General features: G+C 43.7%; 6 protein-coding genes across 8 annotated transcripts in view; 1 reads left to right on the top strand and 5 right to left on the bottom strand.

The window, feature by feature from the left end:
• The window catches only part of neff1 (neuronal intermediate filament family member 1), a 5660-nt gene extending 5213 nt beyond the window's left edge, over positions 1–447 (bottom strand). The window contains exon 1 of the mRNA XM_068760903.1: positions 1–447. Coding sequence (XP_068617004.1) covers positions 1–447 — 447 coding nt within the window.
• Positions 448–6406: 5959 nt separating this feature from the next.
• Positions 6407–21386, bottom strand: mxd1 (MAX dimerization protein 1). Of its 2 annotated transcripts, none has more exons than XM_068738699.1 (6): positions 20632–21386; positions 19937–20036; positions 15255–15284; positions 10369–10483; positions 10074–10233; positions 6407–9405 (listed from the first exon to the last, which is right to left on the bottom strand). In XM_068738699.1, exons 1-6 carry the CDS (start codon positions 20696–20698, stop codon positions 9209–9211), a joined length of 669 nt encoding a protein of 222 aa, XP_068594800.1. In that variant the 5' UTR covers positions 20699–21386; the 3' UTR covers positions 6407–9208. The 2 variants fall into 2 exon arrangements, with proteins under 2 accessions (XP_068594800.1, XP_068594801.1); XM_068738700.1 differs by having other exon boundaries at positions 6407–9402.
• A 689-nt stretch (positions 21387–22075) lies between these two features.
• snrnp27 (small nuclear ribonucleoprotein 27 (U4/U6.U5)) lies at positions 22076–26220 on the bottom strand. Its single transcript, XM_068738701.1, has 6 exons — positions 26058–26220; positions 24784–24910; positions 24302–24390; positions 24086–24165; positions 22994–23058; positions 22076–22621 (listed from the first exon to the last, which is right to left on the bottom strand). The coding sequence occupies exons 1-6, from the start codon at positions 26089–26091 to the stop codon at positions 22567–22569; spliced, it is 450 nt and encodes a 149-aa protein (XP_068594802.1). The 5' UTR covers positions 26092–26220; the 3' UTR covers positions 22076–22566.
• Positions 26221–26801: 581 nt separating this feature from the next.
• On the bottom strand, positions 26802–35134 carry add2 (adducin 2 (beta)). 2 transcript variants are annotated; one of them, XM_068738696.1, is made up of 14 exons: positions 34988–35134; positions 34611–34752; positions 34247–34398; positions 34030–34110; positions 33172–33321; positions 32876–33019; positions 32611–32709; positions 32094–32270; positions 31134–31379; positions 30254–30370; positions 30092–30178; positions 29863–29989; positions 28777–28842; positions 26802–27989 (listed from the first exon to the last, which is right to left on the bottom strand). In XM_068738696.1, exons 1-14 carry the CDS (start codon positions 35132–35134, stop codon positions 27727–27729), a joined length of 1998 nt encoding a protein of 665 aa, XP_068594797.1. In that variant the 3' UTR covers positions 26802–27726. The 2 variants fall into 2 exon arrangements, with proteins under 2 accessions (XP_068594797.1, XP_068594798.1); XM_068738697.1 differs by lacking the exon at positions 28777–28842 and having other exon boundaries at positions 26802–27986.
• A 2941-nt stretch (positions 35135–38075) lies between these two features.
• figla (folliculogenesis specific bHLH transcription factor) lies at positions 38076–43280 on the bottom strand. Its single transcript, XM_068760902.1, has 7 exons — positions 43095–43280; positions 42061–42207; positions 41891–41980; positions 40954–41120; positions 40257–40321; positions 38300–38486; positions 38076–38097 (listed from the first exon to the last, which is right to left on the bottom strand). The coding sequence occupies exons 1-7, from the start codon at positions 43278–43280 to the stop codon at positions 38076–38078; spliced, it is 864 nt and encodes a 287-aa protein (XP_068617003.1).
• Positions 43281–44576: 1296 nt separating this feature from the next.
• Positions 44577–57044, top strand: hk2 (hexokinase 2). The gene is made up of 18 exons (XM_068761029.1): positions 44577–44681; positions 44898–45060; positions 45457–45605; positions 46034–46153; positions 47103–47198; positions 47458–47557; positions 48581–48764; positions 48968–49129; positions 49426–49659; positions 50020–50324; positions 50418–50566; positions 50763–50882; positions 51351–51446; positions 51783–51882; positions 52015–52198; positions 54124–54279; positions 55312–55548; positions 56068–57044. The coding sequence occupies exons 1-18, from the start codon at positions 44619–44621 to the stop codon at positions 56210–56212; spliced, it is 2763 nt and encodes a 920-aa protein (XP_068617130.1). The 5' UTR covers positions 44577–44618; the 3' UTR covers positions 56213–57044.
• Positions 57045–62042: the final 4998 nt, after the last annotated feature.

Raw genomic sequence — 62042 nt, 5'->3', positions numbered from 1 at the left:
CTCCTGCTCGTACAGCCCGTGCAGGCGGGAGGGCTCGTTGTTGCGCTGGCGCAGCATCATGACCTCTGCCTCCAGGACTTTGTTCTGTTGCTCCAGGCCGTGCACCTTCTCGATGAACGACACGAAGCGGTCGTTGAGCCCCTGCAGCTGCTCCTTCTCGTTGGTGCGGATGATCTTGAGCTCGTTGGTGACCGCGGTGGACTGGGTCAGATCCATCACGGAGTCCGGCACGGAGGAGAAGACGCGCCCAGGAGCCGCCGTCCTGCGGTAGGCAGCGGGGGACATCGCGGACGGGGAGCCGTAGGTGCGGTGGATGTTGCGGTACCCCGCAGGTTGCAGGCGGGGCGGGCTGCTGCTCCTCCCGAGGGCCACGCGGCCGGACCGGGGGGCGTCGCCGAAGATCTTCCGATAGGAGCTGCTGCCGTACATCTCGCTGGAGTAACTCATGACTTTGTTGGTGCCCGATGCCACTGCGCGGAAAGAGAGCGCGCACGCGTGTGTGCGTGTGTGTGGAGCTCAGGAGAGGATGAGGGTGAATATGTGTGTGCGTGTGTGTGAGAGAGAGTGAGATGCGAGTGATGCCTGGCCAGAACAGGTGCTTTTATAGTGAATGCGCCGGCGCGTCATTTGATGCAGGGGAAGCAGACTATTGGGGGGGGGCTGCAAGGTTTAGCAGAAAGTCTCCTCTCTCTCCCTGGAGGGGCGTGAAGCCACTCGTCATGCCCCCCCATGCAGATTACATTTTGTAACTGACCACATTAAGTGAGCAGTTTGACTCATGACATCTAGAATAAACGGACGTTTTCTTCTGTGGTTTGACGTCACTGTTACTGAATCACCTGTAACCTCATTGCCCCCCCCCCCCCCCCCCAGTACTGTCTCCATGCAGTGTCGCGGCAGATTCTCTTTGCTGTCCCAGCAGAATGTCAGAATGGATCGATGTGGGGGGGAGCTGTGCACCACAGTGTTTTGGTGCTGCAGTCTGTAAACACCCCCCACCCCCCCCCCCAACCTCTGCAACATCGGAATGCAGGATGAGACTCATGATTCTCATGTATATGTTATGTACTAAGGACTTTCAGTGGAAACAAGACCGCAAGGGCTTTTTTGAAATGCCCCTCTTAGACAGGATGTTTGACTGTATTTGTACTGTAATACATGCTACTGTGTGACTGTACTTGTACTGTAATACATGCTACTGTGTGACTGTACTTGTACCCTAACATTCTATCTAATAAATATATTCATCATCATCATTCCATCACTCCTGCATTATCGCAATCGGACCTCAAAACCTGAAGCAAAGAGTGATCGGCTGTTCGTTTACTGGCAACAAAAACACATTAAATGAGTTTCTTTTTTTCACTCATGAACAATGACGTCCTCGTTTTTAGTCAGCTAAAACTCAGAGTCTTTATTTCTGGTGATCCGTTCTTTATCATCTACAGTGGCTAATAGTTTAAGAGGCCTAATTCCACAGAAGTGAATCAGTCAATAGTCTGAAGGTGCAGTAAACGATGTGATATGGAGCAGAGGGCAGATGTCTTGCTCTCCTTGGTTGGGCTTGATCCAGGCCAGAGGAGAAGGGAACATGCCCCTGCAGAGGAGGGAGCATCCATGCATCCATCAGACTGCAGCCTCACCTCCGAACAACGATCAATCACCCAACGGTTGTTATTCAGACTGACATCGGGCATGCAGCCCAAACAGCCTCAATGTGCAGCCGCTGCCGAGTCAGGAAATGGATGAATAAAAGACATTATAAAACCAAAACGGCATCATACAAGTCCATATGTTGATGATGATGCATCTTCTTTAATTGATGGAAGCAAGTATTTTCATGAAATATAAAAAATATTAAACAAGGTCAGTGTAAAGAGACACATTTTACACACCAGCTTTCTATTATTTGTAATGAATGTGATTAAATATCTGCAGTGTAATTAATTGCAGGAGATAATCTAATTATAATAGAAATACATTACTATTACATAATATATTTGAATTATAAGACTAAAGATAAGTACGTTATGTTTATTTATTTATTTTTTAAATCTCCTTGACCTCATATGAAACAATTAATAAATAGGTTAATTGGTTATGTTTACTTTAATATTATTTAATCAGAAGTTATTTAAGACGCAACGCAGTAGAAAAACGCTGGATTAAATTCTTAAACTTTCTGTCGTAACATTTGATGGGAATGTTTGCAGTGATTAAAATGCAGCACTTTCAGGTCGATGCTTGCAGCTGGTTCTGTTTTGAGAGTAGATACTTACACATGTTGACCACTAGGGAGCGCTAAAGCATCAGTGACGCCTCACGTGTTGATGCTGATGCTGGTTACAGATTCTCTTTCTACCAGATGAACGTGTTTCCTCCTTGTATTTACTTTTTCTTTTATGACGTCATGATGCTGTTGAGCTCTACTGTGTTATTCCGACACAATTTTCTAAGACAGAAATACATCCTGAGTACTACCACCAGACAAGACTTCAAAATAGCCATGCGCAAACCGGCGGGTGACGGTCACAGGGACAGTGTCTACTGAACTCCCTTTGGCCAAGGCTACCTTAACCTGAATATCTGCAACGGAAAATAAATGTGATGGTCCTACCTCCAAGGTCATTCATGGTCAGAGGAGCCCCGAGGACATGCAGCAATGCTCAATAATATGAATTTCACAAGCCTCCTGTGTTAACTCTCACTGAGCTGAGAGAGAGAGAGAGAGAGAGAGAGAGAGAGAAATCACCAGTGTACACATACATGCGGTTAACATGTCATGAGAGAGGGAGACTGTATTTCTTCACCTCCGTCACCCGGCCATTTAATTCTGGTAACTTTGGGAGAGTGAGGATGCAAGTGACTCAGCGTGAAATAACAGGCATGACAGATTTCTATAATTATGAGTCGTGCTCAGCCTTCTCTGCCCCCCCCCCCCCCCCCCCCTCCAGCACAGCAGCTGTTAAACATCTGTATTCGATTTATTCTACCGAACGCATCATATCAGCCAGTAAATTGATATTGTTGGTATTGTTGCATGTCGATTAATTATGTACGAAGGACTTTCAATGGAAATGCTCCTCTTAGACAGGGTGTTTGACTGTACTTGTACTGTATTACGTACTATTGTTTGACTGTACTTGTACTGCACTAACATTCTATCGAATAAATGTATTCATCAAGCAGGACTGCTTGGTTTGTTGCACTAACATGAAATGACTCTCAGCTCAGTGTGGCTGTTACTGAAACATAATGTACCTGAAACGAGGTAAATAAATAAACAGGTGGGACAGACAGTCTTTTGCGTTGATGGTGCTACAGATGGAATTTCAGGGGAAATGGTGTTTAATAAGGAACGACCGATAGAGGGCGCTGCCCGCCAGCAGACAACAACTCGCTGTCTTAGACAGGAGACATTTTGACAGGTCCTTATTTGAACAGCACAGACCAGTAAAGATGTCAGCGTTACATTTACACCAGTCAGATCCGCTCCCAGCAGCATGCATCACTGGTTGCGTATGAAACTAAAAGTAATGTCATTTAATGTAAAATAAATGTAACTACTCCTTAACATGCTGTTAAATAACTACATTTTTATTTAACTATTTAGCTGCCACAGTAATTACAATAAAATATTCAGTTGTGATATCACTTTTTTAAAAGGTTGTAACTTAAAAATTGTTAGAGATAAAGCCTTACTGTAAATGAGAAAGATCATCAGTATGAACCAAAGTTTGTGATGGGAATAAATTAACACATCTAATAATGTGGAAAAGTTCAATTCAAATGCAATCATCACGCAGGAACAAAGATAATCGATACAAAATCAAAGCAAAGCCAAAAAGCCACCATCTTGTCTTGTCATGGACATGCAGAAACCAAAAAAAAACAACCGAAGTGGGCAAGATAAAGAACATTCCCCGAGTCAATGCTGCGGAAAAGACGGCACTTTCAGGATCAGCACTGGACAGCTCCATATATTGCTACCTATGGAGCTGTCCAGTGCTGATCCTGAGCACCATATGTCGCCGGGGTCAACATTTCAGCACATTCTGGAAAAAACAAAAAAGTTCAAATAACTTTCAATAGTTACCGCCAGCAGATTATTCATTTCCTGACTGCAGCGTGTTGCTATTGTTATTGCCATGTTGCTGAATTTTTACCCTCACCGAAGAGGAGGCGAGGGTATTGCAATTGGGTGCGTTTGTTTGTTTGTTTGTCTGTCTGTTTGTTTGTCTGTCTGTTTGTTTGTTTGCTTGTTTGTCTGTCCGAGCGCATAACTCAAAAACTAGTAACCCAATCGACTTGAAATTTTTACACAAGCAAGGTTCTGTCCGTGGCTCGGTCCTCCCCGAGAATGGCGTTGATCCGGATCTGGATCCAGATTTTAGAATTATTTTTTACATCTGGAATTGTGCCTGTGATTGTCATTTTCTAGTTCCATTTGATCAGTTCACTACTTAAGTTACAAACATTGCATATTCAATTGTATAGTTGTACTATACATCAGCCCTCTACACTAACATCACCCGACCAACACCGGCCAGCTACAGCCACATACCCTCGCTGTGGTTTCGTCTAATGGACTTGTAAGTACTGCAAAACTGCTCCATGCTTCAGCTGTCCCACGACAGCCCCAGAATTAAAGACCATGAAACCAGCATGTGGAAGCTTTACAAGTAGGGCAGTGTGCACTTCTGCTTGTGGGCATTGGTTGATTGCATGTTTATGACATTCAGAAACATTGTAAACAAGTGACAGATGAAGCGGTGGTGACGGGACTCCACCATATGTTCTGCATATTTTAGGGATGTTCTCTAACTTGTAATGCCCCCCCCCCCCCCTGCAGCCCTGCTCCTTTGAAACGCTGCTGCTCTCTTTGGTGCTTTCATTTGCCAGGTGTTACACGCACAAAGCAAGGCTTTCTGTGGAGCGCTTTCACTCTGCGTCACACGCAGCCCACTCGGCTCCCTTTATCTGTCTTGGACACGATGCTCTTGTCTGATGTGCACTCTTCACTCCAGTCCCCTGAGATCCCCTCTTGTCCATGTGCAGACGAGCTCCTCCATCTGTTTGCACATACACAAATCCATGCAAAGCACACGCATGCACACAGTCAAATCGCTCTCTCTCGATCTGAGCTGATCACACTTAGAATCACGCTGCAGCTTCCTGCTGCAGGATTTCTATTTATTTATTTATGATCCAGGAGATGAAATCAGCCAAAAATGAATAATAATAATAATAGAAAAATCTATGATTGGCATCAAATCTCTGTTGAATGGAAAACCATTCCACATCAAGTAGAGTTACTTGTCTAGACTTTCAATAACATGAAATGTAATACAAACATTTTGATAAAATGACACTGGTCTTACTGTAATAATATAATAACTGTTATTTATACTATTCGGGGGATTTAGGATCTAAAATGATCATTTATAACCTTGAAAAGAGCCATGTGCTGATCTGGAGAACCTACAGTCAGAGAGGCAGTCATTAAGTGCTCTCTGTTGGTGGCACGATGCAGTCAGAGGTGATTAAATCTTTGCATGCGTGTGATTGGACAGGCCGTCCCGAGAGGAGCCACTGGGAGCAGATTAGGCGTGTGAACCCTGAGTAAACCGCTGGATTTTATTAATCTGACCAGGGAGGATGTGGAGAGGTGGGTTAGTAGGCCTGGAAGTCTGACACACACACACACACACACACACACACACACACTTCAACAACTGTCAATATCATCTGTGCACACCAACCAGCAGGGAGGTTATGTCTATAGACTCAGCTGGAGGGGGGGGGGGGGGTTACTTGGCTCGGGCTGCACTGCATTGCGGCGTCTGTCTCAGATTTCACGTGCAGATTAAGATCGAGGTATGTCTTTTACCAGATGCCTTTAAAGTGCTTTGCTGATTATCTATCTATCTATCTAACCACTTCAAGAGGATGAGTTTAAACTCATTTTACTCCTTAAATTAAACTATCGATGTCTCTGCCACTTAGATGACTGTTTATTGGTCAGTGCTAGAGATGTCTCCTAGCAACCAATGTACTCCCAACTTTAGCCAAGACCTTTAATTGTTTTTAAAAAGCTGGAGTCATATTAGAGGAAGATATTTTTGTCTTACAATGCCTCAGGTTTATTCAGTGGCCCGTGACCAATAGGATGGGACGTCCTCCCATGAACTTGGAGCGCCGTCCGTCACCTCTACGCTGACTTTAACAGATCCCGGTGGGGGGGGGGGCCTGCCTGCATGGAATGTGACTTGTTGAAGACAGACGGTATTTAACAGTGAAACAGATTGTAAATGTCACCTGTTGGGTCTTGCGTCGACAGTGTAACGGAGTAATGTTGAAGCGAACAAGGTGTTAAAGGCCAAATAAAGACACCGACAGCGTTGGGTAGGTAAACAAGGGCTTCAAATGTTTTATTCCTTTAATATCAATTGCAAGTATAAATTGCTGCTTCACAATTCATCTCATTCAAAGGTTGTCTCTATAATCACATTTGAAGTGATAACTTTAGACAACAATGTCCAAATTCTCCAATTCTTAAAAAGTGCACAAAATGTTACTGTCCTTAGTTACTCTTCAATAAATGTGACCTTTCTGAGAAGGCAACAACAACAACAACAACAAAGATGATGCTGTGTGTGTGTGTAATGCATGAAAGCACCATGTCTGAGACTGCCACAATGTCAAGGAATGGCCTTTGTGATTCATAAATATCATGTACGCTCATACATTTCTCTTTTAAGGCAGTTTGCCACTTCTTTGTACGCAGGGAGGGGCGCGTGCACAAAACAAACGCACACGTGAACAGGAGCTCCCCTGATGCTGAAACATGTAGCTTAAACAGCTGGTCTGAATGAAGTCTCATTCTTGGAGGGGAAGATGCGGAGAGCACCGGAGTCTTTTTAGAAGGGGGGGGGGGGGGGGGGGGGTCGCATATGCTCCACCACACACCTCCTCCTCACCTGCACCATGGATGCCGATGCAAAGGCGGTAAATAACCACACGGAGATGAGGGGAGGACATGGAGGACACACACACTGAGTGTTTGTCTGGTGGATTTGTTTTTTTTTTTGCCTTTTACTAGTAAACAAGTGAACACAAAACCAGAAGAGAAACATATTCTTACATTGTCTTAAAAGCTAGCCACCCTCTACCACCCCGGAGCTTTCTCTCTGAAGACGGTGACAGAAACACACACACACACACACAGTATGCACCTGCCTGCACTGAACACACCTGCCCACTCACACCTACTTTCAATACATTTGCCCTGCATGCCGCTCCCAATAAACTGCACCTCCACAGTTCCCGTTCGATTGAAAATGCTCAAATTTGACCCAAAACCAAAAAAGCAGCGATCCACACTAGAACTCTGTTCTAGTCGTCGCCCCCCCCCCCCCCAATTAATCTTCATGCTTTTGAATGAGATTTGCGAATGATGGACGCAGGAGGAGGGAGGGTTTTCAGCACCGTGCTTCTGCAATACACAGCGGAGGACATCTACATTTAGAAATCAAGCCCCCCCTCCCCCCCCCCCGGGCGTGATGGTTTTGGACCAGGAACAGAAACAGAAAAAGATGACTCAAACCTCACTGGGAGAATCAGCCCTTCTGTTCGAGGCTGCGAGGCAAGGAGGCCGGCGCACGACAAACGCAGCTGAACCTTCGCCCTGCGCTCGACCTGGACACCCCCCCCCACTCACTTTTAAAGTTTTTAATTGACTATTTTTTTTAAAGAAATTATTTAGATTTTTTAAAAACCCTTTCATTCCCCCCAGTAAAGGGCCAAAATTATGATCCAACACAAAGAAAGCGCATCGCTTTCAAAGAGCAGCGTGCCAAATTCTGAACAGACACAAAATACATTTCTAAATACTCTAAGGATCAACTACGCTGTGCAAACCAACCACAAACGCTCAATAAACCTCACATGAACATCGGCTATGACTTATATCTATATCTATATATATATTATATGCTCATCTATATATTTAGTATATCTAATAAATACATTTGTTGCTAGACATAGAGATCTTTCTGTAAACTATTTACATTAAAAAGTGTACATTTCTGCAGGAACACTAATAGCAAAGGAGAGCGCATGTGCGGTTGAACATTTGAGTGCTTCTCCTGTACGAACACGGAAACAGCGTGTTCCCAGTGAAAAGTTAAAGCCCATGACGCCACCAGTCCCGCCCGCCTGTCCTCTCTACCCAATGGAATGTGGCCCTTCCTATTAACACCTGCTGGACTGGGCAGTGATGGAGTAGTGTAGAAAAAATGCACCAGCACCTGCCAAAATATACCAGCATCCGGCCTGGTGGCTAGTGTTTCAAGTTTCCAAACATTCTCGGGACCCGTTGTTTGTCGCCAGACTCAAACGTGACACACACACACACACACACGAAGAAAACAAACACAAACGTCACCATCATCAGAGAGAGACACACAAAACACCAAACCCAACCCTAAACCCCATCATAATCTCATGCTGCACTTTTTTTGTGTGTGTATTTTTTTTTTTTTTTATCTGTATGGCAGGCGTGGACATGAAACTACGGATTAATTAAGAAGGACGTATCGCTATCTGCCCCGGCGGTGCAGCACACCAGCTGACGTAGCTTTCATCTGGTGACGCTGCTGGAACGGCTGCAGCGGGGACGTTTTAAAGAGACAGCATTTCTGTTTGCAAAAGCAATTATAAGTGCAAAACACCATGCACAGACGGTAAAGAGGGCAGAAAACAGCCCCAACAGTGTCACACCTGTAGGAGGACTGACAGGGACACGCAGGCGGGCTTGTGTGTGTGCGTGTGTGTGCGTGTGTGTGCGTGTGTGTGTGAGAGTCAGACAGAAAAATAATGAACTGAATCTCGTTAGTGCTTCCCCTGCTCTTGAGGCACGGAAAAGAGGCAGTGGGATATTGTGTGGTAACATTCTCTGGCTGAAATTTGTGTTTCTGACGGAGGCTTCTTTAACTTCCTCTGTGATTGGTGCAGAGCAGGCGACAGCCTATAGACTGCCTGCTGATTTAGGGGACTGTCAGGGAGCTTTTGGACTCAGAATGGATGGATCATCTAACTCTGTGGAGGCCCGGCTGGAGGAGAGACCTCAGACTTGCTCTGTTTTGGGATTGGGAGGTGTTGAGAAAATACGGGGTGGGAATGGGAGCGAGGTCGTCACCAGTGCCGTCTATAGGCTGCAGCCCAGCTGCTTAGCCCCCTCCTGAGTATCCTGCAGGCGCTGCAGGCTGGCGCTGGAGTAGCCCTCATCGCTGCAGCTGCTGCGCAGGCTGCCTCGCTCGTCTCCCGAGTCGCTCACGCTGCTGGTGCTCCATTCCAGGTCACCCAGCAGGTAGTCCATCCCCTCCACATCCACATCTAGGTCTTCTGTTGGCACACAAAGCTCTATTAATAAGGCTTTATTTCAGCCATAGTATTTTACATTTCAGTGTTTACACCGGGGGGTGATCAAGTAGAGGCCCGTGGGCCAGATCTGGATAGCAAAAGGCTTCCATTAGGCCAGCACAGCCTTCAGACACAACAGAAGAAAACATAGGCTATTATCTTTTAGCAGGAATGCGTTGGCAGGAGTCTATTCTACTGGGCACAGTAGAAATATTCTTTCAGCCAATGCATGGTATCCAACGCGCTGGTGCCCAGTGACTCCCCCAGATGAAGTTAGAATCCAGTTTCTTTTCTTTTTAATTATTATTCTTATAATTAGCAGGGAAACATTTTACTATTAGGGGTCAAGGTTAAGGGCTTGACACGAAATCTGGAAAGGAGGGTTTAATTTAAGGGATATCTCACGATTGTAGGTGAATATCTCCGATTTCAACATGAATCTCACCAATTTATCAAGAAGTGATTTAAAAGCTAACTAGTCTCTGCCACAGATTACTTTGGTGGACTGCCATCCTGAGGTATCAGAGTAACTCGAATGAATGGATTCATCAATAATTACACTGCAATCAGCAATTAATTATGAGCTATTTGTGCATTTTCTTTTTTTTTTTACAATTTATAGTGGAGCCCCTCCTGCTGTGAAAACGCACCTTGATCGGAGTCGGACTTCTCAGAGGAGAGGATGGAGCCGGTACTATCCATCCGAGTCCTCTCCACCCCCAGCTGTTCCAGACGCCTCCTCAGGTGTCTCTGCTCCCGCTGTAGCTGCTCCATGGTGTGCTGAGCTCTCCTGTCACCCTCTTCGAGCTTCTGCAGGGTGATGGTGGCGGGGAAACAACGTTTTAGAAGTTGTGAAAATTGATTTAAAATAACCAACAGCACTTAATTATCTGTCACACACACACACACACACACCTACTATATATATATAGTGTAATTTTGCACCTTAATATGATCTTTGGCCTTCATCAGCAGACTGAGGGTGGTGTGCCTGCTTGCATCTGGTCCTAAGGGAATGAGGGATTTCAAACGCTCTAAACACAGTCGTAGATGTGCCCGTCTGCGGATGGAAGAAAAGGAAGAAGAAATGAAACACAACAGGCTATATCTCACTTTGCATACACAGAACAAGCAGGTGACACGCGTGTGATCAAGTGTCACATTTCACATTTGGCTTTGTAGAATAGAAAGCCTCTATGCAAGGACAATAAAGGCTTTCTATTCTATTCTATTCTATTCTATTCTAGTTCACACCCAAAAAAAATAAACCATAAAAAAGTTCAGTTCTTGGTATTTTTTTTATGAGTTTTCAATGTCATGTTGCAGTTTTGTAGAAATGACTCAGCAATCAGCTGATGAATGATTGAGTTGTAACAGTCTGAGATGTGATTCAGAAGCTCATGAAAAAAAGTTAATGGATCTCGGATCAAGTAAGACAAGGCAAGTTTATTTGTATAGCATAATTCATACAAAGTGCTTTACAATGGCAAAGAAACACATTTAGCGCAGAACTTTAACTCATTAAATTCCATTGCCGTCTAAAGACGCCAATGACATTTTGGTTCTATTTTTCAAGGATAACGATATTTCGCTGAGGACCAACCAGAAGGGCTTCATATATTCCAGCGAAAGCTTGTTTCCACTCAGTATTCATGCAAAGAACGGAGGTAGTTAGCCTCAGTGCAAGCAGCAACGAGAGTTAAAAAAAAATACAGATGAATGTTCATTATTTCCTCGACTACATTTTTGGCGGCGTTGTGCGTAAATGACTCCGTTTGTTCCGTAATTTCATCAGTGACTACATTTCTAATCAACTGTGATAGGCTGAAACCATTTCTGATTACATGACAATAGTCTACTGAGGAAATGTTAATAAAACGTACTAAATATATCTTTATAGTTTACACTACGGTCTAACGGTCAATAGCCATGCAGAGTAATACAAACATCCCACTGGTGAGATCAAAGTCCGGTGCTAATCCGTTACTTAGTCGATTAAGTAGAAACTTACGGCGTAACTTATGGCTTTAAGGGCTGATTTGAAAGCGCTGACAGTTTGAGTATCCCTCAGGTGGCTCAGGAGGTCTCCTTCCACAGGTGAGGAGCATAATGGCTGAATGCTGATTCACTATGTTTGGTTCTGCTTCTGGGAACACACAAACCTGTTCCTGATGACCCGAGGGCTCTGGTTGCTTCATATGGAGCTAATAAGTCCAAGATGTACTTTGGTCTGAGACCATTCAGTGCTTTGCAGACCAAGAGTAAGATTGTAAACTCTGTCCTGTAGACAAACAGGAATTTAGTGGAGTGATTTGAGGACTGATGCAATCTGGTCCAGTTTCCTGGTATTAGGACTCTGGCAGCAGAGTTCTAGATCTACTTTAAACTGTACAATCATCTGAACTACTGAAAATAAATGATTGAACAAGTTTCTTTTTGCCTCATCTGGACAGGAAACAATTGTTTCTAGCAATGTTCTTCTGGTGGTATCAGGCAAACAACTTAGTCACCCCTTTCAAGTAATTGTTAAAACTCAGGTCAGAGCAAATGACGACACCTGAGATTTCTGGCTTGGTTTGTAACTTTTACTTACACGGAGTCAAGGTGAGCACCGATCTTTGACCTTTCATTTTTGGGTCCAAATACACAGACACATCCACTCATTTATTTGATGGACACACTGAGAGCAAGTAAAGGACCGTAGTCATGTGATGACATTGAAATATTAAGTGTGTGCATAAATGCAGTAAGAGCTGTTTATAATCTATTATCGGAGCAAGGGGCAACAATTAGATATTGAATAGAAGAGGCCAAAGAACGGACCCCTGAGGAACCCCGCATGTGATCTTGACTTGCTCGGACTTACAGTAGAGTACAGCCCACTGTTCCAGGCTGTCAAGAGGCATGATGTGTTCAACTGTGTCAAATGCAGCACTGAGGTCCAGCAATACCAAGACGGGGGTTTTCAATGCACTATGATTCAGCTGGATGTCATTTAACACTTTTATAACTGCAGTCTCAGTGCTGTGGTGTGGTCGAAAACCACACTGAAATTCATGAAGGAGATTGCTCTGAACCAAAAAAGTATGAATCAACTTTGAGTGATCTTTGAAAGAATGAATCTTTCCCAGAAATGGAAGATTTGATTCGGGCCTGTAATTACTTATTACTGAAGCATCTGGATTTAATTATTTTAAAAGAGGCTTAATCACTGCTTCTTTCCAGGTGTGACGGACTGAAGAGAATTATTTAATATCTGCAATACATCTGAAGCTCTGCAACTAAAAACATCTTTAAAAAGAAAAGGCTTGCGTGCAGAGTGTCAAGACGGCGTGTTGTTGCTTTTAGCTTAAAGACAGTTTCTGCCAGAGCAGTATGATCCAAGAGTTTAAAATGTTCTAGACTAATCAGAGAACAAGAAGGAACAGATAGCACCGTAGTTAGGCCTGAGTTGGAGCTACAAACTGTTCGTCTTATCACTAATATATTATCTGTAAAAAAAAACCTGCAAAGTCATCATGTGGGCATTGTAAGCATTTTTATTGTAACGCTGCACAATGCTTCACCTCCTCCAGAATTTCTTATTAGGAATGAAAACCTTTCTGCATTACTCTCATCAAGCATGAACCAGTGGGAAATGTCAAGGAATAAACATACCGGTGGTTATAAAGTTGTTTATTTAAAGTGTCCTTGTTGACTGCATTTCTGCTTCTGTTTTCAAAAATAACCAAGAGAAATATCCCCAAACCGTCCATCACTCTGGTCCCTACTGATATATCTAAATTGTTATATACATGGGTACACAAACAAATATTTTAATAAAGAAAAGCAAGAAGTTTTCTATTGTCAATCAACTTTTATTTCCTGCCACCGCCTGCAGCACGGACAACACCAATGTGATATCAGCACATCACCCTGTGCTGTTGAGCGGACCGTGTGAGAACCACACAGCCTGCTCGGTTTTACCACCCAACATCCCCCAAATGTTGCCTGTTGGGATTTCTAAAATGAGAAATTATCTTACGTATAAAATATTTCAGATTTGAAAGTTGCTGCAGAAATTAATGGGCTATATCAAGTAGCCAAGACCCAAACCCGCTAAAATACAACGCAATTCTTGGATCGATGGATGAACAATTATTCAAGTCCACCAAAGAAAAGAATCTTACTCTCCAAACCACTTGAACGAGGGGTTGTGTCGTCTCCAGCAGCCGCTGTTGTGGTCTGGATTTAGGATGAAAATGTTCCTCCTCCTTATTGAGAAATGTAAAGTCAGAGGTTTGATCATTGCTTATTGTGTATTTTGGATCCTCAATAGTGGTTGCTAATCTTCCTGAGGTCCCGCTTACAAACAGAATAAAGTGAATCCATTGATACATACATTAATGCATGTGATCATGTTCTCTAACCGTAGCTTCCTTCTCTGGAAGACATCGGAATATTTATTACCGTTGCTACGCCGGACGGTTCATTGAGCGAGAGAGCACACGTCTTCCTCCGCCGTGACAAAAACAGAAGCATGTTGAAACCCAGAGCTCGCGTGTGACACGCGTACAGACCTGAACTCATCATCAGTCTCCTGTGACACCCCCCCCCCCCCCCCCCCGCCGCTCTCCCACTCAGAGCTACGCGTTGTTGGTGGTTTTTTAAAGGCCTGGTGGGCGTCTGCGACCACTTGACCCCGTTGTTACGCAACACACACCTCCAGTTCCATCCTCGGTGGAGTGTGTACGTGTCTGGCAGCCAGTGTGTGCCTGAGCGAGTGGGCGTGTGCACGTCAGACTCTTCCTGAGGACGAGTGTGAAAGCGTTTTTCCTCGGTTGCAGAGTGCTGGATGGATGAGCTCCTCGTCTCATGTCTGCTGCTGGTGGAATTGAAGCTCGGAGAGTTTCCCCAAACTGAACGTAAGGAATCTCAGAAGATGCAGCCGGATACATTCTCACTCTTTACGTGAACGCAGCAAACAAAACTAATGCAAATTCAGCGTTCAAGAGTCTTCTCAGCCGACTCGGTCCGAAGGGCATTCAAGCTGACGTGACATAACTTCCAAATACGCCTGCCTGAGAGTTGCTCTGACGTAACAGGGGATCAGCAGGGCAGACTAATAATTGTTCAACTCCGATGAGCTGCAAACTCACGTAGCAGCAGGTGCTGCTGGGACACCTTCGGCAGCAACAGGTTGATCTGGTTCACTGTCGCTGCAGTGCAGCGTGGAAACCGGTGAATATGCATCTTAACTTCAGACTCTTAGGGGCACACAACTGATCTGAACGCAGCTAGTCGATTCTGAAAGGTCCAGTTTCTCGCTTCAGGAAGGCCTTTGCAAAAGAGCGTTCCGTTGCAAACCAAAATGTTTTCTCTCATCGAAGCATCTCTATACATAGACTTGCGTTAAGCTAAAAACTACAAGGAGGTCGGCAAGATGCACTGCCTGATCAGCAGTAAATCACTGCGCTGCCTGCCCTCCCACTAAACAGCCAACAACAAATGTGTGATCAGACCTTTCACTCAACCAATATTGCAGGGGGGGGGGGGGGACGCTAGCGAAAACACATCAGTGTACTTAAGTTTAAAGCCATTATATGGCTGTAATTTTGTAAAAGATCACTTTTGCCTAGATTTACATAACTGTATTTATTAATCCAGACAGATAGTAAAAAGAATATTCAGATTGAGTGACTCAACTGGTTAAGAGATCAAACGTTTCACATCATCCCAAATATATACCTTTAAAACACAGATGCATACTTGTATGCACACAAGTATATTTATTTATTTTCACAGCAGTGATTGACAAATAAACACACACACACAGATCTTTTGCCACATACCTGTTCTTTTCCATTTCATTGTGTGTAGACCTGTGGAGATATACCAGACATTAGAGACTACACACACATCACAGGCTCTGATCAAACAGGTGAAGGCTTCCTCTCCACGTTCCATCAATGCAGTCCAGGGGAGAGAGAGAGTGAGGAAACGTTGTGTGGGAGTTCATGAGCCATTAAAGTCTAGTCTAGGAAAGACGAAGGCCACGCTGGATGTCCCAATGCCCGAGGGGTATTCTATGGCGGGCACGCTTGCTTGTTTTTAGAAGGAGTGTGTGTTCAGATACGTGATCAGGCCGTGAGTAAACACGGCAACAGTAACCACAAACAGAAGCCCAAGGCAGGACTGATTCCCCCGCGTAGCACATGGGTGGAGGGAGACACCATGTTCAGCTGTGGTTACCTAAGAGACGCAGGCGTCCTCGTTGCCAGCATGACTCCTGCACTGCAGTGTTGATGTGCAGCACGTACACAAAGACAACGCAGGAATATGGTTAGATGTAGCGTCTGGAAGGAAGGCGCCCCCCCGACCGATACAGAATATGGGCTGATAGTTGAGCATTCCTCAACTACCCCCACCTGGCCTCCCACGTCCTAAAGGGAGCCTCCGCTCCGCTTGGTGCTAAACCATCGCCCTGCCATGGCACATTACAAGATATTACACCGACTCGATATACAGCAACAGCTCGACATACGAGCGTTCCGAGACACCAGCAAACCTGCAAACAATATTTTTGCTTTGAGACACCAGCAACTTCCAGATGCCGGTGCTAAATGGCCGAGTTCTGCGCTTCACTCGTTCAGTTCCGGTGTTCTCCACCTGCCGTACTCATCTCCCGCGTGTCGTTTTTAAATTCATTTTGAACATAAAAAACAAAACACTTTGATTTCTGGACACGTTTTACTTCTCGCCCATCAGTACACAAAAACAATGGCGACAGATCTGCATTAGTTTCGCCTCCTTCCTTCTGCACGGATGCTGGATCAGTCAGGATGTTTAATGAGGGTCTAATTTCCTGTGAAACTGTTTGCCTCCCAACACAGCCATGGATTTTGATCACCATCGTTTTTGCAGAAGAAATATACACCAGAAACATTTCTCACTGCATCGATTGAGAGTCAGACTCTGAGCAAGCATCATTTAACTGTAGGAACAAAACCAGAGGGGGGGTTGAGAAGACCACGTGTTTGATGAGTTTCAGTGTCGGTCAGATGTTTAATCCTCCTATGAAAATGGTCGTTCTTCCTACATGGTGGGCCATAATATCATCTCTTTAGGAGACCTTGAAAGAGACGATTGATCAGAACATCCTTCCTCCCGCTTGGTGCAAAACAAGGTTCTCCTGCATTTTCATTTCGCTGTAAAGCCCAACTCATGAGCCTGAATCCGACACAGGGGGGGGGGGGGGGGGGGGTAGAAAGGCTCCATTTGTCTGCTCAACAAGGACAGCCAAGATCCCTGTGTGCTGTGGATGTATGCGTGTGTGGGTGTGTGAGATCTGCGTAATGGAGGAGATGGTGTTCTCCACTGCCTGCCAAGAGTACAGCAGGAGGAAGAGGTGAGGGGAGGGGTGAGTCATTACTACTGACACACATACACCCCCCCCCCCCCCATGGGAGAGTGGGCTCTGGGCTTATACGTGCACGTTTAGACGCCTCACATGCCTCTTTTTATTCAACGTGCAGCCGACCAACAAACTGACACGTTAGAACTGATCCAGTCACAACTTGGCCTCTTGATGACCAGGAGCCAAACTCGTACTACCAACCCACCATGTCAAACAACCCGAGTTCACAATGCGAGTGGAGCTCGTCGGAGAACCTGCAGCTGAGCGGCGTAGATAAACAACAGTAAATGGTGAAGGCAAATACTACGAGCTAAAAGCCTTGATGGCTGGAAACAGTCGTGCAAAGCTAGTTCCCTTCGCTGCACGTCTAAAAATACAGCGCCTGCTAATCGTGTCGAGGCCTGCTCTCAGCCTTACGGCCACGCCACACCCCCGTGTTCCGGGACTCGACACCAGAATTGTATACTTTCATACCAAAAACAAGGAACAGGCCAAATCCAATACATGATAAATACTCATTTCATTTCAAGAGAAGTATTTCTGCATAAATACCGGAAGCAATGAAAGCATGTCGTCAGCTAAAAGCAGCTCCTCATCCTCAGTTCTTTGGTGACATTTTGATATTTGACTCGAGCTAAAACACGAGCAGATCAGTTGGTTGGGGATGATTTCCATAAATACAAGAATATTATATTATTCCTTTGGCTCATTTATCAAGATAACATCGCAGACATCGTTTCCTTGCAGCTTCCCCACCGTGAAGATTCGCTGCCTTTTCCCCATCATTAGATTATCATCTATCAAACAATGAGTGTAAAACATTGCAGTTAATCAATTATGCGACGGTCCCCGTGGTGCAGACAGGCCACGCCCATGTCACAGCGGTGCGTGTTCGGAGTGCAGAAACGTCACGCCTGTGTATGGCCGTCCTCTGCCCCTCTGACAGCTGGGTGTACGTGAGGGTTGCACAAGGTAACCCGCTCGCACGCTTCACCCCAAGTGATCTGCACGCTTGTGTTCACACATCAAGACTAGGACGGGAAGGCGTTTCGGGAATGTGGACCAGTATACTTGATGGCGGAGTGGCATTTAACGTGAATGGGCTGATGCGTATTATATTACCTGCAAACCAATCAGCTCCCCTATAGCGCCGCTACGCTGTAGATCATGCCTGACGGATTAGCGTGAGCAAATCAATCGATCTATCTATAGGTTGCCTCGTTTGTCATCTTCTCGGTGAGAGGGAGGCAGTGCGTGTGCGCGTGGTGAAGGAGAAGAAACCCCCCCCCCACACACACACGCTGTCAATCTAAAAAATACATACATTGTGTCAAATGTTCTGCTTCAGCTCACTGCGCGCTCGCTGCGCCTGCGTCTCATGCAGGCTTTGACACTCCCACAAACCAAAGTTCTGCCTAATTGAAGTCAGCAAAGTGCAAAGTGATGTGTAGGCGAGGACAGAACATGCACAGGTCCTGACATGGATGCAATTCTGCTTATGGACTTCTGAAAATAGCTTCCATCGAGGTGACTGGAGCCATCGGGACACCGACCCCCCCCCCCCCCCCCTCCAAAAACATCTTCACAGTCACCTTGACTCACCCACTTAGCCTTAACCTAGTGGCCAGTCAGGAGCAGACGCTGATGTTTGCTACTGTCAGCCACGTCTTACAGGAGAAGAAGAACAGGTCTCAAACAAAGGTTGCCTTTGGTAATATTCACCTCCTTAACAAATGCTTTTCGTCTGAAACAGGTGTTCAATTGTCTTTGGAATACAGGCGGTCCTCACTTACCAACGTACTCACTGAACTCCGTTACGACGGGCTTTAGGAAATTTAAATGCATGTTTTCAGCGACAAGAAATGTGAACAACCGGACGTGTTTATGTCACCCCTTGACAAACAGTGGGTGAGCGTTCCCTGAAGTAGCGGCCATCATTGTTAACTATATTAACGCATGTTTCGATACTTTCGTGTCTTTTGCTAGTTCTATATTCATCCAAAAGGGAAGCATTTGATTCCCTTTTGGATGAGAGGGGTTTTTTTTTTTTTGACAACACAAAATGTTGGCCAAGTTGTCCGTCAACGGAAGTTTGATTCAACGGCAAAATCGTTTAGCAGCGCCGTCTTCGGAACGCAACTCCATCGTGGAGTGAGGGCCGCCTGCACTCAGCAGATACATACACTGATAATGTTGCGACGGGTGTAATTTTATTAGCATGCCGTTAATATGACTTAGAAAATCTCATCTTCAAAATAGAGTGAACTCCTGTGGCTGCTACGTTTTTTAGGCAATAATGCTTCCAGTAAAGCAGGTAGAGAAGTCAGTGTTTTTATTTATTTATAATTATACATGTCCAGTGAATAATACGTCTGTTCCTATAAAAACGGTGGAATCACTTCAGAAATATTTACATTGTGATCGTTGGACGGCCTTAAACACCGTTGCTTTCACGCTCCACCAGGTTGCTTTTCTATTCAGCGTGTGCAGCCATCTCTTTTAATGATTTAACGAATCAGCTGATTCACAGAGAACTCGCACGACAGCAGAATTGCACCACGATTCTCCCCTCCCAACATCGGGTGAGAAAACTGATCAGAAACTTTGATTAGTCTTTGATTAGGTAGTGAAAGGCGTACGCAGGCCCAGTCTGAAACCTTCTGATCTACACGTGGTCACACTGGGGCTGCCTGATAATATTCAGCCAGTACCATTTACCACGTTTGATTATCAGACGTCCAAATGTGGGAGATTAGATCAGTACTGATGCAAACTTCTCAGAGCAGCTGCCAGTCCGGCCAAGCAACCTTTACCATTTAGCGTGCTAGGCTAACGTTAGCAAGCCTCCCACTTTTGACAGATATTAAATCAACAATTAAAATCTCAGCATGTGTTGACCACCTTCTGCCCAACCATTTCCTCGCTTCTTTTTGTCTTCCCCTTTTTTAATCTAATATTTAATTTACAGTACTCCCTGAAGTCAGAACAGGAGTTATGTGATCCATTCTATTAATTAAAGTGTTCATACATATGCAGGCACCGCGTGTGTGTGTGTGTGTGTGTGTGTGTATTCTTGAAAAACATTTTTACCATACGGGTTTTCTGAAGGACTTTTACCTGCTACTTGTGTTTTTCTTGCTTTTGCTTTTCCTTTTCAAGCTTTCCGTCTCTCTGCTGCTGATAAAAGGCGGCATGGAGGCATAGCCATGCTCGGCTCCTGCAACGAAATAAACATACAGGTCACATGTCCAGAAAAATATCTGGGAACGCAAATGCCACAGCGCCACTGCAAAATGTGCCACATTTGATATCAAAGCCCTGTGGAATTCAGCAGCCATTATCTAGATGTGCAGAATTGCAATAAATGGCTCCCATGCAGTCTGTATACAGTAAGCTCTACCCTCCGCCTGGACAATGATGTCATCTTGAACTGGAATAAACCCCACCAGCAAACCACAACAGAGGGAAAGGAGGGGCCTGCATGAAAACAGCGTCACCCTGCATACCTGCCTGCATCTGGCGCAGATTCTTTCATTAGAAAATGGTAGATGTACGTGGTCAGGCACATATATTAGTAAATTGATAAGTAACTTCACTAAATAATAGCCGATGCATTATGCTACTGCGCAAAATCGGACCCCCCCCCCCCCCCCCTTGAATTTAATGCATACGTTCCTGTAAAAATGAAACGAAAGGCAGCAACAGGATTCAGAGCAGCTTTAAAACAAACGACAGGTGCATAAATTAGAGTTTCACAGTAAAATGTCATAAATGCAACAGACGATAGAAAAATAATGTAATTAGATGTTTACCTCGTTCTCTGCGCTCAAGGTACTCTGCTGCTTCGATCAACATCTGCACCAGTCCGATCGCCGCCATTTTCAACAATAACACGGATAATAAAATATCAATCCGAGGGATTCTCCAGCCGGACGCGACGAGCTTCGGGTCCTGCCGCTGGCCGTCCTCACTCAGGTGTCTTGCTGTCACTTGTTCTAAAAGGCGAGCAGTGACGTTGACGAGTTGCTCCAGCAGTCTATTTAAAAGTTAAAGATCGGGGATAATCGATCGAACCAAGTTCTTCTTCCTTAATGCTCGTTAAATGACCCGGTGTTAGCTAGCTCGTCGAAACTGATGCTAGCACTACTTGAAAGGCTAACGTTTAGGTTGCTTTTCCTTCTCTTTTCAGCGAAATATCGACTATTTTATTTCCTGTTTGTCGAGTCAGAGCGACGTATTGCCAAAACAAAACCGAAGGGTTGTTTGTTATTAAGAAAATTAAGCCGAGTACTGCTTTAAAAAAAAGAGAACAAGTTGGATGCGTGCTAATGCTAGTGTCAAGTTTCCAATTCGACGAGTAAAACCCTTGCTAGCTCGCTTGTACGTACATATAAAGATTCGGCCAATCAAAACAAAAACGTAGACTTTCACGAACTTGCCTGGTGTAAAATTGTTTAAAGAAAAAAAAACCCGACGATGTAATCAAACCTGATCAATTCAGGGATATGTGGCTGGCTCGTTTTGTGCTGGAGACACAGATATCTGCTAACATGAACCGAGGGAGAGAAGGTTCATCAAAATACTGGCTTGTTGATGTGGACGACGCTTAACTACTGTACTGTAGCACGAGCCTCTGCAGCTTGCGATCTGATTGGACACTGAGCTACACAATGCGAGATCTCATTGGGTGCTTCAGCTGTCAATAATCTAGAGGGGCTGGCGCCGATCGCGAACGAGAACCTGATTCAGCCATTTTGGCTCTAATTCGCATTGGGCGAAGCACAGACTTGAGCCACAATGGACTGTTCCTGCGGGTTTTCAGCGGTGTACTGTGATTGGTTGCTTTTTCACATACTTCTCGTTATTGGCCCGACCGCCCACGAGCGACGTGGGCCCGTTTGTGACATAATACAGTACACGCCTCTTTGCCATGCTGTTTTCGCGGTGTACAGCAATGATTGGCTCTCTTGATGTTATGTAGCTTTTAAGCGACTGGCTAGCTTCACATGCTCCGTTCCTATTGGCTCGTAGCTTCTCCTAACATTAATATCTCCGCGCAGGCGCATTGCTGAAGCTTTCCCAAACATGATTGCAAAAACCTAATAGGGAATGAGACGGATGTCCATTCTGATACAGGTAGATCTCGGAACCTGCACAACCACCAATAGGTGAATATACGAGAAAACATCCTTATGTATAAGGCGCTACAATTAATCATAAATGTACAATTGCAGAATTAAGTTTGAATTAGTTACTTTAATGAAAACCACAACTGAATAACCAAGTATTGAGAGCAGGATTAGATAGAGAAATACTTAGACTGTAATGTTATGATCATATTCACTTAGATGTTAAATGTCAGAGTTAACACAAGAACACTCACATGTCAGAAAATCATCCACATTACATGAACTGAAAAAGGGAAATTTAGCATAGAAACAATTTTTGAAAACCAGGGCTGCAAATTACACGCTTCTTTTATAAAGATTTTATTTTAAAAATAAAATTAAAAAAAATACCATAAAAGGACGGCACTCCATGCACAAGAGTATCCTATCAATCTAGCATTATGCTGCATCTTACTGCAAGCATTATAATGTATATTTATGTTTAATTCTAAAGGTGTATACACACAATTGTTGAATCACCCAAAATATGTTTCAATAACGGTAAATAACACAATATAATCCACTGCATGGAGAAGAAAATTGAAGTATTCTGAGGTATCCGATGCGTTCTTGATACTTTCAAGCAATGAAGTCCAGCGGTCTGTTGAAGCCACCTTTTCTGTTCATGTACTGCCTAGAAAAAATATAAAAACACATTACATCACAGTTACCCCCGCAACACTTTCAGATTACATCATCGAGCACCAATGGGAGAGCAGGGATTCCTGCATAGAAGCACCTGCAGAGGCGATTGGCTATAATAACAGTGGTTGATGCAGAAAGGGTAAACTGTGAGGGGGCCTGAAAGGTTGACGTCTAAAAAGTGACCTGACAAATGACGGGACTTAAACAATAACAATTATGTAAAATAAATTAAAAATAAATAAAAAAACACAGGCTGAAATAATGTAAAAAGAAAGGGCTTATCTCTGTGCAGCACCATCGTGATGCTGCATCACCAACCAATAGCTCTATGCAGTATTTCATTTCTTTTTTGTTGCCATACCTGTACTTCCTCTTCATGCTCACATTGACAGCATGTGCTTTGGCCGATCCATCGGCTTTCCTCCCCTGTTCGGAAACAATGTTACTATGAGACCTACTGAACATGGAACTCGACAGACTTCTCTGCTCATTTTAAGAATTCATTCTGGACGATGAGCTTGGTCAAAATCTTGAAAATTAACTGTAAACATTATTACACTCTACATACAATGGAGGATAAGGGTTCAATTGGGGTGAGGAAATACTATAAAATGGGTGTCACTGTCGTGGTACAAATCCAACTATACTTTTAATAAGGTTGGTTAAGTCAACATCACATTCCCTCAGTAATTCACAGTGAAATAGACGCCGCGACTAACATCAGATCAAAATCAAGGATGTTTTATGCAGTTGCAGGATATGGCAATTTATTCTAAAGACAGTCGTGCACAGGTAATTTCTGGTTCAGTAAGTTATGCTGAATACAGAAAATGTTCACTTTATTGTGAAAAAATAATTAAAAGGGGCGTGGGGGTGATGTGATCGATTCCCACCCACAATCCTTAGCAGCATGCAACCCCTCATCAACTGCCCCAAACACGGAAAAAAAGAACTAAGATAATAGTGAAATACATACAACTATACCTTCAAAAACAAATGAACTGCATGTGAATATTACATGTGAATATCTAAATGAACAGCAGCCATTGAATCTAAACTTGGGCAGCTCTGTTTCTCTGTGCATTCACCAAATATTAACAGGAAAAATTGAATACTATGCAAGACCACCAAAATAAATGCATATATACAGTGTAGCTTTCCTAATTTAGCTGTAGACTAATGATCAAGGGAAGACGGTGGCATAGTGGTTAGCGCTGTTGCCTCATAGCAAGAAGGCACCGGGCTCGAATCATATCTGTGCAGAGTTCGTACGTTGTCCACATGGGTTTTCTCGGGGGTTCCTTCCAGCTCCAAAAACATGCAATATTGGTGAATTGGTTACTGTAAATTGTCCGTAGTGTATAAGTATGTGTGTGAATGGTTGCAACTGTATTTGGGCAAACTGCACCTCCTTGTGGCTGCACAACATCAAAGGACAATCGAGTAGGCTCACCTTAGTCGTGTCAAAGGCAGAAAATCCCATCAGTTTCATCATTTCAATTTCTTCTTCCGTTTTGCCATTCATGTCCTCCTCTTTCAAAAAAATAATAATATATATATATATAGCATTGAATTCTGACATGAATATTGCATTTAGAAATGTCATGAGCACAGTAAAGGCTGACTTTATGAGCATATGGTAAATAAATAAATATTATTCATATAATACCTGATATCTCAATGGGCTTTGTTTTTTCTTTTTCTTTGTCTTTTTGTCTCGTGGGAGAGAGGGAAGAGGATCGAGGGCGTCTGGGAGACCTGGACAGAACACAGTTAGATGCAGACGGGGTTACCACGACTGTTGAGGGGAGACACATCAGCCAATGGAGTGAATATTAATGCCTATGTTTAAGTCTACTTAGGTGCAGAGTAGAAGAGTACATATTTTTTCCGTTTAAAAAAATAACAATGGGACTGAAAGCAGAATTGGAATCATCAAAAGATTCATACCAGAAGATAGCCATTTATTTACCATAAATTTAAAGTAATCAGTGCTGCGGACACACCCACATTTTGTAGTAAAGTCACCAAGATAATATATGCATGTTTTTTTCCCCATATTGTAGTATAAATATGTATATAATCCCCCCCCCCCCCAGGAAAACGTGTCATGTATGTCATCAGAAAGAAACAGAGCTCAGCGTTCCTCACCGTGAACGCCTCCTGTGAGGTGACCGTGATCGACTTCGCCGACGATCTCTGTCACGAGAACGAGAGCGCTCTCTCTCTCTTCGCCTTCGCTCACGCTCCCGTGACGTTGAGCGGGAACGCCGCCTCTCTGCACGGAAGCAGGAAATGGAATTAGTAAGCTAAATGTAGACTGGATGCATCGGCACCCATTAAACAGACCTCATTAAACCGTCCTCTCCAAGTAGAGGATTCACTTTGATAAATTTCACTGCACATTTTTAGTACGCATATTTCATGTATGAATGTGATCAGCACCATGTGACCAAACACACTAACATTCAATCCCAAACAAGCAACAATTAATTACAGCTTAGTGACCAACAGGACAGAGTGTATAGTAAATTACAATGCACTCAAAGTGGAGCTCGTATGCATTTATTTACTATTGATAATGTAATGACAGATAATGCAACACCGTATCACACATTTCCCATTAATCATTCACTTTTGGTGGCTTCAAGTGAAAATGGGCCGACAGATTAAAAGACTGCAGAAACGTATGATGTTCTATTTTAAGATGAGGTTCTGAGCTGCATAAAAGATCCTCTCATTGGCTCAGGAATTCAATACCTGCCGATGAACGGATCCACTAGTCTTCTCTGATAGTTGATTGTGGTTTAAAGGTTGTGGAATCATTTGCGATGTAGAACAACCGAGCTTAATCTCCCTTACAGCTGATGAGAGCTTTTCCTTTAGGATTTCCTGATGCTTAATAGAATCCATCTGATCCTAAACACGCTGCAGGATTCCAGTAAAGAAGCGTAGCAGCTCCAGAGCATCGCTGATCCACCACCATTCTCTACTGTAGACAAGGTGCTTTCTTCTGCATCCACTTCATCCCTCCTCCTCCAGACATTCTGCTTGCCTAAAACGCTACAGTTTCGCTTCTCGGAGGGGGGGGGTAATTCTGTTTCCAACAGATCAATCACCGTCATATTCATAGCAGCAGCGACACACGTGTATCAAGTATTATCAAACCCACGGTGGCATCGTTTTGGCCTCTGGATACTCTGACGTCTTCGACACAGTTAGCTAGCAACATAGAACTATGATAACATTTACTCGATAAATACATAGCAAAATGTATAGTTGCTGTAAAGGAACAATGTCTTAAAGACATCTGTTGTGTCGCGGGGACAGAGACAAACAATGTTGACAAAGACTAAACAGCTAGCTAATCATACGTCATATTTACGTCAATGCCGGCTTAGCTAACGCGAGCTATTACTGCTTACCTCGTCGAGGACTTCGACTCCTGCTCCTGCCCATTCTCCTAATCAATCAAATGCTTCCCTTTTGGATGAATATAGAACTAGCAAAAGACACGAAAGTATCGAAACGCGCGTTAATATAGTTAACAATGATGGCCGCTACTTCAGGGAACGCTCATCCACTGTTTGTCAAGGGGCGACATAAACACGTCCGGTTATTTTCCGTAGAAGAGCGCCACCTACCGACCCGGAGGAGAATCTTCACCTGTCTCGTTGCAGGCGTACAGCGTCATATCTTTATGCTTCACGAGAGGAAACAGGGAACCTCTTTATTGTATTAGCAAAGTTCTATATCCACAAATGTAAATATAATAAGCGAATATTTTTTTTTTATAATAATAGTTTGGCGTATATAAAAGTAATTAGTGGTTCATTGAACAAAAAGGGTACCTAGGGTGTCTTGGTGCCACATACACCTGTGGACATCCCTGTGCAAGGTGTTCATTATGGACAAATTTACCTAATTTGCATATTTCTTGGTCGTGGGATGAAGTCGGATTCGAACCCCGTTGCCTTCTTGCTGTGAGACAACAGCGCTAACCACTACGGCACCATGCCGCAGAGATTTTCCATGATACCCATTTTCTTTTTCAGCTGCACCTGTACGTGCCCAAGCACTTCCAAGTTTAATGGAAGTAGTTCTTATGAAGTCCTGCTGGACAGACAGACAAACTACTGCTGGTTAAATCAATCTTCTTTAATGACTGATACATGGCAACCTTGCAACACTTACTTAAATATCTAATATAAAATAAATTAAATGAGCAAACGTCACATCAGCATCAAAAGCTACTGGTTTCAACAGAAAATAATCACTACCGTTAAGAGGGATTCTGCACAGACACATTTGAAAGAGGAAGTGGAATGTTTAGTACCTTCCATATATTCTATCACAGAGTTTCAGACTGCAATGACAAGCAGCAACTTCTTTATGTCACCATATTCTCACAAGTTAAGTTAAGTTAAGTTTATCCTTGTTCATCCCTGCTGTGATGTCAGCAGGCTGACGGCCAGCATTCAGAAGACTACAATCAGTTGCTATCAGTATATATATATTTTTTACAGGCGCTGGACCTGCGCTGACAGTCCTGCAACATCCCTCTTTGACAGAACCAAGTCATGACTACAGTGCGTCTATACTGATGAACCAATGTCAGATACTAGAATGTACATATGTATATGCTTAGTGCATGAATAAGTGGTGCATAATTCAAAGAAACTTTAACTTCCTGCTGTTTCTTAAAATGTGGATGTAAAAATGGTGTAAAACAGTTGCAAGTGCACAGGATGACCCCAGTAATCCCAGTCTGGATTATGTCTGACAAAGGTTAAGCACTGGTTTGTTAGCACAGCAGGTGAAAACATGACATAAGTAGTACAGGGTCTCTGACCTGGGTCAAATAGTCTGTGAAAATAATTATCAGTGTTTTTTTTTTTAACCTACTGGAGATGAGTTGCCACAGATCAGATCAGAGTACCATTCTTACAGCAAAGCCAATTTAGTGCACCGTGTGTGTGAATGAACTGACAGGCGGTGAATAGATCTGATGTGAGCAACTCATCTGTGACTCCTTTACACACTAAGACAACATTTCACAGCAGCATTTCACCCAGGTCTGGCCCCGGAGGAGCCTCAGGCCTCCGCTTTCTCCTTCTGCTTCTTGCTCTTCTTCAGAAACGATGGTGGCTTGAACTTCTTTTTCTTCTTGGACGGGGACTTGGAGGGCGATCCCTCCGGAGTGCCTCCCTGTGGTTTGGTGGGGAGAGCGGGAGGAGACGGCGGGGAGGTGTCGTTTGTCGAGAGAGCCTCCATCCCTTTCTCCAGCACCTCTGTTGTCTGCTTCTCTTCCTCACCTCCATTCTGCATGCCTGGAGAGTCGGTGTTCGCCTCCTCTGCTGAATGTATTGAAAGAGAATGATGCAGTGAAACATTGAGCAGAGAGAGAGGCTGCAGGGGGGGGGTTGCAGCAACAAAGCTACAGGCCAGACATGTCACTGCAGATGAACATGCTTCTCATGGCTGTTTCTCTGTACTTACTAGTGAGACAAGACCAAAGCAGTAGAAGTGTGCCCTATGAATCAGTGTGGAGTGACACAAATACAGAGGGAGCGAGTACAACAGACAAGGGAGGCGCGGTGACAAAAGAACCATGAAGAACGCACAAAAGACAACAGCGTCAGAGGACATTTTGACTTGTGTAGATGTAAGCATGAACAGATTGTCTGCATTCACTTCACGTCTGGCACTGCTGGTAGAGGGACATGAGAGAAACCTGTGCATTCAAGTCAGAAGATGCACATGCCAAGAAAAGCTGACCCTCCGTTTCTCCTTCAGGTATCAAACGTGTAAGCATTACCATGACAACCAAAGGCCAATGGGTCCAACAGCTTTCATGAGGACAATAATAGCTCAAAGATAAACACTTTCATGGAGCTTTGAGGAGGAACAGAGAAACCAGGACAGAGATGCTGTTGTTAAATATCTTAAATTGTATTTTAGAATTCTGTGAGCACTTGCATATCCAGTCTTATGTTTGATATGAGGAGCAACAGCTGTCTGAACATGCAAGGCCCGAGTTCTTGCACGAGTTGGAGCAGGCTGCTGGTCAGATGCACAGAATGCAAGGCAAGCACGGGAGCTAGTCAGCACTCTGCCAAGCCTCACCTGGGAGAGGAGGCTGGCTGGGCGAGGGCCCCTTCGTGGGGGAGGTAGTGGGGCGAGACTCCTCGTCACTTTCCACTTCCTCCCCTACTTACACAAATAAACACACACACACAGACTCATATTGGAGGATAGTGAAGGGTCAGCTGTGCGGGAGGTTTTTCAGAGAATACAGTTGACACTATAAGCTGTATAAGTTACAGGGAGTTATGTGTAACACGTGAGCTTCAAATTTTAGGTGATGTAGATTTTTCAAATCAGCAACTTCACATCTTTTAGCAGGAAATGAGAATTTAGCTGCGTGCTTCACGGGGAAAATTAAGGGTGTGTGAGAGACGCATGGCATAAGTGCTTCTTCATGATGATGGGTTGAATTAATTTCATTTGAAATGGAAAATCTTATACTGACATTTAAAATGTTACACACGACACCTTTAAGAAGTTAGACGAAAGTGTGTAACCGTTCACCGTAAGCTGCCCCTAAATGCTGCACACTGAACCTGAAGAAAATGATGCAGACGCATGAAAGAGGCCAGTAAATGACAGTGAAGACAGGAAAAGGTTGAGAAATCCACATAAAAAAATAACTTCATGAAAAGGGAGCAACAATGTGGTGATGGCCACAACGGCATGGCCAAAGCTTTGGTTCCTTGAACCTGAGCTTGTAGAAGAATTAGAAAGGCTTATCAGTTTTCTTTTCATCAAAAAGTAATCCATAAAATTGATGTAAACTTGCATGCAAGTGTGTGAAGCTTACCTAAAAACAAATGAACAACTCAAAACTAGAACTTTTAATTCCCATTGCGTCAAATTTAGTTTTCCACTGTTGCACAGAGTATGTGCTGAAGCTTTTTTTTTTTTAAGACCACTCTGGGAAGCCTGAACGCAGACGACTGTGTGTGCCTCTGGCTTTCATTTATAACAATGCAGAAGGAGCAGCGTGCGTCACGCTTTCATCTCATTCAGCATGCTTTGACCAAATATAAAAAAAGTGAAAGTAACTTCAAATGTACATTCTAATACCGTTTCAAGGATATATCTAGTTTGTGTTTCATGTGTGGTTCGTGTAGCCGGCGATTAAGCCGAGGGCAGTCGAATGAGGCGTACCATTGTCTCCTCCATCCTGTTTCCTCTGCACCTCCTTGCGGTACTCCTCCAGCTCCTGGTCTGTCAGCTGGTTGAAGGGGTTGGGAGGTTCTGGCTCTGGCGGGGCCATGGGTGGGCTGACTGGAGACTGATACAAAAGCAGAGAGACAGAATCCCAGCTCTGAATGAAAGAGGCGGACACAGGAGAGGACAGGAGAGGACAAGCGTCAGCTGGCTGGCTGTGGCCTACCGGAGGACTGTCACCGGTTGCAACGCTGGCGAGGACTTGGGACTGTGGTCCTGCCGTCTTCATGTCCTGACGATTCTGCTGCCGAATCTGAATGAATAAATCTCATGTAACAATTCTCCTATGACTGACGTGATTCAGAGGACGGGATGACAGAAGCGTTACCTTGTTTCGTGTCTCAATCACCTCCTGGGGGTTGGTGAAAAGAGGCACAAACTGGTTTGAGCTCTCGATCTTGATGGCGGTGCTGCCAGCTTGAGTCACCTCTTCGGTCTTCAACCACTAAGGCAAAAGAGGATTCTCCAATTGGTATTTATTTGGCCAGCGATGAGTTTAATGAGAATTCAGCCCCACGCTCCCTGTAGAAAAGAAGCTTTCCCCTTTAACAGTAATGTTTTATCAGCTCAGCTTTGATAGCATAGAGGTTTGTCCACCAGAGGTCAGCCTCTGAACCGCGGTAGTCAGCACAAAGCACCTGCAATGCAGACGAGGAAAGAGGAGGAGGAGACAAAAAGAGGAGGAGGAGGTGGAAGGGACGAAGGCGGGCGAAACACAAAGCGACAGCCACGGTCCTCCTAACCCTAACCCAACCATCCTTGCATTGCTTTCATCTCTAATGGACTCACTGCTGCACCGCTACCTCTTTGTTTCCCCGTCTTAGATATGCAGAAAGACAAACACTCTCCACAATGCACCAATGCATCAACCTCCATGAAATGAAACTGAAGAGTCCTGATTTTGGACAGAGAGAAAGCTTAGGCTGAGTGCACATCGAATACAATTAATAACCGCGGGTGCATTTTACATTGTCTTTTTTTTTTATACCCACACATCACTAAGTCTGCTAATTTATGGCTCCCTTTTAAGCAGGAAACATTAAGCAGCATTTAACTCAAGAGGTAGCATAGACTTAATTTTTTTCTGACTACAGTTTAGAGCATCGTAATCATTTTAAACGCGCCAGATCTGTTCATTTTAGACGGCCGGTGAACTCCTCCTATACGTGGGATGTGTTTACTCAATTAGATTCCTCCCAGTGCCTCACAGTGCTGCGGAGTCCCGGGCTGGCTTGCTCCTGGCTGACTTTTTGGTAGGTGTTGGGGGTGTTGAGCCAACGAGTCCTCTCCTGCTGCTGCCGCTGGGCAAAAGGGTTCTGCCTCAAAGCCGGGTTAAGGCCGTCATCGTCAAAGTGGTGGAACGCCGTGGCCGTCGGGGGCACCTCCACCTCCCTCTTGGTCCGCGTACGCTCCAGCAGCACGGGGAAGCGGTACGGATAGCCGGTACGGTAGCCCTGAAACACACCAGATACACTCACTCACCCTGGACTGGACTGAATGGAGCACTGGAATCCATTTAGAACCAGCTCTCCTGAGAGCAGGAAAAGATTCACATGAGATGAATCAATCGATCTAAATGTTGATGGCATGGTATTGAACATTTGCAGCTTTTAAAGCAGCAGCCGCTATTTGAGATGAGTGGCTGCGGCTGATGGACGCCGAACCACATCAAGGCAGTAAAACCTTTTAGAATGTCCTTTGCTTTCATGCAAACCTTCACAGAGTAATAATGAAACACAACTTCAAATGTTATTGAAATTAAAATGTTTAGCTAATCGTTATTTTAAAACGCACGTGTTACTTTCATTTGCAAATATTCAACATAGTATTAAATTATGCTGGATTTAATGTTTGACAAAAAGACTGTCATTTTGCAATCATACTCTTTACATAAGTTGAACAGCTGATAACTGATTCCTGCGATGAGCTGGCAACTTATCCAGGGTGTACCTGGCTGCCACCCACATTCGTTTAAGCAGCTAAAGACGAGACGATTTTAGAATTGTCTCATCTTCAAGGGAACGAATGATTCCTTGAGATTCCAGTTAGAACATTTAGCCCATAACATCTATCTATCGCCTCTATCTATTTATCTATCTATCCATCTAAATGATTGGTGATCATCACCAATCCTGCGCGTGTTTACGTTGAACGTAGTCATTGATTACCAAGTTATCCAGAGTTCTCATTAGGGCTTCAAACTCATGATCCCCGATGCGGCTCTTGTGCAGGGGTCCAAAAGTGGAGCCGGCCCAGCCCACGGTGCCAGTTGGGTTGGGTTTATGGATGCTGCGGTCCAGCAGAATCAGGTTCTGTTCACCGCCAGCAGAACACAAAGCTGACACCTTCCAAAACAGAAAAAGCACAATCATTTTTTTTAATACAAATTTAAATTCAAGCCGCTATAATGCCTTGCTCAAAAGCCTCTTGACTATATTTACTGGGAGGCGGTAGTGAACCTACAGTGAAATATCTACTTCTCTAGAGGTCACCGTCTCTGTGGCACATCACACGGCCTACTCATTGATAACGACGAGGTTGGGCCAAGTCAAACCATTTTGTGTTTGATCTGTGTTTCCATTAGCAGTTCAACCACGTTGTGTTAAGAGACGGTCCCTCCCCAGAGCAGGGCGTGTGTGTGTGTGTGTGTAGGTGTATGTGTGTGTGTGTGTGTGTGTGTGGTACCTGGATCTGGCAGGCAGCTTGGATGTGGTAGATGGAATAGAAGGCCTCCTCCACAGACTCCCCCAGAGCAACGATGCCATGATTCCTCAGTACCAGAACCTAAACATCAGCATTTTCATGGGGATAAAAACCAGTGTCACTGTTTGTGCTTCAGAAATGTCAGGTGGGCGATTCACTAATGAATCTGCTATAAGACCCACGTGTGAGGAGGAACTACCGAATGAGACCATAATGCACCAGCAGGAGAGGAAATGCCTTTTCGTACCTTACAGGTCGGCCCCAGACTCTTCTGCAGCGCCACTCTGTCCTCCTCTTCCTCCATGGCTCCAGTGTAATCGTAATAAGCCACGTCTCCAACCAGCAGAGCCTCATGGGAGAGCGGCAGCAGGCCACACTTCATGGATGAAACCTGGCGACGGGAAACAGATGCGTTGTGCTTTAGGAGCAACAACTTAACGCAAGTGCACAAATACCAAATCGCATTCAGCGTAATCTTCATTCTCCCGCGTGTGTCCAGTCGTGACCAGCAGAAAGCGTCTCGACTCTGAACCGTGGACTCACCGCTGCTGCAGCCGGCGTATGGAGGTGGAACAGACAGCGCACACCTGGCCGGGCCGCGTAGATGGCGGAGTGCAGGCTGAACTTGTCTGCGTCCACGCCCAGGCTGGTGCTGCCCCCATCCACCACCTCGCCCAGGATATTCACCTTCACCTGGAAGCCACACAGAGACGCAGGTCAGGTCTGGCATTGCTTGCATAAAAAAATGATGACGTGATGCTTGGGATGCAAAAGCCATCGTCAATAACATAGCATGTTATTGATGAGTCAGGTTATAGTATTTCAGGGCCTCCGGCTGATACCAAGTCAATAGAGCCTGATGTTTTTCATTTGTCAACAGTTTTAAACTTCCCTACAGCAGCTCGTAACCGGCTGGATGTTTGTTCTGGCGTTCATGCAACCTTCACCCGCACGTGAAGCCTCACTGGAGGGATGATAGATAAATGTTAGATACCATTTTGTGCGTTGGCCATCACAGAGCCCAACGTCATCCTAAACATTCTGATCAAAGCTCATCACATCCAAGCTCTGTCACATCCTGACAAGATACCATTTGGGTCTGGTGTTTAACATGCAGCAGCACTTCCTACGTGATTATAGTTTAGAAAAAGAAAAGACATCCGCACTCTCATGACTGCCTGGCTTATAAATCGAGTTGCATTTTGCTCTTGCTAAACTTGACTGCTTTATTACTTTGTTTTAACAACTCTTTTATTTTTTTGTGACGTAGATGAATACCACATTTTTAAGTAAATACCCACAACGTCAACAAGAGCATTTTAAACTTCGTCGTAGTTGAACGTATGGCAAAGTGCGCTGCATAGTCATCGCTGTATGAGTAATAATGTTCATTTTACTCACCAGGCTGGATCCAGTCACCTCACTGTACGCCAGGCCATCTGGGAGCACCAGGAAGTGCTCCTGCTCTTTATTAACACGCAGCTGTCAAGGACGAGAACACGCTATAGTGAGAACACGCCCAGATACGAAGCTCTGACGGGGCGTGTTACCACCACTGATCTGTTCCAATATGTGTGTGAGTTCACAGCAAAGTAAAATGAGGGTGTAGGAAGCTCACGGTGAGACAGGTCCGGCTGATCTGGGCCCAGCCGAAGAGGTCAAAGAGCCGGTGGACGCTGGCCAGCTTGCAGCGCATCAGCCTCTCCCCCTTCACCATGCTGCCAGGCTCCCAGCCATGCAGGTCGTTGATGGGGGTGACGATCATCATGTCTGCGGAAGGAAAGCCAGAAAGAGCTTGGGAATGAGAAAGCGATTGCGGATAGTTGATTGCGTCAGATCGTTGATCCCTGCCCAGCACTCCTTTACAGTTTCAAAATAATTCATCCAGCCTGCTAAAATTGTTGTAGTGATAAAACATTGAGGCAAATAACAAGGATGTCTGGAGTTAAAATGCCATCGTCATTAATGGCTGGGGCACATACTGGAAGGGGAGACTGGCAGAGCGGCGGGAGAACCATGTGACGCCATATAATCAGCCAGCTGTCTCAATGCCCATAGGTTGGATGAGCTGCCACCCTTCTTCGTCTGTTCCTGGATCAGCGTATCCAGCTCCTCTCTGAACGACTGCACACAGACAGATATTATTAATACATCATCACACATTAGAGATCCTCTCAGCCAATAATAACCGAAGGCCCCATGAATTCAGGATTTGGTGACTTACTGATTCTAAATACGTTTTACACACATTTAAACTCACATAAAAATTCAATTCATGCACTAACAAACAACACAATAAACATGCTGCATTTCATCATCAGTCCTTTCACTTCATGGTTCAACCTCACAGCCGTCTCACCGGGCTCTGCAGGAGGCTGGAGATGCGCTTCTTCTGCTGCAACCCGGACCCAGGTGTGGAGTGCTGAGGAGACGGGAGGCCCTCTGGCGCTCCATCACTGGGACTGCGCTGCACCGGGGTGCTTTCGGGGGTGGGCGACTTGCTCATTTTCTACTTTGTAGTACGTGTCTTGCAACCGAGGGTGGGTGGGGAGCACTTTGGGAGAAACATGTTAATGTCAACATTTTATATGTTGCTTAAAGAGCACTTTTAAGAGAAATGCATAAGAGGTAACATTCGAATAAATAAATTATAGTTAAGCTTTCCAGAATAGACAGCTCTCACCCCCCCAAGAGGAGGACCAGAGTTTACAGATCACTCTCATGGCTCTCTCAGTAATGTGATACTGTAGCTAGCAGGTTAGCTTCGTGCAGTGCAGAATGGATGAAGCGGAATCAGCCAAGAGCGAACAGCTAATATGATTTCGTGGGTAGTTGTGGTTGAGGTTATTACTTAAACAAGACCAAAACACGACTAGCAAGCAAATGCTGTGAATGTGATGCAACAATGATAATGACGGGGGAGAGACGATTTTTAAAGTGCATCACCGTTTAAGAATTACGTTTTAGGAAAACATTTGAATGATAAAAACCGCAGCCATAATCATGGGATGGTGAAATAAGTTGCTATGGTTAATCAGCCAAGAGAGAGTCCAAAGCAATGTCGCAATATTGCTGTCATCTCAATCAATCAATGAATTAACTCTGGGAAAATCGTTTTCCCTGAAGACGGGCACAAAGGAAGCAGCATATTGGACACACACATTCAGCCATGTTTTGTTTGTTTTGAATGCCGACTGAGTCGTATTAATATGAAAACCCTACCGTCACATTCAGGATGCTGTATTCCTCTCTCTGGATGCTGCCTGGTGGGGGGGTGGGGGGTGGGGGGGGTCAGGCCTGCAGAAAATGCAGCATTAGATGTAAGAGCTCACGTCCAGACAGCAGCAGCAGCGGAAGCACCAACAGGAAGTTCGCTGCTGATACAGCTCAGTAATTGGAGATAAAACATTTTACTGTAAGGAAACAGCTGGCCACTCCCAAAATGAAGCACACTCCGCTCTCTACCACACACACACACACACACACACACACACACACCGAGTACTGTAGGCAGAAGATAAGGTCCCGAAAACGCCACACCCCGTCTCCTGTTGTACATTTCACCGACTCATTTACTTTATAAGTCGCACTATTGTCAGGAAACAACTTGTGCACCCTTGATCAATGCGGCCTCCGGACCAAGCTTTTAAGACGTGCACTGAATCGCAAGCAAACAAAGTTACGTTAGATCCTCAATGTTATTACACAGCACAGGAGAAACTCTAAGAGAAGACGATAGCCTTAATGGAGCTTCTGGGTAAACTGAAGGCTTCCTGCCCTTTAAAGCACTCAAGCATCACATCCATTTTACTCACCAATCGCCATATGGATTAAGAATGATGGTGTTTAATAGCAGACACTATTTAAGCTTACGTTAATATTTAAATGTGCTCGAGGTTTTGGGGTATTTTTTTATTGTATGTTCTGAATTAACCCAGCAGTCCTACATGTGCCATTATAATTTGAGGCTGCATGTCTCTCCACGTCTCTCTGGGAGTCGAGGGGGCCCAGCTGCTGATAGAGTGATCCCTGGAGGGAGCTGCTTTCTAATGACTAAGGGGAGATCTGGCTGCTGGCCCACCACTATACCCTCCACCTCTTATCCTCACTTGCACTGTCATGGCTGATCCACATTGCCTCCCTGGTGTTGCATATAATCCCAGGAATTATAATCCCGGGCAGACTTTGTGCATCGTTTTACACCGTTTATGATATGACAGGGCTTCCTTCTCTCCAACACAAAAAGATAACCTCTTTGCTCCAACATGACTTCAGCTCTACACCTTCTACCATTTACTGAGGTGCATTTTCTCCTCAGACGCACATGCCCGTATTGATGGATCCCTTCATTGGTTTCAGGTCTGTGTCCGAGCAATGACATCCAGCAACTGCTTTTTAAGGATTAAGTCATAATTTCTAGTTGATTGCAACAAGTTATGTTAATTGTTTCTAAAGAATAAATACACTCACTACTTGTTTTTCCAAAATAAGACGTATCAGAATAACTGATCATATAAAATCCATTTGGAAATACTTTTTAAAATTCATTGTGCCATGTAAAACTCGCTCAGGTATAAGCGTGTTTAAGAGTGACGGAGTCTTCACTGATAGTCAGAGCCCACATTAATGGACTCATTAACTCCAAATATAAAACAAGACTAAGAGTTTTGCAGAAATGCTGTGTACGCAAAGAAACAAGCATCGACACATGAATAATGTAGAGCTATTTATTTTGTTGGCTGCGTCGGTTGAGGCTCTAGTTTTGCAGCTTCTCTTACAGTCTGCACAAACACACTGGAAATAAATAAACATTTAAACACACTTCAACAGGAAATCAGCTGAAGCAAAAAGTCAAATGAGATCAAATTTCCCACTTTCAGACAGACATACTGACATTATGTTGAATTGCGAGTTTAATATCGTTTCTAACTCATTGAACCACATTGGAAAGTGATCACTGAATCAATTTAGTGGGATTAATAACAATGTATTATGTAAGCCGATAGCCAATCATTTAACACCTGATATACTGAAGTTAGTAGATGAGCCGGGTAACGTGAACCATCCGCAGTGTTGTGGCTGAACTGAATCCTGGACCCCCCTTGGAGGAGTCCACTCCCCAGTGAGGACAGTTCCTCACACCGTTTCTGTATATTGTATTTAAACATGAAAGAACGATGTAATTGTAGCTCTTTTCAGCATCCTCCTCGCATGGCTGCCTAGCAACACTTTCAGGCACTGCATCCTCAGCACCAGCGGAGGAGGGGCCGCTAATGGCCACCAGCAAAGCGCGCAGGCCATGCAGGCGACGCAGCACGACGCACCGCTGGATGACGAGCAGCAAAACGCGCATAAAAAAACACACACACACACACATTTTAACATAGAAAAATCTTCAGCCATTATTCCGTCGCTTTGGCGACTCGATCAACAACAGCGCCCGGGCGCTAAGAGGAGACGGGAGGACCCCTGCAGGAAGGCAGGAGAAACAGCCAGCCAGCCTGGAACGGATGGGATGGCTGCGAGCGACGCAACCCGAATCATCATCATCATCATCATCATCTCTTTGTAGCTGCAAGTCCCCGAGAGCGCAGGAAACGCGCATCCACCGGCCTGGGAGGATCCGGTCACACCGCGCAGCCGTCCCGCAAACACGAACGCGTGAACTCACCTCAGTGGGTCCTCGGGACCGCGTCCACTGGGAAGGCGCACGGCCACGGCGCACGGCGCACGGGCCCTCAGCAAGAAGATGCGGCTCGTCTCTATAGGAGCATCTATCTGGGTTCCTTTGTCGTATTTCAGGGCCTCCGGCTGATACCGAGTCAACAGAGCCTGACGCTTCCCACCGCCCGGTGATGCTGGACCAGCCCAGTGAGCCCACTGCCACGCCCGCAGCCTGACACCAGCGCGCCCCACTCCGGCAGTTACAGGGAATCCGCGCAAACAATGCGCGCTCTGCACGGCGCAGACCCGCCCCGATGGATTTCAGCTGCTCGCTGCGAAACCTTATTTATAGGCGACTGGGTCCCGTTAGAAGACAAAATAGACTCCAGAATGGCGCCACCAGCTGGTGCAACGGATAAGTGGATGCAAGGGAGGAGACTAATGATATGAAACTAAATAGAGACACCAGTCTCCTTTTGAGACTTAAAGATCAAAATGAGGCAACCAAACAAAAAACGTATCCTCGCAAAATATCCAATTCAATGTCAGTTTGGGATGACATCAGATAAGATGATCGCCATCCTCCGGGTTCTTCAGTGGATAATGCTTCAGAGAAATAAATAAACTGGTAAGACGGGTATTTTTGATGACAGCAACCAAAGCAGCCCGTTTATTATTAATCTAAAAAGGTGAGGGCCATTAAGACTCAGACATTTAACATGGGACAAACATGCCATTCAAATTACAAGAACAAATAAATATGTCCAACAAACATGAAAAGAAATCTACTCAACTCAAATTATCATTTTCAAAAGACAGTTCAACTTCGTTGGACAAACTAAGAATGCGTCCATTCAATGTTTACACAAAATATTTTCAAACAGACGTTTAAAAAAAAAAAAAAAAGAAGCTGTCTCATACATTTTATTGAATGATAGTTTACAAAATGAAACTAGAAACATGAATTCACGTTCACGCAAACAAATTTACATTTCATAAACCAAACTGGAAAAGATGAATCAGACTGGACTTTCTTTTGGGGAATCCGGTCTTTGAAGCAACCGGCCCCTGCAAATAAAAAAAGGACGACTTAATCTGAAGTAACCGCTCCTTTTTCAGTGACTCTGTTTTACTCGGACATTTTGGAATCTGAAGATCCTCTAAAAACCACCGCAACACACCGATGTAGATGATTTTATTGCCCTGGTTAATTTTTTAAATGACGGGTGCAACAGACATGAAAACTTCAGCCAGAAGAGAGCACTGCAACATTTGAAATCGATGTGAAGAAATGATGTGAAGAAAGTCACAGCGCTCCAGTTTTGATATTACAAATCATGAATCATTCAAAGAGCTAATTATCTCTCTGTGCAGAAGTTGATTGATTCCAAGTTGACCAGATTCAACACCTTTAACACCTTAAAATATAATCAAGTATCTTCCAGATCCGTCACTCAATAAAATGTAACCACAACCCACAAACTGCCAAGATATCCCTCCATCTTCAGGAGAAACGGGTTTAGCCTGGACAAGTAACCAGTTCATCAATGGGGAGCGCACACACACACACACACACACACACACACACACACACACACACAACTCCTATGGACAATTTAGTCACCAAGCCATCTATATGATTTTAGACTGTGGCAGGAAAACAGAGTACCCGGAGGGACCCCGCAAGGACGAGGGACACGAGCACAGAAAGGTCCCCAGTCCCAGTATAATATCACAACGGCTCTATCAGGATGTGTAGAAACAGGCAGAACATCAGACAAAGGAATAGGAAAATTAAAACCGATTCATTGAGTTACATGCCCCACAGCAAGGTTCCACAGTGACCTCACAGCCGGGAATCACACGTGCTATTAATAGCGTCACTTCAATTTACGTTTCTGATCACTGACTTGTTGATTACATTCAGCAACAAAAAAGCCAATCCAAAAATAACCTTAACAAACCTGGAACGTTTCCGATACTGCTCCAATACATCTGCTCGACTTGGCACTCAGAAGGGTTGAGACGCCTGTTGAAGGAAGAGCAATGGAATCATAAAATAAAAAGAATTAAGCAGTACTGAAATGTATTCAGTGTTGTTTTACAGATTGAAGTGGATTTGCCTTCATGCATATCAACAAAGGGAATCCTTTGTACCAGTTTCTACTTTTGGTAATGCAGGGAGTTGTCCTTTAATTTAATTAAAACAATCATATTTAAAGTCAAACCGGAATTCAACCAAACAAGGCGTAGGAAAGTTCAAGTTCTTCACCGAATAAAATATCGTAAAATAAATGTACTTAAAAATGTACACACCTGAAAATAATTAAAAACAAACACAAGGAAAAACAATGTGATAAAAACTAGCGTCAACAGATTTTAAAGGTGGATGATGAGATTGGCTCCCTGAGAGCTCAGACAGCAGAGGTCCAGTGAAGACAAGTCAGTATCGGAAACCTGCAACCTTCTTGCTGCGAGGCAACGGTGCTAACCGCTGTGCCATCTAGAGGCACATGCAGGTTACATCTCCTTTTGACTGACCAACACTGATTTCCATCCACCTCTGGTTACTCTGGTTCTACAGCAGCCTGCCGGCCGGGATCAGATCTCTGCGGTAAAACTTACAAACGCGACGCGTACAAGGTGAGTGTAAATTCCCACAAAGCTGCACGAGTTACCGGAAGCTGATCAGGCTCTACTTGGATGATGAACTGGTACGCAGGCATGACGCAGTGTTGCAGCACCAGTCTGTTCATGTCGCCGTCCTCGGCCACTGGCTCTGGAGTCAGTGGGAAGCCGTCGTCCATGTGCTCTTCAGACAGGCTCAACTGTCAAGAAATAGCATATACTGAATGTGAAAGCCTGCTAAAAAGGTATTTACCACAGTCTGATTTAGCCCAAATAGAACCGGAGCGTGTTGCAAATGCTAAAAATATATTAATACGTGTCCACATGCACTTAGTTTTTAAAAACAGGAGTTCCCAAACGGTGCCTCATATTGAACAGTTTCTGAATTAAGCCCTGGAAACCCTTATGAGACTAATTCAGCACAGTTAACAGGCGAGGTACACCCTGGACGAGCCGCCAGCTCATCACAGGGCCACACAGACAATAAATCTCACACGCATGGGAAACATTTAGTGTCACCAAGATTTAATTTGAGATAAAAAGGATGATTAAGTCTGTACATTGAATGATCAATTACCTTAATCCAGGATTTCAAAATCAAAACATCAATGCTGACAATTAAATTAAAGTTATATAAAAAGGAACTAATCCGTTTTGGACATCACGGCTAACTTGTTGCTACAAAATGCTGACAAAAGACAGTGTGTTGACTCTTCAATCCCAATTCTGAATTCACCAATTACAAATAGTCATGTACAATGCAGCTTATTGATTAGCCACCCGGCCCTGCAAGGCAGCACGGCGTCGTCAAGTGATGCTCTCTTCCAGCTCAGCGTATCCGAGATGAGACAGCAACTAATGGTTCAAATTGCCGACTCAACTTTATTTTACAAGTACATCATACCAGCAACGTAGACGTCCCCTCCATTCTTGTTTCCATTGCAACAGTGGAAAAATGAGCAATACTCACATCATCCACTTCCCACAGGTCGTTGCCCAAGCCTTCAGGCGGACCGTAAGCGATGGCATTCCTCAGAAAGTCAGTGCCAGCGCTATTATCCTTAAAAACAAAAACAAAAACAACAATCATCACCAAGCAGCAGAGGGCGCCTTCCAGTCGGGGGGGGGGGCTGCGCTTACACTGTCAGCATCCTGCAGAACCGCAACGAGCAATCGAATGTATTCCGTTGCGGCCTTCAGCGTGTCCACTTTGCTGGGCTTCCGATCCGGTCGCATTAACGGAACCATGCGCTTCAAGCGGGAGAACATGGTGTTCAGGTTCCTGATCTGCACAGAACAAAAGGCTGAAGCTTTAGCATCATGTACGATGTCAAATACAAAGACGTTCTCTGACGTTCCAGTCTATCCATTCATTCATCTTCTTCATCACAGGGCCACACAAGGACATCAAATTCAGAATAAGCATGTTTTCGGTGGTGGGGGGGGGAAGCCGGAGAACCCACGCAGACACGGGGAGAACATTCAAACTGCTGTGAGGCAACACCGCTTACCACTGCGCCACCGTGCTGCCAGTCTTAGTATAAACACAGCAAAATGAATAAAACCAAACCTGAAGCACTAACCTCCTGATTTCATCCTTTATTCCTCATAGAATGTTCTCAAAATGAATAAAGCCAAACCTGAAGCACTAACCTCCTGATTTCATCCTTTATTCCTCATAGAATGTTCTGCACAGAACTGGTTCATGGGTGCAAATAGCACCGCGGCTCAGACGGGGACCTTTGACCCAACGACGACCACCGACTCTCATTCCCATTCCACCAACAATTTGCAAAGTCACCGATCGCCATGTGCAATAAATAAAGTGCTTTTGCCTCAAAATTAAGAATAACCATGTTTGCAAAACTTGACATTTAAAAACAGCAAAGCCAAATACCAATTCCAAAAAATACATTTGGTGATTAATTAAAAGTATATATACTGTACAGGACAAGCACAAATGTAATCAGTACCCATTGTATTAAGTTCATTAGCAAAAGATAATGTCAAAGTTCAAAGCATGCCCAACGATGGCTATTTTTAAATTAATTAGAAATAATAATATTTTACAGATTGCAAACAGGTAAGCCACCCGCCAGTGAGCCTCAGCCTCTGCCCACGCAGTGCCCACGCAGTGCCCACCGGCTTCTGGTGGGGGGGGGGGGGGCACTCACTCTCATTCTCTCCTTGGCGTTGACCAGCTCTCTCTTCTTCACGGTCTCACTGAAGTCTTTGGACACAAAGTACGAGCCGTCCTTGCCCCGTTTGAGCTTCTCGATGTTGCTGTACGCGGGCAGGGCCGACTCCCCCGTCAGCTGCTTCAGAATGTCGCTCATTAACTCCTCCGCGGGGACGTCCATCTTAAACGGGGCGGAGCTCAGCACCTGTGCGGCGGGTCTAATTAGGGCCCGGCCTGCAGCACCTGTGCGGCGGGTTTAATTAGGGCCCGGCCTGCAGCACCTGTGCGGCGGGTCTAATTAGGGCCCGGCCTGCAGCACCTGTGCGGCGGGTCTAATTAGGGCCCGGCCTGCAGCACCTGTGCGGCGGGTCTAATTAGGGCCCGTCCTCCCCAACACCAGGCACTCTCATGTCCTCCCTCACTACGTCCATGTCTCTTCTCCTGGGTCGACCTCTAGCCCTGTTCCCTGGCAGTTCCATCCTCAGCATCCTTCTACCGATATAGTCTCCGTCTCTCCTCTGGACATGTCCAAACCATCAAAGTCTGGTCTCTCTGATGATGATCTCTGATGATGATCTCCAAAACGTCTAACCTTCACTGTCCCTCTTATTGTCTCATTCCTAATCCTATCCAACCTGGTCACTCCCAAGGAGAACCTCAGCATCTTCATCTCCACCACTTCTAGCGTGCTGCCTACTGTCAGGTGTTATTTTAAATTAAACAAATTAAAAATCTAAGTGGTGTGGTCTACAATGGGGCAAAAAATAATAATATGTGCAGATAATGGTTGAGAATAACATGTCTGATATGTGTGTGTGTGTGATCTAAATGTAAGAAGCATTTTCTATTGCAGTCAGTGGAGGAGCGAATTTAAAGCACTTACTATTATTATTATATAATTATTACTGGTTGTTTAAGGCTAAATAAAGTAAAATTAATCATATCTATGAAGATGATTAGGTGGTTTGCTGTGGCCCCTGACGGCACGTTTGTTTTCTAGTAAAATAAATAATCTGCAAAGTAAATAACAAAAATATAGATTTCACATAATATCTAAGTATCAGACCACAATGACTTGACTATGAATATACAGAAGAACATAAAGTCGTGTAATATAGAAAGTGCATTACTTAATCACATAAAGGGAAATACGTTTATTGTTGAATACAACCTCCATTTAATCACCACTTTAATTACAAATTATTATCATTATGGCATTCACAAAAAGAAAGGCCAAACATACGTCATCGATGCAGCCAATCAGCGCCAGCCTTTCTGCACGACGTCACCAAACTACCAGCACCCGGAAGTTTGTAAGTTTCCTCCTTCGTAGTACGACGGACGTCAAACGTGTGTTAAGTGCGGCGTTATAACCAGCGTAATAAGCAGCAGCCTTCGCACCGGGAGACATTTTCATCGTTTTTAATAAGTAAACGGGCTAACCTTTTATTTTTCGTTAACCAAAACTAAAGCAGCGGAAGGAGCAGCTCCGGAAGTCACCATACATCACCGAGTCAAGATGCTAGCCTCCAATCTGCTGACGAATTACTACACGGAACTCCACGATGACCGATCACACAACGTGAGTGCTGCTGTAAAGTTCTGTTCGTGTTCTGTCCACGGAAGCGTCCGCTATATCACGAAAGGACAATCGAATCCGTTTCGCTAAGGTGAAAACCGGGGTCAAGTCGGTCGCCTGGGTCGTACTGTGCGTAATAACGCGGTGATGACGGCACCCATTTTTAGGTTCTGATAGTGACGGCTCAGATTTCAGTTTCTTATTTCCAAAATGTTTTAGGTGGACAAATACCTGCAGCATTTTCAGCTGTCAGATGAGACATTGATGGATGTGTCGATAAGGTTTCGACGGGAGATGGACAAAGGCCTGTGCAGAGACACTAATCCCACAGCTGCAGTCAAGATGCTGCCCACATTTGTACGCTCCACTCCTGATGGAACAGGTGATAGTTCTTATCATGTAGGAGCTCTGTGTGTAAAAACGCTTAAAGACCGGCAGCAAACACAAGCAGTGATTTCACAGTTGTCCTTTTTCAAACATCATCTCATATTTTATGCTGTATGTTGCTTGGTATTTGGATTAGTCCCTTTAATGTGCAGCATTTTATGATCTATGATATGTTTTGTTTATTGAGTAAGAATGAAAACCAGGCATTGGGCTCTTTTAATTTGTTATGGGTTTTTTTTTCTAATCAATTTTGAGACATCACAGATGAAAAAAATAATTGATTAGTTGAAAAACAAATCTCTGTACATGTGTATGTGCAGTTTTCTCAATGTGCAATGGGCATGCCGGCTGCATTAATACCCACCAGAGCTGTTTTCTCATTTTCCAAAAGAGCAAGGTGAATTCCTGGCTCTTGACCTTGGCGGCTCGAACTTCCGGGTGCTCCTTGTGAAAGTAATGGCCGACGGCGAGCAAAAGGTGGAAATGGAAGATCAGATTTATGCCATTCCTGAAGACATCATGAGGGGCAGCGGGACAGAGGTAAGAAGCGTGGCATCCTGCTGATCCTACCGTACTAGCAGCGAAGGTACTCGCCAGAGGGACAAAGGTTTTATAAAGTATGAACATCGACTAGAAAGGAACTCTCAGATCGTGGTCCTGCGTCAGTAGGGTTGAACTTTAACCCTTAAACCTTTAACCGTTAAAGGGAGAACATGTCCGATGTGACCACTGATAGTCAGTCTCTATCATTTGGAAAAACAAACCTGCTTACTGTGGTCTCTGTGGAACTCAGAGATGAGAAGGGTGATGTGAACATTTAATTGTGCAGTTCTTCAATCAATTCACAACTGAAGTAAATTCAGTCAAGTAAGCCAAGAGGGATTGGTTAGGGACACACACACACACACGCACACACACACACACACAGCTCTGGTTACTAACAGAATTGACTTTATCTCTCTCTGCAGCTGTTTGACCACATTGCTGACTGCTTGGCTGATTTCATGGAGAAGATGGGCATAAAGGATAAAAAGCTTCCTTTGGGTTTTACCTTCTCTTTTCCGTGTCGACAGACAAAGTTGGATGAGGTGATTATATCTCCTACTTTAAGTCATATTTTAATCATGAGTCTTGCACAGCTCACCGCGATGAAAGCATTATTTAAATTTGCCAGTACAAATGGATGTCACTTAACAACGTACTCATTTAACGACCACCCGGAGTCACGACGGGCTTCCTGAAACTTGAAAGTACAGTAATACCAGTATACGAGTACGATATAATAAATATATACAGTGGTTTTATTATGAAATTAACTTTGAGACAGACGATAGCGCCAATGGCGGCGTGCAGTGCGGAGGAGGGCGAGAGAGTTAGACGGTTTGTAGACACTTTATACCGTAATTGTACCTTTACACAAACTTAGATATACTAGTTCTGCCTCTGGACGGCTTTGTGTTCTTGTAGCATCCTTCTATTTTAGGAATGTACATATCGTAGATGTACTCCGTTCGTACTGCCGTGCCAAATCCCTGACTCGGACGCCACGGTCGTGTTTATCGATCGTTTCATGTCATGTCGTCATCGTGCGTCTTTTCTTCTCGCTCCCATCCTCACCACCCGCTTCCTTTGGACACATCACTTATAATGAATACTCACAGATACAGCCAGAATCCCGTAAATAATGAAAACGCAACACGGGAGACGAGTACGGAAGCTGGTGAAGACCGGAACAGCCATCTCGCGTCAGTATCTGGAAGGCGCTCGTATCCGGAACGCTCGTGTGTCGAGGTGTTACAGCGTGAAACAATTATGTGCGATTAATGAATCCGTTCTACTTTGAAGCAAAGCAGCGGCAGGTCAACCAAACGACTTTTACCTAAACGAAATTATTGGCTTTGGTCATGCAGCCGTCGGTCAAAAACATGGGAAGGAAAATGGTGTTGAACGTCTACCAGTCTGTCACTGTTACTATTCATTCAAGTCTAAAAGGAAAACAACTGATTATCTGTTTCTTTCATTTCATTTTATTTGTAGAGTGTTTTGATATCGTGGAACAAAAGCTTCAAGGCAAGTGGAGTAGAGGGAAAGGATGTGGTCAGCCTTCTGAGGAATTCAATTAAAAAGCGAGGGGTAAGTGTGCAAATTATTATTTTATGGTTCCTGATGTGCTGCTTTCAAAGCTCTGCACACATGCAAGCACGCGAACTTAGGAAGAAGACCTAGAAAAATATTTTTGCGCATTCAGTCAAGTTTAAACATGAACTGTCATAAACATGGCACAATCCAAAATTAACTAAATGAACGAATGGATGTATTTTTACTTTAGGAGTTCTATTTCTGAATCAGTTTAATATTTTCCTGTTTTTTTTTTTATGTTATCAAATGACAGGACTTTGACACTGACATCATGGCTGTCATCAACGACACAGTGGGAGCCATGATGACCTGTGGCTATGATGATCATCACTGTGAAATCGGCCTCATTGTGGGTGAGTCCACAGTGAATATAAACTATTAGTTATTTATTGCCTTGTAAAGCTCTAAATGTTATCACAAGGAGAGGAAGGGTCAGTAGCATTAAAGGGGACAAGACTCACTCTCCCCATGTTTCTACACTATTATGGTGATTTTTGGTCCTTATCAACCCCAAAACAGATAAATAAACCATCCAGTCAATCCTTCGTATTTTGGGTAGGTCTGTAATCACCTCCTGAAACAGGTCTGGAAGAAATCGCTCCCCTTCTGATGCCAGAAGGGGAAAATGTGCACAAGATGTGCGTCCCTGTGTCTGGACTCTCTTCACCTTAACGGTGACGAGGAAGTAGAGCCGAAAGGCGAAGCGCTCCATTTACCGGTCGATCTCCGTTTCTACCCTCACCTGTGGTCACGAGCTTTGGGTAGTGACCGAAAGAACAAAGTTGCGGGTACAAGCGGCTGAAATGAGCTTCCCCCGTAGGCCGGCTGGGCTCTCCCTTAGAGATAGGGTGAGACACTCCGTCATCCGCGACCGCGAGAAGCGTGGAGTCGAGCCGCTGCTCCGCTGAGAGCAGCCGGCCAGCTCCCCGTGCGCCCCCGTGTCTGCGTTCTGCCCGTCCACGCTCTACGGCATTTCCCCTTCATAAAGTTTATTTTTGGTCATAATGTTCCGACGAAAATGGGCAAAATGGTTTTAGTGTGTGGTAAACACTTTGAACGAGACGCTTTATGGAGCGGGAGATAGAAAGAGATAGACACCGGCACAGTGTCCGCGATACTGCCGAGTCCCGACGCTGGGCCGGTCCGCCATGGTGAAGAGGGAGACCTCCGTTCCTACCCTCACCTGTGGTCACGGCTTTAGAGCGGCTTGAGACAGAAATGACGGACGCTGTCCTGCAGCATCTGTTTGCTATTCTGACCAAAGACAGATATTTCATATACGTGTTTTGGATCTGCATTAACTTGTGGAGAAAGTGTACAATATGTCACCTTTAAAGCTGTGTTCTCATTTTTGCGCTAACTCCCCTTTGCTGAAGGCACGGGGACCAACGCCTGCTACATGGAGCAAATGAGAAACATTGAGCTGCTGGATGGTGATGAGGGACGCATGTGTGTCAACACGGAGTGGGGCGCTTTTGGAGACGACGGTGCCCTGGATGACCTCCGCACCGACATTGACCGGGAAATAGATGCAGGCTCTCTGAATCCTGGCAAGCAGTTGTGAGTGTCTTTGAGATAAAACCCCTCTGTAGTTTCATTTAACTTCAGATTTCAGTTATAACTTTAGAATTTGCCAGGAGAGAGAGTTTTTCTGTAGATGCATTGATTTACATTTGCTTGTCAACTTTGTCTAATGGATTGCTTTTATTTTATTTTATTAAAAAAAAAAAAGTGCATATGCGGTATTTCATTATTTATTGCAGGTTTGAGAAGATGATTAGCAGCTTGTACATGGGGGAACTGGTACGTCTCATCTTGGTGAGGATGAGCAAACAGCAGCTCCTGTTCCAGGGCAAGACTTCAGCAAAGCTCCTTACCACCGGAAGCATCAACACCAACTGCATCTATGCCATTGAAAATGAAAAGTTAGTGTGTGTGTGTGTGTGTGTGTGTGTGTGTGTGTGTGTGTGTGTGTGAGAGAGAGAGAGAGAGAGAAGGTTGACTTGTTTGGTTTACACATTAATTAATGATCATGAATACTCGCATAGTTTGAATGAGCAGCACTAAATGGAATTTGGATCTCTTTGAAAAAAAGAAACCTGTGTACTTGGTGATGCTGCAGCAGCAGTTGGTAAATTACATTCTCCAGTGATCCTGTTGAAGGGGCTTAGAATTATTTCACTCAGTGAGTCAATGAATTTGATCTCTGCTTTACTTGCAGAGATAACGAAGGTCTGGCATCGGCTGAAAGCGTGCTCCTGGGCCTGGATCTGGAGCCGTCTGTTGAGGACTGCATAGCCACACGGAGGGTGTGTCAGATAGTGTCTACGCGTGCCGCACACTTATGTGCTGCGGCTCTTGTAGCGGTACTACGGCAGATTCGTGATAACAAAGCAGCTGAGAAGCTGCGTGCCACTGTCGGCGTGGACGGGTCTGTTTACAAGAATCATCCAGAGTAAGTGTTCTTTAATAACATGATGTAATTCATAGAATCACGCGTGTAAAATGAGGTGAAGTGAAGATTGGTTGCCATGGCATCACCTAGCCTGACCATTTCTTTTTTCTTGAACCTCAAATAGCATCTGATTTGAGATTTGTTTTTATTGAGATGACAACATTGTTGCAATTTTGCATCCTCACTAAAAAGACATTTATTCTGTTTCTTTAATAAAAACTTGTCAAGTCTGAGACGGCATGTATTTAAACATGAATCAGATGTTTTTACCTTTAATACGCTTGTCTTTGCATCACAAAGGTGGTAGTAAATTGATATTGAAACAGCACAGATTTAACAAAATACATTTTTGTCTTTTAGGTTTCCCCGGAGGCTCCACAAGATGGTTCGTCGTCTTGTGCCAGACTGTGATGTACGCTTTTTGCAGTCACAGTGTGGCAGTGGCAAAGGTGCCGCCATGGTAACAGCAGTAGCCTACCGTCTTGTTGCTCAAAATGCTGAGCGTCAGCGTATCATCAACAGCCTCATGTTTAGCCACGAACAGCTGCAGGAGGTGAAAAAACGAATTAGTGAAGAAATGGCCCGGGGTCTATCAAAGGAGACCCACGAGGAGGCAAGCATCAAGATGCTCCCTACTTACGTCACAGCCACACCAGATGGAACAGGTAGCTTCATTTCAGAAACCGTCCTTCCACTGGGTCTGTTACCGAGGGAAGCTTCTTCTTCTATCTTATGTTTGTCACTGCAATTCTCATCAGAGCATGGCGACTTCCTCGCGTTGGACCTTGGGGGGTCCAACTTCCGGGTGCTGTTGGTGCAAGTGCATAGTGGAAAGAGACACAAAGTAAACATGCACCAAAAGATCTACAATATACCACAGGAGATCATGCAGGGCAAAGGGGAAGAGGTGAAGCATTACTGCTGTTTGAAGTATTTCAGAATTTCATTTGACGATGATGAGAGAAGCCAAAAAGATGACGTTGATGCTCATCTGGAATGTTTGTGAAAGTATATAATCTCTTATAATGTTTGAATCTTATCTCCCAAAACAACAACATCACTATATAGATGATAATTATTTTTAATCGTCTCTTGTATGCCAGCTATTTGACCACATCGTAGACTGCATCGCCAACTTTCTGGAATACATGGGCATGAGAGGCGCATCCTTACCTCTAGGCTTTACATTCTCCTTCCCCTGTCGTCAACTCAAGCTCGATCAGGTAAAGTTTGACTCGAACATGCTTCTTGTAAGTCTAGTTATAAAACAAATGTGTCTTTACTGTGTTTTTATAAACTTGCCTCAGTCATTCTTAGCTGCTGGAAGTTGTAAAAATCTTTGCACTATGGAGAGCAGCTTTTAGCTGATGGTGAAGTGGACATAAGCACTGAGTCACCATGATTTTTATGCCTAGAATAAAAAAGAGAGAAATCAAATCACATGTTCAATTTAATGAGATTTTACAAGTCCTGAAGTTGTTTCTTATCATTTCTTAATTTTCATAATTTTGCATTTTTAGGCATGATTGTGAAATAGTACAGTGCTTGTAATGATAAAGGTTATGATCAGTCTACATATGCACAGCCCAGTACATCTCACAGTACATGCGTGGTTTCATTGAAAGTCCGACTGCTTTTTAATTGGTTTTTGTATAAACATAGTCACACGCTTCTTTCTTTCTTTCTTCCAGGGCATTCTTCTGAAATGGACAAAAGGTTTTAAGGCCAGCGGATGTGAAGGACAAGATGTTATTACATTACTTAAAGATGCTGTTCGCCGTAGAAAGGTCGGTATACATATCTTAAATGCATTGTCAGAATGCCTTGTAAAATATGTGGTGTGAAAAACACTCCATGTGAAAGATATATATGGTGTGTATGTTAGCAGATGATGAATGTAGCATGAAGTGTACCTGCAAAGGTCTAGGCAGCTGACAAGCATCACCAGTAACCACCAGCAATTGGGCTGCGACTTGTTAAGACTTGTTAAGTTTAAGATGTGAGTGCTAGTTTCCCGTTTAGCAGATCTCCATGTAAGGCAGGGTTTTTACATTGAAGACGTTTGACTTCTTTTGTGTTTTAATCGAATCGACAGCTGAGGATGTATTTAATGTTATTTCCAGGAATTTGACTTGAACTTTGTGGCAGTGGTGAATGACACAGTTGGAACCATGATGACCTGCGGCTACGAGGACCCTAAATGTGAGGTTGGGCTCATCGTAGGTAAGCCTGTCCAAACCCCCTTTCCTCTCTAGTCTCTGTCTCTGTGATTAGACAGCAGGATTATTGTACAGCTGTTCAGTTTTACAGACCGCCCTCTTCCGTGCATAAATGGACTTGTATGTTTATACTCAGGCACAGGGACCAATGCCTGCTACATGGAAGAAATGCGGAACATTGAACTGGTGGAGGGCGACGATGGTTGTATGTGTGTCAACATGGAGTGGGGAGCGTTTGGTGACAACGGCGAACTCGATGACTTCTGCACCCAGTTTGATCGCATTGTTGATGATTGCTCCAACAACCCAGGGAAACAGAGGTATTTGGACTGGCTATTTATGGTATATACATCATACTCTAGCAGGGGTTTGAAGGTTTGGGGCAGATCGTAGGGTCAGAAATACTTACCGGTAGGCAAAAATAAAGCATTCTGAGGGCATCTGAGGGGGAAATTATTGTTCTTGTATTCATTTTAGGTCAATATTTTTAAGGTCTTGATTCTGCAACACACTCTGGGGAAAGTGTCGGTTGAGACAGCTGTCATAGAAAAACAAAACATTGCAGCATTTCTCTTATTCAAATTATTCTCTGACAAAATAGTATCATGCTTGAGCAAACATTGGTGTACCGGTACATGAATGGCTGAAATGCACTGGATTTGTAGCACTGCAGTACATCTACTTTGGAACATTGTGCATCACTGGATCCATCACAATTCAGTCTTTTCCTAATGGATTCCACAGAGGTAGACTGGATTTTGACTGGATTTCTCAGACCGTTCTTCCTCCAATCTGTTAGATACTTGAATAAAGTATTCTGTTTCCTATAAACAATAATTATGATGCTACAGCCTTTGAGGGTTTGGCAGAGATAACAATCACGCCATAGAACACACTTTGAAGAAATGGGATGAATATTTCCCTTGGGTTACGTTCAGAGCACATGCAGGCAGCAGGTAAGGAAAATATATCTTGGCTAATATAACCGTGAGGAGTCGCGACAACAAATCAACGTTCTCCACTTCACCTTGTCCTTTGCATCGTCCTCCTCAACACCAGCCACTCTCATGTCCTCCCTCACTACGTCCATGTCTCTTCTCCTGGGTCGACCTCTAGCCCTGTTTCCTGGAAGCTCCATCCTCAGCATCCTTCTACCGATATAGTCCCTGTCTCTCCTCTGGACATGTCAACCATCAAAGTCTGGTCTTTCCGACCTTGTCCCCAAAACATCTAACCTTCACCGTCCCTCTTATTGTCTCATTTCTAATCCTATCCAACCTGATCACTCCCAAGGAGAACCTCAGCATCTTCATCTCCTCCACTTCTAGCCCCGCCTCCTGTCTTTTCCTCAGAGCCACTGTCTCTAAGCCGTCCATCATGGCTGGAAATTAGGGAACAATGACAGTGAGCGTGTCTGCATCCATACTTCCATCCATTTTCTTGTCGACGAGATGTCCTGGATCGTCTCATCGACGCTGCTTTATCCGCCTTTCGGCTGACGGGTGTTGCTGGAGACTTTAACCAGCTGACTACGGGGAACACCCCGGATGAGACGCCTCTTGCTATGCTTTGCTCAGCAGTAGAGACATGAAATCTTGAGGACCCACATTGCTATTACTATTGCACAAGTTGTATAAAGTCAAGTTAATTAATTAATTATCAATGACGTTATCTCAAACCACGTTACTAAAAAAGTGAAGATCTATTATTTTGTAATTACTGTACTATAAATGTTTTAACTGTATACAGTCAGAAGGCTATCAAGTACATAGATGCAGCTAACACCCATGCGATCTATCAAGCTATTAAAAACTTACTGTAGCAGCTAATAAAAACCAGCAGGTGTGGATTGTGTCTCTGCTGGACAAGTTCCACTTCTTGCCCTGTGTCTCACGGCTCTCCTGGGTCATGGCTTACTTCCGGACTCTATGCTGGCAGTCTTGCTGGTCTCTGTGATAAAGCAGGAAAAGTGGGCTGTTCCGACAATTATAGAATGAATTGCACACGCAAAAACACGGCGGATACCATGTATCAATTTATGTTGTAAACAAAAGTTTTAATTTTATAACTTATAAGAAATGTTTATGGTGAAAAGAAAATAATTGAATCTGCCCCATCATACTTTGTTGGCATTCATCCTTGAAAATAATGCAACAGACCATATATTACTTATTTTTCCAGTTCTGCACGAGTTAGGTTAAATATTTAGTTGTGTATCTTCCATTTGTTTGTCTTTTTCTCTGAGGTATGAGAAGATGATCAGCGGCATGTACCTGGGGGAGATAGTGAGGAATGTGCTGATTGATTTTACCACTAAGGGCCTGCTGTTCAGAGGCAAAATGTCTGAGAGACTCAAGACGAGGGGCATCTTTGCAACAAAGTTCTTGTCACAGATTGAAAGGTGAGATTGTTCGAGGCTAAGTGTTCCTTCACTGCTATATAAGCATTGTCAAGAAAGACCAAAGCTAAAGTTACATCTGTTCTATCTGTTGATAATTAAGTCAATTTCCCACATCAGTCCTTTATTTGATATATTTTGCACTTGCACTTTGTCAAAATATATTGCTTCAGTAATCAATTAAATACTGGCGTTGGTTTGTCTGTTAGCAACATAACTCGAAACTTTATAGACGGAGCTTGATGAACTTTTCAGGAAGTGTTGGGAATGCTACCGGGGACAGTTGATTGCATTTTGGTGATGATCCAGTAGAGAGCCTGGATTATGTTATCAGTTTGAATTTTTCAGTAACATTGGAGTCAATGGAGCGTCAAAATGTGTTCCTCAATATCTCTGTTGATTATTGACCAATGTTTATGGAATTTGACACAGTCATGTAGGGTGGGGGCCTCTGGATCGCATCCAGAATGAGGTCAGGAAAAATATTAAATGTTAACATTGAAAACTCTATTTACGGATTCAAAAATCTGTTAAAAATATGCATCGACACTTTTACTTTTCTAGTTAAATATATGTTTGGAATTTGTTGAAGGAGAAAGACAGAAACAAAGTTAAGAAATAAAGTAATCAACAAGTTCATTCTCAAATCCTGAAACTTTTCTGTGTAGCTCGAAGCATTTTGAGCTGTAGGTGAACACAGAGAAAAACATTAAAGACACAAAGACGTGTCAACCTAATTTATGGCCCGTTTTTCTCTGCCTGTGTTTTATTAAGCTACAGTGGAGATACTATATTCCAGTGGCCACATATAGCAGAGATGAGAAAAGTCTCCTATCAGAAATGCCCTCATGAAAGAAACACTCCCAGAACATGCAATTAAGCTGATGAAAAGAGCATAAAACATTTATTGGATTATTTATTTATTTATATTTAGCAGCGCTTTTGCTGTCTTGTCTAAGTTGCCTGCCGTGCACCTTGTTCTTCAGTTAGTACGAAAGCAGCACGTTTCTTATGTAATTTCCTCTCTTCCCAAAGTGACCGTCTGGCCATGCGTCAGGTTCGCTCCATCCTGCAACACCTTGGCCTCACCAGCTCCACGTGTGACGACAGTGTCCTGGTGAAGGAGGTTTGTCGCGTTGTTTCCAGGCGTGCGGCTCAGCTGTGCGGTGCTGGGTTAGCCGCTGTGGTTGACAAGATACGACAGAACCGCAACCTCAATCAAATTTCCCTCACCGTGGCCGTGGACGGAACCCTTTATAAAACACACCCTCAGTAAGGATCAATCATATTGTTTATTTAATCCACAGCCATAAGAATAACAAGAAGTATACTTATTATTATTTATTATTCATTCTTGTGTTGGAATATCAAATATCAGAACACATTTTCACTCCTCTCTTCAATACAATTTCTTCAAGGGATGTAAAGTTTCTAATCTATACTATATTGCCAAAAGTATTTTCTCAGCATCGGACAATTTCATGCGCCCAACTTTGTGGGATCAATTTGGACATGGCCTATTCCTGTTCCAACATGACTACGCACCAGCATACAAAGCAAGTCCATAAATACATGGATGAGTTTGGTGTTAAAGAAATGGAGTGGCTTGCAGAGTCCTGTACTCAACCTGATCGAATGATATAGTAATAATATAGTGTACTGTATGTAATATAGCACTGAGAAAAGTTTTTTTATCTTGAAAATTAAGATTGTTTCAACAGAACTTTAAGAAGACAGTGCTTTGGAATCGGATTTTAGGGCTAAACCTTTTTCTTTTCTCCCTCACTGAAGTTTCTCCAGCATCATGCAAGAGACACTGAAGGACTTGACCCCACAGTGTGAGGTGACGTTTCAGAAGTCAGAGGACGGAAGTGGGAAGGGAGCAGCACTGATCACAGCGGTGGCCTGTAGGACCAAGAGTGAAGGGCAGGGTTAAGCAGGTAGAACCAGCTACTGCAGCAGATTTATTGTTTTTACCAGGTCACCAAAAATAATACTCTGACCCGAATATAGATCTTGAGTACTAGAATGATTATTTTGTGTGCGTTACTGTCAGATTTTGGTGTTGGTGTGTGTTGTCATTACTTGGAAATGTAATAGATTAACTTCAGAAATTACAACTAGATGATTTGCACATTTAATAAAATGTGACTGTTACAACATATAGGGCTTGTTTCACATTGGCACACAATTGATTGTACCCTCAAACCCTCCGGGTTCCTTGGAGTCCATACATTTTTATACTGATCCAGATGATTGACTTTCTAAATATACGTCCCTCCAAGATCAGATTCTTCAAAGTGCGTCACAATAAAGATTAAAAAAAGAATCAATGTAATGAAAGAAGCTCAAACATATTTGGAATCTTTCATAGGAAGATGAAAAAGTTACAATGTCAAATCAGATTCTAAAAGTAGAACATATTTATATATCAGATATATATATATATTCTGAACTCTGGTAACTTTTCCGTCATAAGGTTAAAGATAAGCAACAGTTTTGAAAGGTTGAACTCACTCAATGTTTGTGAAGTCATGTCTCAAAGTGTAATTTTTACAGTTATAGATGGAGAATTTAAATAGGAACTTGAAGAAGGACTTTTTCATTCGTCTCTTCCCTCTGCTGTGACTGTTAATAAAGCATAGAACTATGAATACGCCATATTGATTATTGGGGGCTTGTATCTACCAATGTTCTTGATGAAGAAGTACATGACAGACGACCTGAGGGGGGAATAAAGTTTCACATTAAAATCTCTCCAAAAACAATGTGTCATCATTATTATCCAGATGAAGGCCACCGATGCACTCCTTAAGTTACCGGAGGAACTTAAGGAAATCTGTCCACCACCATCTGTCCTTCTAGGTTCCTGTCCTGAATACCAAACTTTCCATCTCCTCCATAATAAATCAACTTGAATCCTGCTCCTCAGCTTCTAGCCTTGCTTCCTTTCCTCCTGGTCTCCTGGACACACAACACATCCACCTTTCTCCTCATCATCATGTCCACCAGCTCTCTAGATTTGCCTCGACCTGCAGAACCTACAGATATTTTTGTTACTAATGTTACTAATGTTACTAATCCATGACAAAATCATTATCACACATCCTCTGCAGAGACAGTGAAGTATCTTCTTCTTCTCATCTTATTGTTGCTTGTTGGCTTTCAGGACGCTTTGTTCCTGGGTTCTAGATCTTCCAATCAGTCTTTCTACCTGCATCACATGAATTCCATCTTTGAGACAATGTGGTAAAGATAACCAGCGTAATGATGGATCTACATCCCGTAAGCTGCTCCAGCTGACTGTTCAAACAAGCTCGCTTTCAGTCAGACTTCTCATGGCTGACATGTCTTGGTTTGGATCCCCCCAAAGTGTCTTTGTAAAAACATCTGAGAGGAACAATAAGCAATCGATCAAGGCTACACCGATTCTGATATTGATCTTGCCACTGCTGATGCCATCTTCGATGTGTGGGCACTCATGTGACCATTCCTCATGAGCGCCTTGATCTCTCCAGGAATATTCTATACAGTTATTGCTGTCTTCCAGCTAACTTACTGGCAGATACACCAAGATGGATGATGGGTCATAAAAGAATAATTAGCAATCCAGATACAATCATTTATGTGGAAGTGAAGAGTCACGAAGGAGGTCATGAAGAGGCGAATGAGACTTCAGAGTGTGACGCTTGTGAGTGAAACCGATTAAGAAAGCAAATACATGAGATAATTAAGAGCCAAAGCCAAGTTATAATTCATATGAATAATGGCTGAATGGCTGAGGTGGCACAGTGGTCTCATGGTTAGTGCCTTGTCTCGCAGCAAGAAGGTACTGGGTTTGAATCCTATGTGCAAAGTTTGTATCTTCTCCCCATGTCTGCGTGGGTTTTCTCCTTCATGTCGCGCGCATTCTTCCTGGTTGGACCGCCGTATTCCTGCTTCTACTAAACTTCTTCAGATTAAGCCACAAAGAGCTGAGTCATCAAAGTGAAATCACTCATCAGAGTTCATCTGTTTATATCAAATCGCTGACTGATGGGCAGCACCATTGTAATCAAAGTCAGAACTGACGACAGCATGTACGCAAAAATAACTTCATCAAAAACACATTTTCACTTCAATGATTTTATTTATCGCGCAACATAAAACAATATTGTGGACTTTTTACCACATACACTATGTATTCACATATTACACCATACAGCTACAAAGAGAAAGAGACTGAACAAAAACACGTTTTTTTTTTTACATACTGCATCCTTGAAAATAATATAATTAACCCAGAACAATCCTAAAACTCAAAAAGGAATGTAGCTGCCAGTTGTGTAGGTTCATTTTTATTAATTTTTTGGGGTAAGGGTCTGAGTCTTTGTTCCAAATTTAAAGTGTGTGTTAAATGAGGTGTTCCACGGACTTCTAAAAGTGGGCGACAAACAGAGACGCACGTGTATATTTAAGTGTTTGTGTGAGAAATACAAAATATAGAAGGTGTTCAAAGGAAGTGCGTGGCGAGGGAGAGGAAGAGGGAGGCAGTACACAATTTCTATTCTTGTATTGTTCAAATATCTTAGCATTCAGTTACCATTATCATATACAGAAAACCCAAAACATACTTTCAATAGCCTTTGGTACTTGCGCTGTACCAAATGTGAAACCATGATAACAGTCTTCATTCAATATGATTATTTATTCCTAGTTTTAATGTGTTCAAGTACATTGTGGAATGAACATTAATGGTGAACGTCATCGGCTGTTTTGAGTCGCTTCTCCCTGCCCTCAAGAAGAGATGTAAATTTGCAGCGTTTGTAACAAAAGACTTCATAAAATCAGCACCAGGGCAGCTTCCGATCACGTGAAACTGCTTGAGTCAAGCGTACAGTTCTCCTGACATTCGAAGAGCTCAGAAAAATATTTGTGGCAAATATTGATCCCTCACATGTTTTTTTTTACACAGTGAATTTTAAGGTGTAGCACCAGCTGGCAGACCCTCTCATCTCAGCATGAGGTTGGAATGTGGCACCTATACAGAGAAACATCCACCAAACCCGTGAGACATTTAGGAATTTACAAAGTCATTACGATGTCATGTACACTGTATTCTCAGCACCCATTGTTAGGCAATTGTGTGTGTGTGTGTGTGTAAGCCATGTGTTACTGTCAAAAGCCCAATCCCACTGGTCATGTGATTAATACAAACTAAACAGGGGCATGATGTGTACTTAGAGAACTAGAGCGATGTAAAATGATAGACGCGTCTCCAGAAACAGGGAGCCGTCTATTACCTGATAGTCTGACTGACTAGAGATTGCTGAGCCACGTCTCCCTAAAGATTCAACTCAGGCTAGTGGAGATGCTAACAGAATGCTCCTAAAACATCCTCCACTTTGCACATGATTATTGGTTCATGTATTAACAGCAACTCCAATTGTATTAAAAGTGTAGTTGAACATTTTGGTACAAACATATTTATGCATGCTAAATATGAATTGAAGGCCCTCTGCCAGTAAATTGAGCTGAACGCCTGAGAGACGGGACTTAGTGCGCTCTCTGCTGGTTGCCCCATGAGGGGCAATGTGACACATGACATAAAACCACATGTGTGTTTTAGACTACAGCGTTTTGAATGGATTAAACATCAAGAACAAGAACATATTTAGCATTAATGAAATCATTTGACATTGATTTCCTCACATTACACTTGAAAAGAAGCTAATTCAATAAAGCCTTAAACAGCACCAATCAGATTTATGACTACTTTTTTTTTTTTGATTTTTTGTTAGCTTTTTGAGTGACTGATTTTTTTTTGAAATTTCAAATAAATTTGACATTGTTATTGGAATTTGTTTGTGAAGTTGATGTCTGTTGTAAAATGTCAAAACGGTCAAACATGTGTTTTTTTTTTTTAGCACTGAGGGTTTGTTTTTATCACAAATTTGCAACACGAGGGATGTTTCAGTCATTTTGACTATCAACACTGAGTGAACCAAGAGTAAAGTCATGTTAAGTCATGTGAAATTGTGTTCAGGGAGTGACAGGTTTCTGTCAGTTACATGCTGACAAGGGGTACAGTACTTACAAAAGCAAAAACAGCAGTGTTACTAAGCACACATTTACACACAACACGGGACCAAGTGTTGTTCACCATTGTGAAGGGTTGTCAGAGACGTAAAAATAACCCCTTGTCATTCATGGTTTAGTTACTATCATCACAAGTTAAATAGTCTTACCTAAATATTTTAATATTTCAATTTTTTATTTCTCTGTTGAGAAAAAAAACAAAAGAAAACTACACTTCAAGTTGTCAATAATCGGCTCTTTTCGTTTTGTCATTAAAATCAAGATTAAAAGTGCTTTTATAAATCTTTCCATCTCTATATACAATTTGTATTAGCTATATAAAAAAAGATGAAAAAGCAATAACATCAAGGACAATCAGTATCATCATCACCATGTAGTAATAAATAAGAGTAAAAAAAAAAAAAAGTAGGGTAAAATGAGTGAGGAGATCTAGAGGAATAAAGGGACATAAGCATGACTCTCTTCCCTCAGTAGCAACATGTGATAGTGACCAGTGTCTCTACAACGTGAGGTAGAGAGCTGGGGACCTTGGGGGAGGTAATGGGGTCTTCTGCAGATCAAACAACCCCCCACCCGCCCCCCAGCAGCCAGGAGTCAGCATGTTCATGTGAAGGGATCAATTACGGTCATTATCCACAGAGGTCATTCTATTCAGTCAAGGCTCTTTGGCTCTTCTCTTTCATATGTCCTTGCATGCATGCGCGCGTGCACACACACACACACACACATGAACAGACTATGTGAGCGAGACCATGTTTTTTTTCATTTACTGCTGACTCCCAGATGCTACAGCAATTTTTCAAGATCTCCCTTGAAATCCCAGCGCTGTAGCTTTCTCTGTCAATCAGTTCGCATAAATGAATGCCTGTGCTTTCTGTACAGGATTCTCTGTGGGCAACAAAACACATTTTGCCTCAAGAAAATGCAGAAGCAAGTCAAATGGAGCCTGTTCTGCAAAACATAGGCTTTGATTGACTGGCTCTGTTGCGACAAGGACACACCTTGCTCTGGTTGAAGATGACAGCACCATGCAGAGGAAGGAGCGGCTCCTTCACAGTAAATCAAGTGTACCAGGAGAGCACCGGGTGTGTAGGAGCACCAAACGCACCGCTGTAGCCCAGAGTGGCTTCCCTACATGCATCTCCAGACTTCACATTTGTGCCACTCGTGGACAAAGATCGGTTTTGGATTGAGCTGATTTGCCAAGATGCACCCGTGGTCAGCAAATAGGATGTTAGAGCGCCCTCTACTGGCCCATTGAGTGGTTAAAGCAGCAAGGCAGAGCTCCTGGCTTCTGAATGGATTTCAAGCACGCTTGGTTGGTTTGTACACCCCAGTTTGAAACAGTATTTGTTGCAGAGTTTAAACTGGGAAGTGATCATCCCTGCTTGAACGTGGCAGGAAGATAAAGTGTGTGTTGCACCTTAATGTGGTAATAACTACAGATCTGAGTCAACTAACATTTGCAAATGATGTTGCTTATTTTAGCCTCTGTGGAGTACCGATGTCTGTGGCTCTGAATAAGCACCTCCACCTTGATTTAGTGAATCTTCTCATTCTGGTACTCCACCTGGGTCAAAGCAGAAATATTAATTTGCAAGTGGTAGAGACAGATTCGAGATGAAGCACCCAAGTACAGCATCAAGTGCTATGAAGAGTAGTAGAATGGGAATCAGTCACAGATGGAA

Source organism: Brachionichthys hirsutus, chromosome 4, assembly GCF_040956055.1.
Source record: "Brachionichthys hirsutus isolate HB-005 chromosome 4, CSIRO-AGI_Bhir_v1, whole genome shotgun sequence".
NCBI classification, from domain to species: domain Eukaryota; kingdom Metazoa; phylum Chordata; class Actinopteri; order Lophiiformes; family Brachionichthyidae; genus Brachionichthys; species Brachionichthys hirsutus.
Note: the sequence above shows the minus strand (reverse complement) of the source record. Positions and strands in the feature narration are given on the sequence as shown.

Coding starts and splice junctions, on each gene's coding strand:
- add2 (XM_068738696.1), bottom strand. CDS start 35,134: ATGAGCAAGTCGCCCACCCCCGAAAGCACCCCGGTGCAGCGCAGTCCC. Junction 34,111..34,246: donor TCAGCCGGACCTGTCTCACC/GTGAGCTTCCTA, acceptor CGTCCTTGACAG/CTGCGTGTTAATAAAGAGCA. Junction 33,322..34,029: donor AGGTGACTGGATCCAGCCTG/GTGAGTAAAATG, acceptor TGTGGCTTCCAG/GTGAAGGTGAATATCCTGGG.
- snrnp27 (XM_068738701.1), bottom strand. CDS start 26,091: ATGGGCAGGAGCAGGAGTCGAAGTCCTCGACGAG. Junction 24,911..26,057: donor GAGTCGAAGTCCTCGACGAG/GTAAGCAGTAAT, acceptor GCTTCCGTGCAG/AGAGGCGGCGTTCCCGCTCA. Junction 22,622..22,993: donor AGCATGAAGAGGAAGTACAG/GTATGGCAACAA, acceptor TATTTTTTCTAG/GCAGTACATGAACAGAAAAG.
- mxd1 (XM_068738699.1), bottom strand. CDS start 20,698: ATGGCGGCGATCGGACTGGTGCAGATGTTGATCGAAGCAGCAGAGTAC. Junction 20,037..20,631: donor CCTTGAGCGCAGAGAACGAG/GTAAACATCTAA, acceptor ATTTCGTTGCAG/GAGCCGAGCATGGCTATGCC. Junction 10,234..10,368: donor AGGCCAAAGATCATATTAAG/GTGCAAAATTAC, acceptor ATCACCCTGCAG/AAGCTCGAAGAGGGTGACAG.
- figla (XM_068760902.1), bottom strand. CDS start 43,280: ATGGACGTCCCCGCGGAGGAGTTAATGAGCGACATTCTGAAGCAGCTG. Junction 42,208..43,094: donor ACGCCAAGGAGAGAATGAGA/GTGAGTGCCCCC, acceptor TGTTCTGTGCAG/ATCAGGAACCTGAACACCAT. Junction 41,981..42,060: donor TTCTGCAGGATGCTGACAGT/GTAAGCGCAGCC, acceptor TTTGTTTTTAAG/GATAATAGCGCTGGCACTGA.
- hk2 (XM_068761029.1), top strand. CDS start 44,619: ATGCTAGCCTCCAATCTGCTGACGAATTACTACACGGAACTCCACGAT. Junction 47,199..47,457: donor ATTCAATTAAAAAGCGAGGG/GTAAGTGTGCAA, acceptor ATCAAATGACAG/GACTTTGACACTGACATCAT. Junction 49,660..50,019: donor GTTTACAAGAATCATCCAGA/GTAAGTGTTCTT, acceptor TTTGTCTTTTAG/GTTTCCCCGGAGGCTCCACA.